We start from the raw sequence: 72089 nt of genomic DNA on the forward strand, positions 1-72089 counted from the left end.
AGGATAATAATTCCTACGATGAATATTCAAAGTCTGAACTGATATATCTTTGCATCGATGAGCAGTAGTGAAATTCTGATGGTGGATGTTGACTTAGACCAAGACTCATTCTTTTGATTAATTTTAGTACACTTAATTGCATTGTTTCTCATTTGATTTTTGTTCTTTTTAATTCTAATTTTCTTTCTGTTTAATTCTATTTCATTACATACAACCCCCTTCCATCTTTGTTCATGCAACAAACAAACTGGGTTAGATACTCTCTGTGGGAATGATCCTTACTCGCACTACTGCATTTATTTTTAAGAGTATAGGTTTTATTTTTGGGTGCCTAAGACAGCATGCCAATAAAAGTCCTATGGTGATCTATTATGCGAACCATACCCTCTTGAAAGCCCAATTGAATTATATCACCACAGAGAAAGAATTGTTAGCTGTAATGTTTGCTCTGGAAAAATTTTGCCCATACTTATTAGGCATCAAAGTGGTTGTCTATTCTGATCACTCGGCCCTAAGACATTTGTTGTCTAAGAAAGAGGCCAAACCTAGGCTCATCAAATGGATCCTTCTGTTGCAAGAATTTGACCTTGAGATTCGGGATAAAAAGGGCTCTAAAAATGTAGTAGCTGATCATCTGTTCCGAATTCAAATTGAAAAAAGCAAGCCCATCCATGGCTATTCCTTCCTAGATGAACACCTTTTAGTTGTCTTTCATTGTGCTCCCCCTTGGTATGCCCATATTATCAATTACTTTGTAGTAGGTAAAATTCCCAAGGTGGTGGTCTAAGAAGAAAGACAAATTCTTTTTCCAATTCAAATACTACTTATGGGAAGATCCCAAGCTATTTCGTATCTGTTCAGATCAAGTGATTCGACGATGTGTCCCCAAGTCTGAACACCAAAGCATTCATAACTTTTGTTACAATCTAGCTTGTGGGAGGCACTTTTCGGAAAAGAAAACTTCGAACAAAGTTCTATAGAGTGCGTTTTACTAGCCGAGTTTATTTAAGGATGCCTATGTCTTTAGCCAAAATTGCTTGAGATTCTAATCTGTCGGGAATATGTCCCAAAGAGACATGATGCCACTTAACCCTATTTTAGCTGTAGAAATTTTTTATGTTTGGGGTATTGATTTCATGGGACCGTTTCCACCATAATTGGGTCATGAATACATCCTTGTGGCCATTGATTATGTGTCAAAATGGATTGAGGTGATAGCAAACCGGACCAATGATCATAAAGTTGTAAGAAAATTTGTTCAAAAGAACATTTTATCTAAGTTTGGGTGTCCACGAGCAATCATCAGTGATGGGGAGTCCCACTTTACTTGAAAGAATGGTAGGATCCATCTAATAAACGCCATGAAGGGTGCGGAATGGGGGGCGAATATCAAAAAAATTTCCTACCTTCTTCCAACTGAGAATCATATTCCCTAAATTTAGAATACATTATTCAAGAATCCTACTTGAACCATAAACAAACCAGATCTGAACGAAAAGGAAACAGGAATGATTATACCTGATCCGGAGAAATAATATCTCCCAAAGTTGGTGTTCACGCCCAAAGAAGAAACCAAGATCCGCTCCTCCGGAAGATGACACAGCTGTGGATGGAACGGAACCAGCAAGGTGCATCCTGCACACTAGATTCTTCCCAAGAACCCTCTGGAAAACTTGAACACCGAATCCTTGTGTCTTTCGTGCAAGACTGTTGTCAAGAACTGATTTCTTGACTTCCTGTTGCTGCAAAGATCCAATCTTCCAACAGGGAGTGACGACGGCTGAAGGAGGAGAAGTCCAGGGATGAAGAGGGCAGAACTGTCTCTTCTCTCTGGAGTCTGTGTGAAATCTGATCTCAAATTGCAGGATGTGATTCATGCTTACTCAAACCCCCTAGTTTGAAATCTGATATTTCTATTAGGGTTTTCTCCTCTTTCTTCTTGATTAAGAAACCTCCCAATATTTTGGGAGTTATCTTAATCCAAATCAGTATTTGGATAGGGGTTAATCTTAATCCTATCTGCAGATTAAGTTAGTTAGCTCCTGATCTTATCAGGAGGTTACCAGATTCAAATCTAATTTGAATTTTGTCTCTTAGAGAGGATAAGGTTAAAGACCCAATCCTTTTACTAACATTAATCTCAGATTCGCCCCATAAACTAGTGATCATATCAGCCTAGTTCAAAATGGGCTTTTGGCCCATTAACTGTTCAGTGTTTAACCAGTTTCCAATCTACTGCCCAGTTGGGCTTCTTCGTATGGCATGGGACCTAAGCATTGATCTACACACCAGCCACATGGGTTCGGCCCAGCCTTTGTTACAAGGCCCAGCCGAATTCACTGAAAGGCTCAGTGACCCCCTTGAGCCCATCACATGGACCCTATGGGCCCAACACTTACACTAAGTGGTCCCTGGGCCAAGCCATCTTATAAAAACCCAGGGACTGTGGGCAGGTGCAAGATTAGCCCATCAGGTATTATCCTAAATGGTCTTACACTTAACCTCTCAGCCCTTAATGATCAAGCATTGCCCGACAAGAGAAGATCTCTCTCTCGGCTGCAAGGAACAGTGTTGTACTCTCTACACACATGGATCCCGGGAATTAAAACCTTTTGCAAATCTTTTGAAACCGTACATACATATATATATATATATATATAAATTTTGCAAAACAAAATTCCAACGATTGAAATCAACTGCCGACAGTTTGGTTTCCATCAGAGAGAGTGCATTCCCGATCATTACCATTGTCCGACAAAGGGGCTGATCCTGTCACTATGACCACTCACTCAGATGAATTCTCAGACTACCCCAACATGTCCAGGTTTTGACCCCCACTAAGGATCTCACTGATTGACACATCAAAGACAGCCCGATCCAACACCTAGTGATGTGTCGTAATCGAGTCAAGGGGTCAGGTGTAACTTTCCAGTTTTGCCCATATGTCTCCAAGGTCTAGGGCAATACTGGAAATCTGGTCCGGTTCAAGGGTTCAAGCAATCCCATACTGCATGTGCCTTGTGTCTTACCCTGATGGCCGAAACAAGCCATCCCAACACTTGGTGGCACATCAGTATCAGCCTTGGCAGGATAAATCTCCCCAGACTAATCCAATGGCTGTGAACATTTAAAACTAACACAAGTTTCTATAGGTGTCTAGTTTTAGAATCTTACACAGAATTACACCAAACAACATGAATCAAACATGCACTTTAATTTATTTCCACTAAATAACAAAAGTACATCAAATCCGATTGAAGCTAAGGGCATACAAGACTGTCTAACAGCTCCCACTTGCACTTAGGTCCAATCTGGTACAAGCCAGAGTCCCATACTTTCCACGTGTTTCTCAAACACCTTCTATGTCAGTGGCTTAGTCAATGGGTCTGCCACATTATCCGCTGATGCTACCTTCTGAATTATGACGTCCCCTCTACCAATGATCTCCCGCAGTACATGGTACTTCCTCTCGATGTGCTTTGAATTTCTTCATCCACACGGGATGGGTGATGTGCTGGACGGAATCACTCCCAATTTGTGTATGAATTTCTTCATCCACATGGCTTCCTTGGCAGCTTCACTTGCGGCAATGTACTCGGCCTCAGTTGTGGAGTCTACAGTGGACCCCTGTTTGTTGCTTTTCTAGTAAACAACACATGATCCTATCGTGAAAACATACCCAAATGTAGACTTTCTATCATCTGGATCCGACTGAAAATCGGCATCGGTATACCCCAAAACTTGTAGAGAACTACCATCAAATACCAGACAAAACTCTTTTGTCCTTCGAAGGTATTTAAGTATGTTCTTCATAAAGCAGTCCAATGCTCCTGCCCTGGGTTAGCCTGCAATCTGCTTACCACACTCACTGCAATCTACTTACCACAGTCCAATGCTCCTGCCCTTCGAAGGTATTTAAGTATGTTCTCTCATGCCCTCAATCTCCTCAGATGTCTTGGGAGACATCTTCTTGGAAAGAGTTACTCCATGTCTAAAAGGAACATTTCCTCTCTTGGAGTTTTCCATGCTGTACCTTTTGACAATTTTGTCAATGTAAGCAGCCTAGGATAATCCAATTATCTGCTTCGATCTATCTCTATAGAGTCGAAGACCCAGTATATATGAAGCTTCTCCAAGATCTTTCATGGAGAACTGCTATGACAGCCATACCTTGACCGAAGTCAACATTCCTACATCATTCCCAATGAGTAGGATATCGTCCACGTACAATACCAAAAAGGTAATCTTATCCCCACTGGACTTCTTGTAAACACAGGGCTCATCCGGATTCTACTCAAAGTCAAACGTTTTGATGGCAAAATCAAAACGGATGTTCCAACTCCTAGAAGCCTACTTAATTCCATATATGGATCTATTGAGTTTACATACCATGTGTTCCTGACCAGCAGCAATGAAGCCTTGTGGCTACTACATGTAGATATTTTCACTAAGATCTCCATTCAGGAACGTGGTTTTGACATCCATCTGCCAAATCTCGTAGTTATGGTATGCTGCTAAAGCTAGTAGGATCCTAATGGATTTAAGCATGGCCAAGGGCGAAAAGGTTTCCGCATAATCGATGCCTTCCTTTTGAGTATACCCTTTCACCACCAAGCGAGCTTTGTAGGTCTCAATCCTGCCATCGGGGCCCTTCTTCCTCTTGTAGATCCATTTGCAACCAATTGCTTTTACCCCAGAGGGCGGATCTACTAGAGTCCAAACTCCATTGATCTCCAACGAGTCCATCTCAGCTCTCATGGCCTCCACTCACTTCTGGGAATCTATGTCTAGCATAGCTTCCGTGTAAGTCACGGGATCTTCTTCACTAGTTAAGGCTTCCACCAGGTAGGTATCCTGGTCATAACCAGTTCGGGCTGGTGGTCTGGATACCTGGGTGGACCTTCTAGGTTGGTCACTACCTGGAACTTGTGGGACATCTCCCACTACTCCTGAGTTCTCCTCATCAAGAACTATTTCCTGATGGTGAGTGTCCATGATGTATTCAGATTCTAAGAATTGGGCATTTTGACTGCAAAACACTTTCTGCTCACTGGGTCATAGAATAGATAACCCACTGAATCCTTTGGGTAGCCTATAAATAGGTAACGGCTGGTTTAGGATTCCAACTTGTCAACACTTGTTCTTTTAATGTGTGCTGGACAACCCCAAATCTTCAAGTGTCTTACACTTGGCTTCCTTCCGGTCCATAGTTCATATGGAGTTTTCGGAACCGATTTGGTTGGAACCCGATTCAGCATGCAGATAGCAATCTCTAATGCATATCCCCAAAAGGATGTGGGTAATTCTGAGCGTACGATAAGTGATCGGACCATGTCCAACAAGGTCCTATTCCTCCTCTCTGAAACACCGTTGAGTTGTGGTGTAGCAGGAGGAGCTAGTTGTGGCACTATCCCATTGTCCTTTAAGTAGTCCCTGAATTCGTCAGAGAGATACTCACCACCTTGATCAGATCGAAGGGCCTTAACTTCTCTCCCTAACTATTTCTCGACTTCCTGTCTGAACTCTTTGAACTTTTCAAAGGATTCAGACTTGTGTCTCATTAGGTACACGTAACCATATCATGAAAAATCATCTGTAAAGGTGATGAAGTACACGTGTTGATTCCGTGTCCTAACACTCAGGGGACCACATACATCAGTATGTATTAGGTCAAGTGTGCCTCCAGATTTTTCAGGCTTACCGTTAAATGGCCACTTAGTCATCTTACCTTGAAGGCAAGGCTTACAAGTGGGAAGATTTTCTATGGTTAGAAAATCCAAAGGACCATCCTTTACCAGTCTTGTGATTCAGTCAACACCGATATGGCCAAATCGGTAATGCCAGAGGCACGTGGGATTAACTGTATCACGATTCCTTTTCTTGGGAATTTCGACCGACGTAGTTTCAGTTAGGTTAGTTTCTAGAGAAGGATGTAGAACATAGAGACCATTCTCCAGTTCCCCGCATGCGATGAATTTGTTATTCTATTTAATAGTAATCATATTACTAAAATAAACAGTATATCCATCAGCACACAGTTTAGAAACAAAAATTAAATTTCTTCTCAAGTTGTGTACATAAAGACAATCTTTAAGTACAAGGACTCCTTCTCTAAAAACTAATTCTACGGTTCCTATTGCCGCAACTGCAACACTTGCAGTTGTTCCCAAAAATAGTGTCAGTTCGCCATCACTCAATCTTCTGCTAACTTTGAACCCCTACAGTGAGTTACACGCATGAGTTGAATCCCCGGAGTCAACACACCAGGACACAGAAGTAACTAACATATTAGTTTCTATGACACAAGTTTCGATGTTACCTTTCTTAGATTCCAGGTAGGCAGGACAGTTCCTCTTCCAGTGGCTGGTCTGTTGGCAGAAGTGACAGACATCAGATGCCTTGTTCTTCTTCTACTTCTTCGGTTTGGCAGCTTTCTTCTGGGGCTTCTTTGCCTTTCTCTTTTTCTTGCTCGATTTGTTAGCTTCAGCAAGCATAACCACAGGCTCATCCTTCTTTAAAAGATCCTTGGCCCTCTGGAACATATTGCTGAGTTCCTGGACGCTGACATTCAGCTTATTCATATTGTGGTTCCTAGTGAACGCATTGAAGGAAGAGGGCAAAGAATTCAGGATGGCATCCACTTGCATGCTAAGATCTAGCCCAGATCCAAGAGCTTCGAGTTCGTTAATGTATCCCATCATCCGAAGACAATGGTCATGAACTTTCTGCCCCTTGGACATCTGTGCGGTCATGAACAATTTCAGGACCTTCTATCGAGTAGAAAGATTCTGCTCTTCTACATTGTTCTTAGACTGTCCAATATGTCCTTGGCTAGTTCGATCTGATCGAACTGCCTCTATATTGAGTTGTCTAATGAGGCAATGAAAAAGTAGCGGGCTAGGGAGTTCTTGTCCTCCCAATCTTGGTAGTCCCTCTTGCAGGCCTCAGAAGCCCTATCACCCGGACGTTCCAGGGCAGGATTTATAACCACCTTATCGAACTTTTCAGAAGTTAGGACCAGCATAAGATTTCTGTACCAGTCGGCATAGTTTGGGCTCTTAAGCTTGTTATCGTCTAGAAGCTTTGCAAATTGACTGTTTGCCATTTTTTGATAAAACAGCAAAACGTTAGTCCACAACCTTAGTTTGATTCATATTACCTACATAGATATGGCTTTTAATCTATGTTCCATTCCCATTTATTCATCTATGAGATTTTCCCTCCTTTCTCAGTGACGGAGATGACGGAATGTCTCTGGAAATGTGGGAAATCACATAGGGTGCGTGAAGCCAACTGTTTCAGCTGCATAACCCCACCACCTTTCTGTGACGGAACATATCCACTCATCAGATGAGTTTCCCTTTGGCCTCTGTCAGACAAGGTTCAGAGTTGTTTTCAGGTAAACCTTTATGTCCAGTGAGTGCACACCCATCATATTTAGGTTACGCCAAGGTACCGTGAGAGAGTTCCCATTTTCTAGTGAAGCCTTTCCCACATCGGTCTATGATGCCCCTATCATCTTATGAAACACTCTAATAGATCCAACAGCAAATGGATAGCCCAATTTTATGGTGCGTTTCCTCATTACTGATGGACCCATCATTGTGATAATGACGGAAGGCCTTTAGAGAGTCCATCATATGGATCTCCCTATCACACGCACTCATATTTGCTGGAGGGAACAAAATTATGCCCTAGTTCTAATTTATGTCAAACCAAAGTGGCTCCCACTGACTTTCATAAAGTCAGATTTCTGGTGGGTCTCAATCGGCTAGGGGTTCCGTACGCATCCCTTTTTAGGGTTGTGAGGCCCACCAAGTAGAGAGGGGGTCATCCAATGACCTTAAGGGACACCATGGCAATGATGTGCATTCAGCCATGGTGTGCGCAAGAGCCACTAACGAGTCAACATGGGCCAAGTACTTATGGCCCATGGTCGCAGCACATCAAACATCCAAACATCACATGTAAAGGAAGAACTGATCCAATCAATTAACTGTTGTAAAGCCCATCGAATAGCCCATTTAAAAACCTAAAGCATTAACAATTAATGTCTACTAGGTGTATGGGCTAAATAGCAGTTAGTAGTTCGGCTCATACAGCTTTTCTCACAATAATGGGCTTTTGCAGTTTTAACCCTTTAAAACTGGGCTTTATAGGTGGGCCGAATTAATCCCTGTAATTGAACATCATATTTGGAATAACTAGTGTGACAAAAATGGACTGAAAAACAACCCCTTTCGAATCTCATATTCGGTCCAAACAGTTTTGGTCCAATCTAGTCCGAAATGGTCCAAAACTGATTTTCAATTCAAGAATTAATTCGTGAGAGATCTGAAATTAATAATTTTGATTTTAGACAATCACAAATCAAAATATGGACTGTTCGTACCACCTGCAAAACAGAGGTTAAAAACACAAAAGTTATAGTTTCATAAACTGTAAATCGCAGTAGGCGATTTCTCCATCTGCAAATCTCTAGCGCCGCCATCTTCTTCCTTCTTCTTTAATCAAGAAAATAAATAAAAAAATAGAAATCCTATTTCTATTAATTAATTACATTCTTGATCAAATCCTATACATTCAGTCTAGAAAAATAAAAAAATTATTTACAGACCGAATAATAATAAAAGGAAAAAAAGGGTGCGCAGACAATCTGCGCCAAATCTGCACTGCGATCTCCAAGTTCAAACAGTCCATTAAATAAAAATAAATAAAGAACAATTCTAAATAAATTTTTGGATCAAACAAAATTAATTTCAGTTCAAACGCCCTTAACAAGAAACCATTTCTTGAAAAAAAAAAAAAGAAAGCAATCTGCACAGATCTTAGCAGAACATCTTTTGTCCATCTGCGCAGGGTCAAATCTGATTTTCATTTGGTTCAAGATTCGAACTTGTGGCTCTGATACCACTGAAAGAATGGTAGGATCAATCTAATGGATGCCATGAAGGGTGCAAAATGGGGGGCGAATTTCAAAAAAAAAATTCTATCTTCTTCCAACTGGGAATCATATTCCCTAAATTTAGAATACATTATTCAAGGATCCTACTTGAACCATAAACAAACCAGATCTGAACCAAAAGAAAACATGAATGATTATACCTGACCCGGAGAAATAATATCTCCCAAAGTTGGTGTTCACGCCCAAAGAATAAACCAAGATCCGCTCCAGCTGAAGATGACACGGCTGTGGATGGAACGGAACCAGCAGGATGCGTCCTACACATTGGATTCTTCACAAGAACCCTCTGGAAACCTTGAACACCGAATCCTTGTGTCTTTCTTGCAAGACTGTTGTCAAGAACTGATTTTTTGACTTCCTGTTGCTGCAAAGATCCAATCTTCCAACAGGGAGTGGCGGCGGCTAAAGGAGGAGAAGTCCAGGGATGAAGAGGACAAAATTGTCTATTCTCTCTGGAGTCTGTGTGAGATCTGATCTCAAATTGCAGGATGTGATTCTTGTTTACTCAAACCCCCTAGTTTGAAATCTGATATTTCTGTTAGGGTTTTCTCCTCTTTCTTCTTGATTAAGAAACCTCCCAATATTTTGGGTGTTATCCCAATCCAAATCAGTATTCGGATAGGGGTTAATCTTAATCCTGTGGATGGAACGGAACCAGCAGGATGCGTCCTACACACTGGATTCTTCACAAGAACCCTCTGGAAACCTTGAACACCGAATCCTTGTGTCTTTTTGCAAGACTGTTGTCAAGAACTGGTTTCTTGACTTCCTGTTGCTGCAAAGATCCAATCTTCCAACAGGGAATGGCGGCGGCTGAAGGAGGAGAAGTCCAGGGATGAAGAGGACAAAATTGTCTATTCTCTCTGGAGTTTGTGTGAGATCTGATCTCAAATTGCAGGATGTGATTCTTGCTTACTCAAACCTCCTAGTTTGAAATCTGATATTTCTGTTAGGGTTTTCTCCTCTTTCTTCTTGATTAAGAAACCTCCAAATATTTTGGGTGTTATCCCAATCCAAATCAGTATTCGAATAGGGGTTAATCTTAATCCTATCTGCAGATTAAGTTAATTAACTCCTGATCTTATTAGGAGGTTACCAGATTCAAATCTAATTTGAATTTGGTCTCTTAGAGAGGATAAGGTTAAAGACCCAATCCTTTTACTAACATTAATCTCAGATTCGCCCCATGAACTAGTGATCATATCAGCCCAGTTCGAAATGGGCTTTTGGCCCATTAAGTGTTCAGTGTTTAACCAGTTTCCAATCTGCTGCCCAGTTGGGCTTCTATGTATGGCGTGGGACCCAAGCATTGATCTACACACCAGCCACATGGGTTCGGCCCAGCCTTTATTATAAGGCCCAGCCGAATTAGCTGAAAGACTCAGTGACCCCCTTGATCTCATCACATGGACCCTATGGGCCCAACACTTACATTAAGTGGTCCCTGGGCCAAGCCATCTTATAAAAACCCAGGGACTGTGGGCAGGTGCAAGATTAGCCCATCAGGTATTATCCTAAATGGTCTTACACTTAACCTCTCAGCCCTTAATGATCAAGCACTGCCTGACAAGAGAAGACCTCTCCCTCGGCTGCAAGGAATAGTGCTGCACTCTCTACTCACATGGATCCCGAGAATTAAAATCTTTTGCAAGTCTTTTGAAACCGTACATATACATATATATATATATATAAATTTTGCAAAACAAAATTCCAACGATTGAAATCAACTGCCGGCAGTTTGGTTTCCATTAGAGAGAGTGCATTCCCGATCATTACCATTGTCTGACAAAGGGGCTGATCCTGTCACTATGACCACTCACTCAGATGAATTCTTAGACTGCCCCAACATGTCTAGATTTTGACCCCCACTAAGGATCTCACTAATTGACACATCAAAGACAGCTCGATCCGACACCTAGTGATGTGTCATAATCGAGTCTAGGGGTCAGGTGTAACTTTCCAGTTTTGCCCATCTATCTCCAAGGTCTAGGGCAATACTGGAAATCTGGTCCGGTTCAAGGGTTCAAGCAATCCATACTGCATGTGCCTTGGGTCTTACCCTGATGGCCGAAACAAGCCATCCCAGCACTTGGTGGCATATCAGTATCAGCCTTGGCAGGATAAATCTCCCCAGACTTATCCAATGGCTATGAACATTTAAAACTAACACAAGTTTCTATAAGTGTCCAGTTTTAGGGTCTTACACAGAATTACACCAAACAACATGAATCAAACATGCACTTTAATTTATTTCAACTAAATAACAAAAGTACATCAAATCCGATTGTAGCTAAGGGCATTCAAGACTGTCTAACAGTAACACGCAATTTCGTGCTTTGCTCCACAAGTACGGAATCACCCACAAGATAGCCACCCCTACCATCCCCAAACAAATGGTCAAGTGAAAGTGTTCAATAGGGAAATTAAAAGTATTCTGCAAAAGACCATTAGGCCCGACCTAAAAGATTAGTTTGATAGACTGGATGATGCACTTTGGGATTATCGGAATGCATACAAAACTCTCATTGGAATGTCTCCTTATAGGCTGGTTTTTGGCAAAGCATGTCACCTTCCCGTCAAATTAGAACATTGGTCTTATTGGGCCATTAAGAAGTTCAATCTAGATTTAGATCAAGTTGGGTCCCATCGGGGCCCTGCAATTAAGTGAACTAGAGGAATTACGTAATGAGGCCTATGAAACTTCACGCATTTATAAAGCCAAAACAAAAGCTTTCCATGATAAAAATATTTCAAGAAAAATTTTGAACCTAATTAAAAGGTTTGGCTCTTTAATTCCAGGTTGCGTTTGTTCCCTGGTAAATTAAGGTTTAGGTGGGATGGGCCATTTATTGTAGAGAAAGTGTTTTTGTATGGTGTAGTTAAAATCGTTGATCCAAAGAATGGAAGCACATTCAAAGTCAATGGTCAAAGACTTAAATCATATGTAGAAGGAATCTCTAAGAGCGGAAAGGTTGAGAAGATAGGTTTAAGTGATCTAGAGGGATGTGAGTAAATGTATCTGGCTGAAGACATTAAACTTAGCGCTGGTCAGGAGGCAACCCAATATTGTTTTTAATGTTTTTGCTTTTAGGATTAGAGCTTTTTCTGTTCTTGATTCAAGACCAAGTGGCATACCTTGAACCCCTCAGGAAAACCCTATTGATTGTTCCCTTGGCCCAAGTCCCATTTACATCATTCTAGTCATGCCATTGGGTACAATGGCATTTAAGTTGGGGGTGAGGAAAGAGAGAAAAAGTTGAAAACAAAAATTGTGAAGTTAAGCCTTAAAATATGTAGAATTAAAATTTCACTAAAATCTTTAAAATTTTCCATTAAAAGAGATTCCCAAATAGAAAAAGTTAAGAAAACTAATAAAAGAGTATTGAATTCTGTAGAAATTGGTAGCAAGTGATATGAGTCAAAATTGGTCCTATTTGAATATTGTCAAAACCATTTAGAAATTAGAAAATACTCCAAACTTACCCCCTTGTCAAAATAAGAAAAGAAAGATTAAGAAATTAGACAAAAAAATTCTTCAAATTGTTAAGAGACAGTGGACTACCCTGAACAGTTCTACAAAAAAAAAAAAAAAAACAAAAGTTCAATGGACAACCTAGACTTAGTAACCAGGTCTCTTCACCTAAGTCAAGTGTCAAGATTTGCGTAAAACGATGAAAAGTAACAAAAAATAAGTATGCATATCAAGTTTAGGGGTAGAAATCCATTGTCAAAATTGATAAGAACAATACCTGTCTGATTTTAAATCAGTCTCATTTTATCAAGAATGTCTGCAAATGGAAGGGTAAATAAGAATTTTCAGCCATTTTTTTGTAATATTCAAAATAAGACAATTTTACCCCTAAAGCCCAATACCGATCTATACAGAGTTTGAGAATTCTAGAATCATGATGCTTAACTAATTCTATTAGGGATGATCTTGATATGGGAAGGATCTCTGTGCTCAATGTAATTTTAAAGCTGCATTGCTAAGGGACTAGCAATGGTTATGTTGGGGGGTGTGATAACTCTGCATTTTGATGCCTTAAGGGCATCAATTCAGAGGTATTTTCAACCTTAGAGTAGTCAAATTGTGTCATTCTCCAAGTTAATTTCAATGTTATGACCTCTGAGGGTTCCTATGCAAAATCTATGCAAAACTTGGAAGTTTTCATGGATGAAATGCATATTTGGGAAGCTAGTGTGAAGTACAGCTGAGAGAGGGGGTGTTTTTGTGAAAAACTAAAAGCAAGAGGGCGCTTCCAAGCTACTAAACCCAATTTGGCGTCCCTCCTACTATATTAGCATGCTCCCCACATTTTAGCAAACCCTAGGGTGCCTTTTAACCCATTCTTTTCACTCTAAACAAACCCTAGCTGCCCCAAACATCTAAACCCTCACCTTCTATCCCTCCTAATCTCCACCATCCATTCTAGGTTACTCTTTTTTTAGCATTCTAACCCTAGGAGCCACCTAACTTCTAATCTTCACCATTCAACATTTAGCCATTAAATCTTAGCCTTACATAATATTAGGAGCCTTCATTCTAAACCCAAGGCACCCATATTTTTGCTAAAACCCATCTACCGCCCCCTCTTTCTCTCTAATTTTAGTTATATCCACCCTTCTCTATAAAAATGACCCTAGGGGCCCTAGAGAAGGGGTTGGTCAATTCACCCAAGTAGACGGAAAGCTGATATTGAGAAGTTCAAGGATAGAGGAAGAGGACGCCTAGGCAAGAGGAGGGGTTCCCACTTACAGGTCTCCAACACCACTACTGCCACCTTTAGATTTGAATCCTGACCATTTTTTTTCTTTAGTTTTAGAATTACTTTTTGTTCTTTAATTTCCAAATTAATTTTTCCTTCCTATAAATTTATTTTTATTAGATTTAATTTTGTGTTTTATTTCTTATCTACAAATCTAAAATTTGGCCAAGTAAGATGGAAGGCCTAGCTCGAGAAGTTGGAGGGTCGAAGGAGAGATTTAGAGACTACTACCTCTGATTGAATTCTCAAACATTTTTATTTTGTTCCTTTTATTTATTTATTTCTGTTATTTATTTTTCAACACGTGTTATTCTCAGTACTATTCGAATTTGGTTTTAATGAATTTCATTTTTATTTTTAACTAATTAATTTTATATTTCTGCAACTTCCCTTTCTGTTATCTTGTATGAATCTAAGAAAATATTAATTTTTCCCTCGCTTCCCTATGGATACAACCCGTTCTCACCCATTTACTATGTTAGTAGTTGATTAAGAAATAGTAAAAATTATAAATGTTTAAATTGGTGTTCCAGAGTGTTTAATGACGCACTTCCGGACACACTAGTGGCTTGTCTCAACTGCCATGCTGAGACCTGAGGTACATGCAGTGTGGATTTTCATGAAACCCTAAATCGGACCAAAATTCCAGTATTGCCCTAGACCTTGAAAATAGATGGGTGATGCATAATTGCTACACTAGCAAGTGTAGTAGCCGCTCAAGTAATAAAGTGATGAATAGAGTATCGTTCCCACGAGGACTTATACAACAACTACTAGTAATATATCAGCCATCTATTATCTGATTAACCGAAATGTTAACCTAATCAAAACTGAATTCCTAACTAACAAACTATCTCTAGCAAATTGGATCAAACACCTTTCATACAGTTGAGAAGACAAGCTATATGTGAACAGATTTGGCTCAGCAATTAATTCTCTAGGTCACTCGATTGGATTGGGATTCAGCCTTGGTTTGGTGAAACCCCAATGTTTTGGACAACCTCTCTCGAGCACATGCTCAATCTATGCATGAGTGATGATTCTTATATCTCTATCATGAATCTAATCCTCATGCATGCACTAAAATCAAGAGTTCTAGGGCATCATTGCATAATTGAATGAAGACCAACCGAATTGTACAATTTATCTCTAACCTTGTATTCAATTATGTTCTTGATTAGTAGATCCAAATTTCTAAACTCTTTCTCAAGCAGTCTAGAAACTCCAAGAATTAAGAATAGTTTGGCCAAACAGAAATCAAATTGTCTAAATTCTTCATCAAGCAATTTGGACAGTCCAACATACAAATTTAATTCGGCTAGCTATTCTAACAATTAAAATCCTAATCAAGAAACATCAAAATTGAATCTAATCCATTCGAATAACCCTAGAGAACTAATTACAGATCTAAAATTACATGAAACATGATTCAATTACAGCAAGAAAGAAGAATCAAGTGAGAAAATATCATGAAACCCTAGTTGAGATCATTTACTACTTGCACAAAATTCAAGGAAGAAGATAACCTAGATTGATCTCCTCCAATGGCTTCTTCTCCCAATTTAAATTCAGCACCTCTTCTTCTCTTGAAGCTTCTTGAATCTCCCCCTTTCTTCTCTCTTGCGTACCTTTCTCTCAATTCTCCCAAAAGGATTTCGAACCAAAGGAGTTTGAACCCTTTATCCCTCTTTCTCTTCTCCTTTTATAGCTTTCGCTTCAGCCCCTTTCTCTCTTCTAGAAAGTTTGCCGCCTTTAGGCTCCTTGGGCTGCACTTTGTGCTGCTCTTGAGCTATATATGGGCCTCCCTCTTGCTGGGCCGAATGGGCTCCCTTGATGAGCTTCGACTAGGCTCTCTCCTTGGGTTCCCTCATGGAGTGCTGCCTAGGCTTCATGGGCTGAATTGCCCTCCTTAGGCTTCTCGGCTGGGCCTTTTTCCCAACTGGGCTGAATTGCCTCCACTTGGCCTCTTTTCCATGGTTTTATGTTATATTTCCCCTAAGCTGGTCTCCCTTAATAATTTCTTGAAATCAAACTAAATTGATGTAAGAATTTACACAAATCAGCATCAAATCCATGCATAAACATCAGAATTTATATGTAATTTGCACACACATCAAACACCCCCACACTCAAGCTTTTGCTTGTCCTCAAACAAAGACATCACCCATAAGCTGATCATCCCCCCTTATTATTACCATTTACAGAATGAATTTAGGATGAGATTACATTGAGTGGTTGGGAAACCTGCATAAGTATTCTGATTTATCCCCATGATTAGCCATTCTTACCACATACATAAGAGCAAAGTAAGGGGAGAATATGAGATTCTTCATGCTCCAACCTTCACTTCCATTCAATATGTATAGCAGCTCTTTGACCACCAATATTAACCATTACTTTGAGCTTGGTCTCAAATCTATCAATGCACCTGAATGTTCAACCAAATTTTTTTCCTTTGAACCTCAACCATCACCGAATTCTTTTCTTTCCCCTTTTTTTTTTGGTGTGAGTGCATTTTATGCTCCATCTCACACTGGTCACAGGCTAGAGACAGATAACAATACTCATATTCCAAGTTACTAATTTTACTATTCAGCTTGGAATAGCGGAGTTGGGGCTGAACTCATATCATAAACTGCTAGTTTTACCATTCAGTTCATGACAACAGAGTCATTTGGACTTTGTCCCTTCTTCTCTTTTTTTTTTCTTTTTCAATTGTTGAACCTCATACATTAACAATTCAAATGTGAACATGGCTCGAATGATCATTAAGATGTCAATCAAGTGCACTATACACATGAAGAAAGTTAGGGCTGGTCATGATGAAAGTCCTATTTGACTTCCTTAACCTCATGCAATGTGATAAATTGGGATCATTCACAAGAATAAATTCTAACATTTATCATGATTTCCTCAACTTATTGTATTCCCTCTTGGAATTCACCTTATAAACAATAATAATCTTGAGGGAATTTTAGTTTATTCAGCCTATCAATGCATGTTTCTGTTGGGGTGATTGAGGTGCATAGCTACAGCCTAACTCCCCCACACTTAAGATGAACATTGCCCTCAATTTTTCAAGTGTTAGAGAGTGAAGATGAATTCAGCAATGAGGGTAAGTGCATGAAGAGCATTATCAAGTAGTGAGAGGGTTTAGAGGACTTCCCAGAAGATCATTCTAAATTCTGCAATAGCTCTTTTAATAGGTAACCTCTAGCTGCTAGGAACCACACACAATTAGAGAGAGAGAATGATGAATACTAAAATAGCTCAATAATCTACCGAATTAACAACCTAAGAAAAAAACAAACTCAACTAATATGAATGAGAAAAGAAGAAAACAAATAAGAAGGTTATGACCAATCATCTGAAGCTCGCCAATCTAGTGAGGTCACCGGTCGTCTAAGTATACAGTGGATGGAGTAGGCAATGTTCCACCCACTATATATGGTTTAAGGCACTGACCATTGACCTTGAATGTGCCTTGTGCTGGGTGAGTGACCTCTACGGCCCCATAGGGTAAAACTTGTGTGATGGTGAAAGGTCTAGACCATCTCGATTTCAACTTTCCTGGGAACAATCGAAGATGGGAATTATACAACAACACTTGCTGGCCCACATGAAAATCACATCTCAACAAGTTCCTATAATGCCATTTTTTAGTTCTCTCCTTGTAAACCTTGGCATTCTCATAGGCAGCAAGTCTGAATTCATCCAACTCATTCAGATGTAGTCGCCTCTCTGCTCCCATTGCCTGTGAATCAAAATTTAAGAACTTTAGTGCCCAATATGCCTTATGTTTCAATTCAACAGGTAAATGGCATGCTTTTCCAAAAATTAACTTGTATGGAGACATGCCGATGGGTGTTTTATATGCAGTTCTATATGCCCACAATGCATCATCTAACCTGATTGCCAAGTCTTTCCTAGCAGAGTCTACTGTCTTCTCCAAGATTCTTTTGAGCTCTCTATTAGCTAATTCGACTTGGCCACTGGTTTGAGGGTGATATGGGGTAGCTAATGTGTGTGTAACACCATATTTTTGCATCAGCCGCTCAAATTGGGTGTTGCAAAAATGAGTTCCCCTATCACTAATTATAGCTCGAGGTGTGCCAAATTGGGTGAATAGCTTTTTCAGGAAATGTACTACCCTCCTAGAGTCATTTGTGGGTAAAGTCATGGCTTCCACCCATTTAGACACATAATCAACAGCTACAAGATGTACTTATTACCAAAAGAATTCGGGAAGGGTCCCATGAAGTTTATACCCCATACATCAAAAATTTCACAAATCAAGATATTAGTGAAGGGCATTTCATTCTGTCAATAAATGTTACCTTCTCTCTGACATTGGTCACATGCGGACACATACCTATGAGCATCCTTGAACAAGGTAGGTCAATAGAAAACCTGATTGCAAAACCTTGGCTATAGCACAGTTGGCTCCGAAGTGGCCTCCCGCTTCTTTATCATGGCAGTACCGGAGCACTGATTCCATCTCCTCCTCAGGGACACATGGTGGGTGCTGAACCCAACCAAAGATAAATATTCTTGCTCTGGGTTAATAATTTGCAGATAGTGATGAGCAAGGTCATTCTCCACAGGGATTGGGTGGATTTATTTCCAAGTAGATGGATTAAGGGGGGTTGTAAAGTTAAAGAAAATAAGAAAATAGCAGAAAATAACAGAAAGCAAAGATTAAATCGATGGGAGATGGCTTCCGGTTGAAGGGACAAGTTCAGCTTTGATTCGTAGCATTGATCCTTGATGCAAAGATAGATTCATATGTTTATGAATAAATAGGTTATAGCTATTAACAAGCTCTAACAGCCAGCCTCTACTCTTATTATTAGACAACAAAAACAAGCTCTTTGATTGCTTCCCTTATTAATAGGCAGTCCTAAACAAGCTCTTAGGATTTAACCTATTAATAGCATTAAGAGGGGAGAGACCCAATTCTGGTCAGCGATCTCACAAGCTCGGATCATTTAAACCAGATCATATATTTTCCTAATATAGATCGAAAACTTTTTTTGCAATCAATTTATGTTAGTTGCCACCATGATCGAACCTACCAATCATATATGAAACTGGAGGTTCAATCAGCCATAGATTATTTCCATTGAATGAGCAAGGGGCCCTTCTTGCTTAATCAACAAAAATAATCCTCACAGTTAATTAGTAGAAAACATATGAATACCCATAAACAATGAACTAAAATAAAAATCAATTAGATCTCACAATATTACAAAATCAAAGCTTCCCTAACCCTTCAACCAGAAATAAAAACTTACAGACACTTCATGATGAAAACGCAACTTCTAGATGAGAAAGGGGGGCGAACACTTGCTTCTTCTTCCTTGGTTGCTGATTTCCCTCTCTGAAGAATGCAGCTCTCTTGGAGGAATTGATGCCTTGGGTGCTGGTCCGCCCCTCCTTTATATAGATTTGGGGAGAGGGCTGCTCTCCAACTCCCTTAAGGAGATTATCCTCAAATTGGAAAGTCCTAGTCTAATTTGAACTTATCCTATCTAACTCTTATCTCTTATCTTTATAGGATTATAATTTGAGAATTTAAATCTGGTAAAACTCTTTTATTGAGATTACATTCAACTTCTATTCTAATGGGACTCTTGGATCTTGAATTCGAACTGGGCTTCTTTAACAATTCGGGCTTGCTTCAAGACTCTCTGCGAAATGGGCTTCAGCTTGTGAAATGGGCCTTGCTACGAAATTGCTCTGACTTTGGGCCCGAATTCATCTTCGATGCGAACCGATTCTGCCAAAACCCAAAACATAAAAGTTGTGGGCCTTTTCCTTATCTTTCCAGTGCTTCTTGAAATATCCAAATCGGAGTCCGGAATTGAGAGTTAGGCCCATATCACTGATCGGTGCCGAAACTGTACAAAAACATCCGATTAGCTTTGTTTTCTTCCAATCGCCTTTTTGCTTGCCCTGAATCGAAATACAAGAGTAATGAGTCCAATTAGGTACCAATTAAGTGTAAAATATTGAATATTGAGGGATAAACATATGACAAATTTTATTCTTATCAACACTCTTCCTTATGATATAATTTGCACATAGCTTGTACAAAAAGGGATCCTCCCACAAATAGTGTTTCGCATTAGAGAAGAATTTCTTCTTCTGTTGATATAAAATGTTCAGAGAGATAACATGTCCAGCAAGATAATTTGCAAAATCAGCATACCAAGTGATGAATCTACCTTAATGGAGTAGAGATGTTCATCCAGAAACTCCTCTCGAATGTTGCTGATTAGCAGTCTGTCCAAACTCTCCAACTTGATAAATCCCTTCCCTTGAAACTATGGATTGGCATTCAGGTATGCTGCCATGCTTTGAATCTCCTCATTTTCTTTCCTTGTAACTCCTCCTTCTTGTATGCAAAGGTCAAGGGGGTCGACCAACCTGCTAACCTAAAAGCAATCATCAACCGCATAATCAATAACATCAACCATGTAACAAGAATCATCACTAGAGGGTGCATGTTTCATAGCATCAGTCATTTTAAAAATTATTTCCTCATCCTGGATCCTAAGGCTGAGTTGCCCTTGTTGGACATCAATCATTGCCTTCTCCGTAGCTAGGAAATGTCTCCCTAGGACAAGAGGAACATCAACATCCTCTTGCATGTCTAATACAATGAAATCAACTAGAAAAATGAATTTATCTACTTTAACAAGCACATCTTCTATGATTCCCCTAGGATACTTTATGGATCTATCAGCTAATTGCAATGCAACTCTAGTAGGTCGGGGTTCACCTAATCCTAGTTTCTTAAAAACCGAATATGGCATCAAGTTTATGCTAGCTCCTAGACCACATAATGCCTTATCAATTTTCAAACTGCCTATAGTACAACGGATAGTGAAACTCACTAGATCTTTCAGTTTCTGGGGCAGCTTGTTGAGGAGGATTGTTGAGCATTCTTCATTGAGTGCAACAGTAGCTACATCTCCCAATTTCCTTTTATTTGCCAATATCTCTTTCAAGAATTTTGCATAGTGTGGCATCTAGGCTAAAGCATCAGCAAAAGGGATGTTAATGTGTAATCTCTTAAACACTTCAAAAAACTTACTGAATTCCCTTTCCAATTTGTGTTGCTGCAGCCTATTCAGAAATGGTACTTGCGGCTGTTGGTTTCTCTCCTTCTTTGGTTCAGATTGCTCTTCCTCCTTTTCGGTTTCAAGGGTTGCATCTACCTTGTTTTCAGCCCTTGCTTTCTTCTCTACTTCTAGCAGCTCCTTACTACTACTCTCAAAGTGATAGTTTGCACTTGTTCTCTTGGATTTACTTCTGTATTGCTAGGTAGAGTGCCTGGTATTCTTGCTGAAATCATTTGTTCCAACTGCCCAACTTGATTCTCCAAGTTCTTTATTGATGCCTCTTGGTTCTGCAATCTTGTTTCAGTATTAGCTATGAACTTGGTCATCAACTCCTCTAGGTTAGTTTTCTTTTCTGGCTGATTGAAGTTTTGGGGAAAGGGCTTCACCATGTTTTGATTTGGCCATGATTGATTCGGCTTGTTCCTCCATACAGAGTTAAAGGCACTAGGGTACTGATTTCCTTGCTGCCTTGGAAAGTTGCCAACAAAGTTTACCTATTCTGGGGACTGCATAAATTGATTGCCAACTTGACATTCAGTGCTGATGTGACCTCCCCCACACCATTCACAAGTCACGGACTGAACATGCATGGCTGCCATCTGCATCTCTTTTTGCTGAGTGCACCTATTTGCACAGATAGAGTTGTATATGTGTCCACATTGTGAAGACCTTGCTGCCGCCTAACTTGTGCTCTCTCGGAGTTCCATTGGTAGTTGTTTGAAGCCATTTCCTCTAAGAGTGCATGGGAAACTTCAGGGGTCTTGTTGTTGATGGAACCCCCGGCCGCCGCATCCATAATGGTCTTGTTGGTTTCGGTCAGCCCATTGTAGAAGGCTTGCACTTGCAGCCATATGGGAAGTCCATGATGAGGGACCTTTCTTAAAAGCTCCTTGTAATGCTCCCAAGACACATACAATGACTCTCCATCTTGCTGAAAGAAAGTGGTGATGTCATTCCTCATCTTTGCTGTCTTGGATGGAGGAAAATACTTAGAGAGGAATCAGCTAGCCATTTTATCCCATGCTGCTATAGATCCAGTCGGCAAAGAATTCAGCCCAAGTCTTAGCTTTGTCTTTCAATGAAAATGGGAACAACCTGAGCCTAACTGCATCATCACTCACCCCATTGTGCTTGAAAGTATCACAAATTTCCATGAAGTTGGCTTTGTGAGAATTCGGGTCTTCATGAGCCATGCCACAAAACTGAATTGTGTTTTGTATCATCTGAATTATGGCTGGTTTCATCTCAAAATTATTAGCAGATATGGCTGGTCTTACAATGCTTAAAGCAGACCCAGTAAGGGTTGGTTTGGCATAGTCCATCATGATTCTTTGTTTGGCCATCTCTTCAGTTTCAGCTCTCACTTGTCTAGCAGCTCTAAGGCAGACGCATAGGGTTCTTTCAATCTCGGGATCGTAAGGGATTCCCTCCGTTTCAGATCTACTTGTCATAAACTGTACAAGTCAAAGTAATAAAGAAACTAATGTACACCAATCAGAAAAGTAATTTATCAAGCAAGAAAACTGCAAACTACCAAAACAAGATCAGCAACCAAAGACAACTACAATTACCAAGAAGAAAGAAAATGACTTATATCAGAAATGGAGGTTAATGTACACAAATCTGAACCATCGTATACAGAATTAAAAATCAGATTAACAGTGGCTAATGGTTCCTAATATTGCTATAATAAGTCCCCAACAATGGCCAAAAACTTGATTCGTAATTGCTACACTAGCAAATGCACTAGCCGCTCAAGTAATAAGGTGATGAATAGAGTATCGTTCCCATGAGGACTTACACAGCAACTACTAGTAATATATCAGCCATCTATTATTTGATTAACCGAAATGTTAACCTAACCAAAACTGAATTCCTAACTAACAAACTATCTCTAGCAAATTGGATCAAACACCTTTCATGCAGTTGAGAAGACAAGCTATATGTGAACAGATTTGGTTCAGCAATTAATTCTCTAGGTCATTCAATTGGATTGGGATTCAGCCTTGGTTTGGTGAAACCCCAATGTTATGGACAGCCTCTTTCGAGCACATGCTCAATCTATGCATGAGTGATGATTCTTATATCTCTATCAAGAATCTAATCCCCATGCATGCATTAAGATCAAGAGTTCTAGGGCATCATTGCAGAATTGAATGAAGACCAATCGAATTGTACAATTTATCTCTAACCTTGTATTCAATTTGGTTCTTGATTAGCAGATCCGAATTTCTAAACACTTTCTCAAGAAATCTAGAAACTCCAAGAATTAGGAACAATTTGGCTAAAAATAAATCAGATTATCTAAATTCTTCATCAAGCAATTCGGACAGTCCAACATACAAATTCAATTTGGCTATCTATTCTAACAATTAATATCCTAATCAAGAAACATCAAAATTGAATCTAATCCATTCGAATAACCCTAGAGAACTAATTACAGATCTGAAATTACATGAAACATGATTCAATTACAGCAAGAAAGAAGAATCAAGTGAGAAAATATCATGAAAATCTAGCTGAGATCATTTACTACTTGTGCAGAATTCAAGGAAGAAGATAACCTAGATTGATCTCCTCCAATGGCTTCTTCTCCCAATTCGGACTCAGCACCTCTTCTTCTCTTGAAGCTTCTTGAATCTCCCCCTTTCTTCTCTCTTGTGCGCCTCTCTCAATTCTCCCAAAAGGATTTCGAACCAAAGGAGTTTGAACCCTTTATCCCTCTTTCTCTTCTCCTTTTATTGCTTTCGCTTCAGCCCCTTTCTCTCTTCTAGAAAGTTTGTCACTTTTAGGCTCCTTGGGCTGCTCTTAAGCTGTACATGGGCCTCCCTCTTGCTGGGCTAAATGGGCTCCCTTGATGAGCTTCGGATAGGCTCTCTCCTTAGGTTACCCCTGGAGTGTTGCCCAGGCTTCATGGACCGAATAGCCCTCCTTAGGCTTCTCGGCAGGGTCTTTCTCCCAACTGGGCAAAATTGCCTCCACTTGGCCTCTTTTCCATGGTTTTAAGTTATCTTGACCCTAAGCTAGTCTCCCTTGATAATTTCCTAAAATCAAGCTAAATTGAGGTAAGAATTTACACAAATTAGCATCAAAACCATGTATAAACATCAGAATTTATGTGTAATTTGCACACACATCAATGGGCAAAACTAGAATGTTACACTTGACCCCTAGACTCGATTATGATACTGCACTAGGTGTCAGATTAGGCTGTCTTTGATATGCCAATCAGTGAGATCCTTAGAGGGGGTCAAAACCTGGGTATGTTGGGATAGTCTGAGAATTCACCTAAGTGGGTAATCATAGTGACAGGATCAGCCCCTTTGTCAGACAAAGTGAATGATCAGGGAGTGCACTCTCTCTGATGCAAAACTGAACTGCCGGTAGTTGATTTCAACTGTTGAAATTTGTTTTTGAAAAATATATTTATATAGAGATATACATATATATATATATATATATATATATTTATGGTTTCAAAATGTTTGCAAAGATTTTAATTCCCAGGATCCATATGAATAGAGAGTGCAACATTGTACCTTGCAGCTGAGGGAGAAGTCCTCTCTTGTTGGTCAATGTTCGATCATTATGGGTTGAGAGGTTAAGTGTAAGACCATTGAGGGTAATACCTGATGGGCTAATCTTGCATCTGCCCATAGTCTTTGGGTTTTCATAAGGTGGTTGGACCTAGGAACCATTTAGAGTAAATGTTGGGGCCATTAAGAGTCCATAGTGATGGACCATTTCATTCTTGTAACCAAACCGGACCAAATCTAAAACCAAATTAAGGGAGGGATACACCTGATATAGAACCCACGCAAGAATGCTCCTCCCAACGAATGTTTTCACACCCAAAGAGTGTACCAAATCCTCCCTCCACTGAAGATGACACAGCTTAGGATGAGGCAGGATCAACAGGTAGTTCTTCACCAAAAACTTGTGATTCTTTAGCAAGAATCAAATGGGATAGTGATCACAGCTACTAAATTGTTTCTTCTAGCAAGAAACAATATCAAGATCGAATCTTGATCCAATCCAAGAACTGGAGATCGAACAGGGTAGGGCGGAAAGAGAATGAAGAAAAAGAGAAGAAAGCAAGACCAGTCTAACTGTGTTGTCTTCTCTCTGTGTTGAGTGAGTGTGAATTCAAGATTTGCCCTGCTCTCTTATTTATAGCCTTAAAGAGACAATTTTTTAATCTCATTAGGAGTTCCCTGATCCAAATCTTTTATTTGGATTTGGACTCTTTAACTGATAAGGACAATCCCTTATCATATCTGCAGATAAAGATCAGCCTTCCTAATCAAATTAGGAGTTCCTTTACACTACTGAATATAGTGAACCCCTAAGTCCATCACTATGGGCTCTTAATGGGCCCAACATTTACACTAAATGGTCTTTGGGCTCAGCCATCTTATGAAGGCCCAAGGACTGTGGGCAGATGCTAAATTAGCCCCTCAAGTATAATCCTCAATGATCTTACACTTGACCTCTCAGCACATAATGATCAAACATTATGATCAAATCTTGATCCAATCCAAGAACTGGAGATCGAACGGGGTAGGGCGGCAAGAGAAGGAAGAAAAAGAGAAGAAGGCAAGACCAGTCTAATTGTGTTGTCTTCTCTCTATATTCAGTGAGTGTGAATTCAAGATTTGCCCTGCTCTCTTATTTATAGCCTTAAAGAGACAATTTCCTAATCTCATTAGGAGTTTCCTGATCCAAATCTTTTATTTGGATCTGAACTCTTTAACTGATAAGGATAAACCCTTATCATATCTACAGATAAAGATCAGCCTTCCTAATCAAATTAGGAGTTCCTTTACACTACTGAATACAGTGAACCCCTAAGTCCATCACTATGGTCTCTTAATGGGCCCAACATTTACACTAAATGGTCTTTGGGCCTAGCCATCTTATGACGGCCCAAGGACTGTGGGCAGATGCTAAATTAGCCCCTCAGGTATAATCCTCAATGGTCTTACACTTGACCTCTCAGACCATAATGATCAAACACTGCCTGACAAGAGAGGGCCTCTCCCTCGGCTACAAGGAACAGTGTTGCACTCTCCACTTATATGGATCCCGGGAATTAAAACCTTTTTGCAAACATTTTAGAAACCATAATATATATACTTTTATATCTCATATAAAATATACTTTGCAAAACTAATCTCAACAGTTGAAATCGGCTGCTGGCAGTCTTGGTTTCCAACAGTGAGAGTGCATCCCCAATCATTACCTTTGTCCGACAAAGGGGCTGATCCTGTCACTATGATCACCCACTCAGATGAATTCTCGGACTGTCCCAACATACCCAGGTTTTGACCCCCTCTAAGGATTTCACTGATTGGCATATCAAAGACAGCCCAATCCGACACCTAGTGCAGTATCATAATCGAGTCTAGGGGTCAGGTGTAACTTTCCAATTTTGCCCACTAATCACCAAGGTCCAGGGCAATACTGGAAATCTGGTCTGGTTTAGGGTTTCAAATAAACCTATACTGCATGTACCTCGAGTCTTACCCTGGCAGCTAAGACAAGCCACCCCAACCAACTTGGTGGTACATCAGTGTCAATCTTGGTGGGATAAATCTCCCAAAATCTATCCAACAGCTGTAAAGGTTATAAACTTACATGAATCTCATATGTGTCTAGTTTAAGGGTATTAGACAGAAACACACCATAATAACATGAATCAAATATGTTCTTTATTCATTTACAATAAATGTCATAATCTACATCATGCTGGTTGGATCTAAGGGCATACACTCTCTAACTACTCCCACTTGCACTTAGGTCCAATCGGGTATAAGCTGGAGTCCCATACTTTCCACATGTTTCTCAGACACTTTCTGTGTTAAGTGGCTTAGTCAATGGGTCTGCTACATTTTCCGTTGATGCTACCTTCTGAATCAGGATGTCCCCTCTTCCAACTATCTCCCGTAGTACATGGTACTTCCTCTCGATGTGTACTTTGACTTCGAGTGGGCTCATGGCTCCTTAGCCTGAGCAATGGCACCAGTGTTGTCACACAACAGTGGAATGGGTGATGTGCTGGATGGAACTACTCCTAATTCATGAATGAACTTCTTCATCCATACGGCTTCCTTGGCAGCTTCACTTGTGGCAATGTACTCGGCCTCGGTTGTGGAATTTGTAGTAGACCCTTGTTTGTTGCTTTTCCATCTAACTGCATAGGACTCCACCGTAAAGATGTATCCAGATGTAGACTTTCTATCATATGGGTCTGACTAGAAATCGGCATCGGTATACCCAATGATCTGTAGTGAACTACTATCGAATACCAGACAAAACTCTTTTGTCCTTCGAAGGTATTTCAGTATATTTTTCACAGCGGTCCAATGCTCTTGTCCTGGGTTAGACTGGTATCTACTTACCACACTCATGGCCTGAGCAATGTCTGCCCGAGTGCATAGCATGGCATACATAATGCTCCCTAAGGTAGAGGCATAGGAAACTTCCTCCATGCTCTCAATCTCTTCAGGTGTCTTGGGAGACATACCCTTGGAGAGAGTGACTCCATGCCTAAAAGGAACATTTCCTTTCTTGGAGTTCTCCATACTATATCTCTTGACTATTTTGTCAATATAAGTAGATTGGGATAATCCTATTATCCTCTTCGATCTATCTCTATAGAGTCAAAGTCCCAAGATGTAAGAGGTTTCTTCTAAATCTTTCATAGAGAATTGCTGTGAAAGCCATAATTTCACCGTAGTCAACATTCCTACATCATTCCCGATGAGTAGAATGTCATCTACATACAAAACCAAGAATTTAAACTTATCCTCACTGATCTTCCTGTAAACACAAGGCTCATCAAAATTCTACTCAAAGTCAAACTGTTTGATAGTAGAGTCAAACCGGATGTTCCAACTCCTAGAAGCTTACTTAAGTCCATATATTGATCGATTGCTTTTACATACCATGTGTTCCTAGCATGCAACTGTGAAACCTTGCAGTTGATACATATAAATATTTTCAATAAGATCGCCATTCAGGAACGCGGATTTGACATCCATTTACCAAATCTCATAGTCATGGTATGCTGCTACACCTAGCAGGATCCTAATGGATTTAAGCATGGCCACAGGCCAAAAGATTTCATCATAATCAATTCCTTCTTTTTGAGTGTACCCTTTTACCAAAAGATGAGCCTTGCAGGTCTCAACCTTACCATCGAGGCCCTTCTTCCTCTTATAGATCCATTTGCAACCAATTGCTTTTACCCCAGGGGGCGGATCTACTAGAGTCCAGACAACCCCAAATCCTACAGAGCCTTTTGGTTAACCTACAAATAGGCAATGACTGGTTTTGGATTCCAATTTGTCAGCACTTGATCTTTTAACATGTGTCGGACAATCCTTAATCTTCAAGTTTCTCACACTTGGTTTATTACTGGTCCAAAGCTCAAAGAGAGTCTTCGAAATGGATTTGATTGGAACCTGGTTCAACACGTATATCGTAGCCTACAATGCATAACCCCAAAAGGATGTGGGTAATTCCGAGTGTACGAGAAGTGATCAAACCATATCCAATAAAGTAATGTTCCTCCTCTCTGACACACCATTTAACTGTGGCATAGTAGGAGGAGCTAGTTGTGATACTATCCCATTTTCCATTAAGTAGTCCCTAAATTAGTTAGAGGGATATTCACTTCCTTGATCTAATTGAAGGGCCTTAATGTATCTCCCCAACTATTTCTCGACCACTTGCCTAAACTCTTTGAACTTTTCAAAGGATTCAGACTTGTGTCTCATTACGTACACGTAACCATACCGAGAGTGATTGATGAGACTGAAATGATCCCTATTTTTGTCCCATAATTTTCATCTTTTTACATTAATTTAGCACTTAAATGAACTCATTACTCTTATATTTCGATTCAGGGCAATAAAGAAGGCAATTGGAAAAATATAGGGCAAATCGGGTGATTTTGCACAATTTCAGCAACAGTCAGTAATCAGGGCCTAACTCTCAATTCTAGACTCCGAATTGGACAATTCGAAAAGCATTCGAAAAAAGAAAGGAAGACCCACAACTTTTATGTTTTGGGTTTTGACAAATTCGGCCCTGATAGAATACGAAAATGAGCCCGAAGTCAGAGCAAGTTCGTAGTCAGGCCAATTTCACAACTTAAGTCCAACTCGCAGAAGTACTTTGAAGCAACCCAAGTTTTAAAGCAGCCCAACTCGAATTCAAGAGTTAAGAGTCCAAATTTCAAATGTAATATCCAAGGAGAGAGTCTTATCAGTTCTTAAGTCTTGAATGAAATCCTAGAGAGATAAGAAGATTGAGATTAGATCATTAGATAAGAGATAGGATAGGATTAGTTCAAAGAAGATCAAGACTCCCTAAAGATAAGATGATCTCCTAGAAGGAGTTGGAAAACAGCCCTCTCCTTTGGCTATATAAAGAGGGGGGTGAACCAGCTCTAGCATCACTCACTCCAAGATCCAAGAGATCATCAAGAAAATCAAGAAACTCAAGAAAGCAGTTCAGCCATGGAGAAGCAGAGCATAGAGATTGCGCAGATCATGAGCAGCTAAGCTTCTTCTTTTTCTGGTTCAAGGGGGGAGGTTCGATTGTGCCATTGTGAGGTTCTGTAGTTAATTTATTTTCTTGCTTTTTAATTCAAGTATTCATTGGTTCTTGTGCACATTTTTATTGGATGTTAATGTTAATTAGTCTGACAAACTGAATTAACGTTGATTTTCCTACTGCTATCCATGATTTTGGTGATCCGTAATTGTCATGAATAGTGGTACAAGTATTCATTGGTTTGCTTTTTAATTCAAGTATTCTTGGTTCTTGTGCACATTTTTATTGGATGTTAATGTTAATTAGTCTGACAAACTGAATTAACGTTGATTTTCCTACTGCTATCCATGATTTTGGTGATCCGTAATTGTCATGAATAGTGGTACAAGTAGCAATTAGGTTAATATTTTTTTGGGTCAATTGTTCATGACAGCCTTTGACCAATGAATTAACGTTGATTTGCTTTTTAATTCAAGTATTCATTGGTTCTTGTGCACATTTTTATTGGATGTTAATGTTAATTAGTCTGACAAACTGAATTAACATTGATTTTCCTACTGCTATCCATGATTTTGGTGATCCGTAATTGTCACGAATAGTGGTACAAGTAGCAATTAGGTTAATATCTTTTTGGGTCAATTGTTCATGACAGCCTTTGACCAATGTATTGACATGGTTTAACTTAAAAGGAATCGATGGAACAAGATTCAATAATTGCAGTTATCTCAATTATTGTTGTTTTGGTTTAACTGTTTTCACAAATCTTAATGCTATCACCGGTTAATATGGAACGCTATCGTACCCAGTTGAGTGGTGATAAGTGTTGATCGAATGCTGGGTTTGGTCAACTGAATTAGGAAAACACAAGGTTTATTATGGCTATCCTAATAAATCTAAGGTTAAATGTTTGAATTGCGAGATTTCCAGGGATACCTATGATCGATGGCCAATCGGCTAAATCGAACCCCTGAACCAGAATTCAGTAAGACTAATTTTCTCTCGTTTGATTAATTGCTTTCTTATTCTTTTAATTTTAGTTATTAAATTTTCCCACTCAATTATAGTATCCATTTGGCTAAGAGATTATTGTTTAGCTCCTTGTGGGATTCGACCTAGTACCACTTTTACTACAAATATTTTATTGTGGGACTAGTACTAATTTTGAGGGCTTCGACAACCCATCAAAATTTTGGCGCCACTGATGGGGAGCAACTTTAATTTCTTAGCTATTACCTTCTCTTTGTTAACCTCTTTTTGTTTTATGACTCGTTCTTCTCAACGAGGTGAACTCGAGTATAACCCCGAAATTGAGAGGACCACCCGTCATTTAAGGAAGGAGGCAAAACAAAGGAAGGATCGTTCACCAAAAAAGGTGAATTCAGATTGTGATTTACTCATCTATGATCTACCCATCTTCGAAGGAGAAGAAATAATGGCTGACAGAGAAAGGACATTGAGAGAGTTAGCTGCACCAATTATGAACCAGCAGCCCCTATGCATCACGTATCCCACTCTTGAGGTAGGTTTTGAATTAAAATCTGGTTTGATACAATTATTGCCTCTATTCCATGGTTTTCTAGGTGAAGACCCTCATAAGCATCTGAAGGAATTCCATGTCGTCTGTTCAAGCATAAAACCCCAAGGTATGACCGAGAATTAGGTAAAACTCATAGTCTTTCCATTTACTTTATGTGATAAAGCAAAGGATTGGTTGTATATTCTTCCTCCCTGTTCAATACACACATGGGATGAGATGAACAGGATATATTTTGATAAATATTTCCCTGCATCCCGGGCTGCAAATATAAGAAACAAAATATGTGGAGTTCAGCAATTTGGTGGTGAGACGCTATATGAATATTGGGAAAGATTTAAACAATTTGTTGCTAGCTGCCCACACCACCAAATACCCGAACATCTTTTGATCCAATACTTCTATGATGGGCTTCAACCCATGAATAGAAGTACGATCGATACAGCCAGTGGAGGAGCTTTAATGAACAAGACACTCGAAGCGGCCAGGGAATTAATTTCCAACATGGCCAAAAATCTACAGCAGTTCGGTGCAAGGATAGGCATGCAAATTAGGTAAGCCAATTAAATTTAGAAAATCAGATTTCTAACTTAACTAACTTGGTTAGGCAACTAGCTGCAGGACAATTACAAACTGCCAGGGTGTGTGGTATCTATTCGATCCCTGGCCATCCTACGGATATGTGTCCATCATTACAAGATGGATCGATGCAGCAAGTAAACATCGTAGGAGGATTCCTAGGGTAGTCCCAATGAAAGTATGATCTCTACTCCAATTATTATAATTCGGGGTGGAGAGATCATCCAAATTTAAGCTACGGGAACCAAGGAAGACAGTAAAAATACCAGCCCCAGATTTTCAATCGGCAGCCCCAGTTTTCAACACCCATCACAACACAAGGCCAACCCCCGAATTTAGGTATGTCATTAGATGATATAGTCAAAGTTCTAGCTACTAATACTCAGCAATTTCAGCAGGAAACAAGAGCCAACATTCAGAATTTGGGGAACCAAACCAGCCAACTTGCCACTTCCATTAGCAAGTTGGAAGCACAGAACTCTGGGAAACTACTATCACAAATGGTAGTCAACCCAAAAGAGAATGTAAGTGCAGTGGTGTTGAGAAGTGGAAGAGAGTTGCAGCCCCAACCAAGTTCACCATCGAAGGCAGCCAAGGAAGAAGAAGGACAAGGGTCAAACGACGGCCCCATTGAGGTAAAACCTGACCCCCTCTTCCTAAAGTTACTAATGTTGTACCACCTTTTCCTAGCAGGTTGGCCAAGTCAAAGAAGGAGGAATATGAGCAAGAAGTGTTGGAAACCTTCAGGAAGATAGAGATCAACATCCCCTTGTTAGATGCAATAAAACAAATCCCAAAATATGCCAAATTTTTAAAAGAATTATGCATTAACAAGAGGAGGCTGCGAGTTGATGAAAAGGTAAGAGTTGGGGAGAACGTTTCAGCTGTGATCAAGAGGACCCTACCAGAAAAATGGGATAATCCAGGTATGTTTACCCTACCTTGTGTGATTGGCAACAAATGAATCGAGCGTGCCATGCTGGACTTAGGTGCATCTATTAATGTTATGCCATACTCAATTTACTGTGCATTGGGACTGGGTCCTTTGAAAGAGACTAGAGCTATTATCCAATTAACTGATCGTTCTAATGCCTACCCTGAGGGGATTGTTGAGGATGTATTGGTGCAGGTTAACGATTTGATCTTTCCGGATGATTTTTACATCCTGAAGATGGAAGAGGATATAGCCACGAGTTCAGCCCCACTTCTATTAGGTCGGCCATTCATGAAAATGGCCAAGACCAAAATAGATGTGGACGAGGGTACCCTCTCCATCGAGTTTGACAGAGAGATTGTAAAATTTAATATTTTTTAAGCAATGAAATATCCCAATGAATGTCATTTGATATGCTCTATTGACACCATTGATTCGATTGTGCAGGAAGTCTTTGGAGAGGAAGACATGAGCGATGAGCTAGAATATAAGGGACAATTGGACAAGGAAGACGAATTCGATGCATCCTATGGCACTATGGAACTGGAACAAGAGGTAAGTAATTATGACATTCAATCGAAGATTTCTAACACAAAATTGATGCCTTCTGTTTTGTAGGCTCTGGAGCTGGAACTGAAGACCTTGCCTGATCATTTGAAATATGAATACTTGGGTGAAAAAGAGACACTGCCCGTAATCATTGCAAAAGGGTTGACTAAGGACCAAGAGGAGAGGCTCGTCAGAGTCCTAAAGGACCATAAGGCTGTGATCGACTGGACCCTAGCCGACATAAAGGGGGCCAGCCCCTCGATTTGCATGCATAGGATCCTTTTGGAAGATGGTGCCAAACCGGTTAGGGAACCACAAAGTAAACTCAACCCGGAAATGAAAGAGGTAGTACTGAAAGAAGTGCTTAAACTGTTAGATGAATGGATAATTTATCCAATCTCAGACAGTAAATGGGTAAGTCCTATTCATGTTGTACCTAAGAAAACTGGGATTATTGTAGTAAAAAATCAAAATAATGAACTATTCCCATGAGGGTACAAAGTGGCTGGCAAATGGTAATAGATTTTCAAAAACTTATCTTGGCCACTCGAAAGGACCATTTCCCCTTACCCTTCATCGATCAGATGCTAGAGCGATTAGCAGGTAAGTCTTTCTTTTGTTTTCTTGACGATTTCTTAGGTTATTACCATATTTTTATTGCATAGGAGGACCAAGAGAAAACAACATTTACTTGCCCATTCGGCACCTTTGCCTACAGACGAATGCCTTTCGGTTTGTGTTACGCTCCAGGCACTTTTCAAAGATGCATGATGAGTATATTTTCTGATTTTATTGAAAAATGCATTGAAGTGTTCATGGATGATTTTACTATTTATGGTGATTCATTTGATGACAGCCTAAATAGTTTAAGAAAAATTCTGAATCGATGTGTTGAAACAAATCTTGTCTTAAACTATGAAAAATGCCACTTCATGGTGAAGGAAGGCATTGTGTTGGGACGTGTAATTTTAGTAAGAGGAATAGAGGTCGATAAGGATAAAATTGATTTAATTGTGAGCTTACCCTACCCTACAAATGTTAGGGAGGTTTGTTCATTCCTTGGACATGCAGGTATTTATCACAGGTTCATCAAAGATTTTTCATGGATTGCCCTGCCATTGTCCAAGTTGCTGCAAAAAGATATGCCTTTCGATTTTGGTGATGAGTGCAGGGAAGCATTTGATAAGCTAAAAAATTTATTGACAATTGCACCCATCATTCAACCACCCAATTGGAACTTGCCCTTTGAGATAATGACAGATGCGAGCAACTATGCGGTAGGGGCGGTTCTATGTCAACGAATTGATGGGAAAAGCCACGTCATCTACTATGCTTCCAAAACGCTGAATGCTGCACAGAGCAATTACACAACCACTGAAAAGGAGCTATTAGCTATTGTGTTTGCTTTAGACAAATTTAGATCATATTTGCTTGGCTCTAAAATGATTGTATTTTTTGACCATGTAGCTTTGAAATACCTACTGGCGAAGAAGGAGTCGAAACCGAGGTTGATAAGGTGGATACTTTTGCTCCAAGAGTTCGATTTAGAGATCAAGGATCGAAAGGGAGCTGAAAACTCGGTGGCAGATCACCTAAGTAGGTTAGTGAAAGATGAAGACTCCACACGCATCGATGAGTTGTTTCTTGATGAGTAGTTGTTGCACATGAGAGGTATGGTACAATGGTATGCTGGCATTGTGAACTACTTGGTCACCGGATTTTTGCCTAATGACCTTAGCAAATCCATGAAGAACAAAATCAGGTATGAGGCAAAATATTATGTTTGGGATGAACCTTTTCTATGGAAATTCTATTCTGGTCAAATGATTAGGAGATGTGTCCCGGAGGATAAGCAGATGTCGATTCTAATTTTTTGCCATAATTATGCTTGTGGTGGCCATTTTGGGCCAAAAAGGACTGCTCAAAAGGTTTTAGATAGTAGGCTGTATTGGGCAACCCTATTTAGAGATGCATACTTGTTTCGTAAAAATTGTGAAAGATGTCAGCAAACAGGTACACTATCTCACAGGAATGAGATGCCCCAAACACCCATTCTTATATGTGAAATATTTGATGTTTGGGGCATCGATTTCATGGGACCCTTTCCTCCCTCATGCGGTTTTTCTTATATACTTTTGGCAGTCGATTATGTCTCCAAAATGGGTGGAAGCCAAGGCCACCAAGATTGATGATTCTAAATGTGTTGTAGGGTTTATCAAATCTAACATCTTTAGCAGGTTTGGCATTCCTCGAGCCATCATAAGCGATCGAGGGACACACTTTTGCAATAGAACAGTAGAAGCCTTGTTGAGAAGGTATGGGGTACATCACCGAATCACCACTGCCTATCTTGAAGAAGATGAGAGATCCATCGTACGGACGCCCAAAGATTGCGGAATAAGGGGGCGAATTTCAAAATTTTTCTCTCCCTTCAACTGAGAATTGCATTCCCTATTTAGAAAATCATATTTTCAATGATCATTCTTGAATCATAAATTGAACCAGATCTGAACCAAAAGGAGTAGGAGAAGATTATACCTGATACGAAAAAGTAGTATCCCCCAACGAAGGTGTTCACACCCAAGGAAGGATCCAAAGAATACTCCCACTAAAGATGGCGCGGTGCAGGATGGAGCAGAATCAACAGTGTTCTTCTCCAAGAACTTTGTCCTTCGCAAGAATCAGCAGGATGGCACGTGAGCACAGCTTCCTATCGTTCTTTATCAATGAACTGATGTCAAGATCGAATCTTGACTTCTCCCACAACTGGAGATCGAACTAGCAAACAGGGGCGACAAGAACAGGGAGGCAGCAAGAAAGAATTATGCAAGGATGCTTAGTCCTTCCTTCAGTGATTTCAGCACTCAAGAGGATCTGGTTGTGATGTCTTCTAAAGGCTGCCGCCCCCTCCTTCTTTTACTAACCTAAAGGATCAACTCCTAATCCAATTAGGAGCTGCTTATCCAAATCATATTTGGATCAGCCTTCTCTTCAGGTGATAAGGATAAACCCTTATCTTATCTGTAGATTAGATCAGCTTTCTCCTAATCTCATTAGGAGGTTTCTAGATCTGAATCACATTCTGTGAATCTATCTCAGAATTCGCCCCATAATTAACTATTTAAATAGCCCAGTTCGAAATGGGCTTTAGGCCCATTAAGCTTATGTGCTCACTTAACCTTCCTAATTGCTGCCCAGTTGGGCTTCCTTGTATGGCATGGGACCCAAGCATTGATCTACACATCAGCCACATGGATTTGGCCCAGCCTTTGTTACAAGGTCTGGCCAAATACACTGTTATAGACAGTGCACCCCCTAAAACCCATCAAATGGGCTCTATGGGCCCAACACTTACCCTAAATGGTCCCTGGGCCAATCCACCTTGTAACATCCAGGGACTGTGGGCAGATGCAAGATTAGCCCATCAGGTATTATCCTCAATGGTCCTACACTTAACCTCTTAGCCCATAATGATTTTGCACAGTTTTGGTGACAGCCAGTAATCTTGGCCTAACTCTCAATTCCGGACTCCGAATTGGACAATTTGAGAAGCATTAGAAAAAAGAAAGGAAGGCTCACAACTTTTATGTTTTGGGTTTCGACAGATTCGTCCCATATCGAGTACAAAAATGAGCCCGAAGTCGGAGTAAGTTCGCAGCCAGGCCCATTTCACAACTTAAGCCCAACTCGCAGAAGTACCTTGAAGCAGCCCAAGTTTTAAAGCAGCCCAACTCGAATTCAAGAGTTAAGAGTCCGAATTTCAAATGTAATATCCAAAGAGAGAGTCTTATCAAATCTAAAGTCTTGAATGAAATCCTAGAGAGATAAGAAGATTGATATTAGATCATTAGATAAGAGATAGGATAAGATTAGTTCAAAGAAGATCAAGACTCCCTAAAGATAAGATGATCTCCTAGAAGGAGTTGGAAAACAGCCATCTCCTTTGGCTTTATAAAGAGGGGGTGAACCAACTCTAGTATCACTCACTCCAAGATCCAAGAGATCATCAAGAAAATCAAGAAACTCAAGAAAGCAGTTCGACCATGGAGAAGCAAAGCATGGAGATTGTGCAAATCATGAGCAGCTAAGCTTCTTTTTTTTCTGGTTCAAGGCGGGAGGTTTGATTGTGTCATTGTGAGGTTCTATAGTTAATTTATTTTTTTGCTTTCTAATTCAAGAATTCATTGATTCTTGTGCATATTTTTATTGGATGTTGATGTTAATTAGTTTGACAAACTGAATTAATGTTGATTTTCCTACTGCTATCCATGATTTTGGTGATCCATAATTGTCACGAATAAAGGTACAAGTAGCAATTAGGTTGATATCTTTTTGGGTCAATTGTTCGTGATAGCCTTTGACCAATGTTTTAACATGGTTCAACCTAAACGAAATCGATGGAACAAGATTCAATAATTGCAGTTATCTCAATTATTGTTATTTTGGTTTAACTGTTTTTGCAAAGCTTAATGCTATCATTAATTATCATGGAGCGCTATCGTACCCAGTTGATTAAATATAAGTGTTGATTGAATGCTGGGTTTGGTCAACTGAATTAGGAAACACAAGGTTTATTATGGCTATCCTAATAAATCTAAGGTTAAATGCTTGAATCGCAAGAATGCTGAAATTTACCTAGGATCGATGGCCAATCGATTCAACCCAAACCCTTGAACTAGAATTTGGTAAGACTGATTTTCTCTTGTTTGATTAATTGCTTTCTTATTCTTTTAATTTTAGTTATTAAATTTTCCCACTCAATTATAGTATTCATTCAGCTAAGAAATTATTGTTTAGCTCCCTGTGGGATTTGACCTAGTAGCACTTTTACTACAAATATTTTATTGTGGGACTAGTACTAATTTTGAGGGCTTCGACAACCCGTCAGTGATCATCGGTAAATGTTTTAAAATAAACATGCCGGTATGTGTCCTAACATTCATGGGACCACATACATTAGTATGTATAAGGTCAAGCGTGCCTGATGATTTTTCAGGCTTACCGTTAAATGATTGTTTCGTCATCTTACCCTGAAGGTAAGGTTCACTAGTTGGGAGATCTTCTACAGTTAGTAAAGGACCATCCTTTACTAACCTTGTGATACAATCTATGTTAATGTGGCTAAGTCGGTAATGCCACAGGGATGTGGGATTAACTGTATTACGGGTTTTTTTCTTGGGATTGTTATCCGACGTAGTTTCAGTTATATTTGTTTCCAGCGAAGGATAGTGAACATAGAAACCATTCTCAAGTTCTCCATATGCAAGAAATTTGTTATTCCTTTTAATAGTAATCACATTACTAAAGAGAACAGAATAACCAACCACATACAGTTTTGAAACAAAAATTAAATTTCTTCTCAAATTGCGTACATAAAGATAATCTTTTAATGTAATTATTCCATCTCCAAAATACAATTCTACAGTTCCTATGGTTGTAGATGCAACACTTGCAGAAGTCCCTAAGTAAAGAATCACTTCACCGTCACTCAGTCTTCTGCTTGTCCTGAACCCCTGCAATGTGTTACATGCATGAGTAGAAGCCCCAAAGTCAATGCACCAGGAAGCAGAAGTCACCAACATATTGGTTTCTATGACAAAGGTTTCGAAATTACCTTGTTTCTTGGTCTCCAAGAAGTGAGGATAGTTCCTCTTCCAATGGTCGGTCTATTTGCAAAAGTGACAGGCATATGATGCTTTGTCCTTCCCCTACTTTTTAGGCTTGTAAGTTTTCTTCTAAGGTTTCTTCTTTGCCTTCCTCTTACTCTGATTGTCATTGTATCTGATTGTTTAAGGAGGCAATGATATAGCACCGAGTAATAGAGTTTTTCTCTTCCCATTTTTTATATTCCCTCCTGTAGGCCTCAGAATCCCTATCACCCGGACGATAGCTGCAATTACTGAATTTTGTTCCATCGATTCTTTTAGGTTGAACCATGTTAAAACATTGGTCAAAGGCTGTCATGAACAATTGACCCAAAAAGATATCAACCTAATTGCTACTTGTACCATTATTCGTGACAATTACGGATCACCAAAATCATGGATAGCAGTAGGAAAATCAACATTAATTCAGTTTGTCAGACTAATTAACATTAACATCCAATAAAAATGTGCACAAGAACCAATGAATACTTGAATTAAAAAGAAAGAAAATAAAGTAACTACAGAACCTCACAATGACACAATCGAACCTCCCCCTTGAACCAGAAAAAAAAGAAGCTTAGCTGCTCATGATCTGCGCAATCTCCATGCTTTGCTTCTCCATGGCCGAACTGATCTTCTTGAGTTGCTTGATGCTTGATTGCTGGATGATTGAGTGATTGCTAGAGCTGGTTCGCTCCCCTCTTTATATAGCCAAAGGAGATGGCTGTTTTCCAACTCCTTCTAGGAGATCATCTTATCCTTGGGGAGTTTTGATCTTATCTTGAACTAATCCTATCCTATCTCTTATCTAATGCACTAATCTCAATCTTCTTATCTCTCTAGGATTATATTCAAGACTTTAGATCTGATAAAACTCTCTCCTTGGAGATTACATTCGAAATTCGGACTCTTAACTCTTGAATTCGAGTTGGGCTGCTTCAAGGTACTTCTGCGAGTTGGGCTTAAGTTGTGAAATGGGCCTGGCTGCGAACTTGCTCCGACTTTGAGCTCGTTTTCGCACTCGATGCGGGCCGAATCTGTCAAAACCCAAAACATAAAAGTTGTGGGCCTTCCTTTCAGCTTTCTAATTCTTCTTGAATTGTCCAATTCAGTGTCAGGAATTGAGAGTTAGGCCCAGATTACTGACTGTCACCGAAACTGTGCAAAATCACCCGATTTGACCTATTTTCTTCTAATTGCCTTCTTTATTGCCCTAGATCGAAAGACAAGAGTAATGAGTTCATTTAAGTGATAAATGAATATAAAAGAGTGAATATTAGAGGATAAAAATAGGATTCTTTTTGGACTCATCAAATCCCCCCACACTTGAACTTTGCCCGTCCTCGGGCAAGGCAAAAACTCAAATAACACAAGAGAGACTAACTATTGATTTTCAATCTTTCTTTTTCTCTACATGAGGCCTGGTTCATTTCATACTTTAGTTCAGACTTGGTAACCTTTCCCTTTTCATCTCTCTCTCCCCTTTTTCTTGTCCAAGAGTGATCGCAAATCACCATTCCTCATGGTCCCAAGTTAAATCGATAGTCAAGGAGACAAGCCTTCCAGGGCTGAAACTCCTTGGACTGCATGGGTGCTCATTGCTTTTAACAAACCAATTCAGCCAGATGCAATTACTTTCCTTTGAATCAAAACAATGTGTGCTTATTGCCATAAGCTTGCTATGTATCACATCTCCACCACTTAGTGTGAATTCCTAGGATCTGAAGGTGAGAAAGGGGTTGGGGTTCTAGGGTGAGTGCATTTTATGCTCCATCTCACCCTTGCCTTCTTTTCAAGATGTGAGTGCATTTTATGCTCCATCTCACACTTGCTTTCATTTCTAGATGTGAGTGCATTTTATGCTCCGTCTCACACTTGTTTTTTGTTTCTAGATGTGAGTGCATTTTATGCTCCATCTCACATTAGTCACGATTTTAGTTTCAAACACCCTTTCTTTTTTTTTTCACAAGAATCACAGGGTTACACCGCCTGATCCATGAATTCATTGATCGTGGTCTCTATATGCCTAACACAACAAGTTCTAGAATAATCAACCCATGTTTGATAGATAATTATGTGAAAATCAACCAAACCCTTATGCATCTTGCCTATTGATCGATTAAAATCATGAGATACCATATGCGGCCAAGAAAGATTCAGTTAGTCATGCTTGCATCCTATCTTATCTATTCAGCCTAAGCACATGATTCCTGATAAGTTGAAATCGTTCAAGGATAAGTTTCCGGGAGCAGAAATTTGAAGAAGGTAAGGTATCCCAAATTTTCATCAGACTTTCCTAATCCCCCCACACTTAAGTTATACATTGTCCCCAATGTATGTGATTATGCATAAAGTAGAAGAATTTGGGGGTACTTCCCTGTTTGTCTTGTTGGGTTCCTGCTAAACACAAAAATCAAAACCAAACAAAATAACAAAATTAACTAAACACAATGGGTTGTCTCCCACAAGCGCAATTGTTTAACATCATTATGCTCGACGTCCTCTTTTTTCTCCTTTAATCCAATGAATACCGTGGAATGTCCAACGAGATGTCTACCGTAGAGGGGACATTTGCATCCTCATGGAACAACTTCAATCGATGTCCATTCACCTTGAAGATCTTACCTGTGTCGAGACTTTTGATCTCTACTGCACCATAGAGAAAAACATTAGTCACAGTAAATGGACCCATCCACCTGGAACGCAGCTTACCTGGCATGAGTGGAAGTCGAGAATTATACAATAAGACTTTTTGTCCAATTTTAAATTGTTTTCTTAAGATTGCATTGTCATGGAACGATTTGGTCTTTTCTTTGTAGATTCTTGAATTCTCGTATGCCTCTAACCTCAACTCTTCCAGCTCTTGCAACTGGAGCTTCCTTTCCTTCCCTGCTTCTTCCATATTCATGTTGCATTGCTTGATTGCGCAATAGGCCCTATGTTCAATTTCCACTTGCAAGTGGCAAGATTTGCCAAAAATTAACCTATAAGGGGACATACCTATTGGGGTCTTGTAAGCTGTTCGATATGCCCAGAGAACATCATCTAGGCGTAGGTTCCAATCCTTCCTTCCTGGATTCACCGTCTTTTCCAAGATGGACTTTACCTCTCTATTGGAAATTTCAGCTTGCCCGTTAGTCTGGGGATGATAAGCAGTGGCAATTCGGTGATGCACCCCATATCTTCTCAACAAGGCTTCAACTGTTCTATTGCAAAAATAGGTCCCTTGATCGCTTATGATGGCTCGAGGAATGCCTAACCTACTAAAAATGTTAGACTTTATAAACCCTACAACACATTTAGAATCATCAGTTTTGGTGGCTTTGGCTTTCACCCATTTTGAGACATAATCGACTGCCAAAAGTATGTAAGAAAAACCACAAGAGGGGGGAAAGGGTCCCATGAAATCAATGCCCCAAACATCAAATATTTCACATATAAGAATGGGGGTTTGGGGCATCTCATTCCTGCGAGATAGTGTACCTGTTTGTTGACATCTTTTACAGTTTTTACAAAACAAGTAGGCATCTCTAAATAGGGTTGCCCAATACAGCCCACTATCCAAGACTTTTCGAGCAATCCTCTTTGGCCCAAAATGGCCCCCACAAGCATAATTATGACAAAACTTTAGAATTGACATCTGCTCCTCCTCAGGGACACATCTCCTAATCATTTGGTCAGAACAAAATTTCCATAGGTAGGGTTCGTCCCATACATAATATTTCACCTCATACTTGATTTTATTCTTTATGGATCTGCTAAGGTTATTAGGAAAAATTCCCGTGACCAAGTAATTCACAATGTCAGTATACCATGGAGTCATACCTCTCATGTGAAACAACTGCTCATCAGGAAACAACTCACAAATGGGAGAGGAGTCCTTGTCTTTCACCAACCTACTTAGGTGATCAGCCACCGAATTTTCAGCTCCCCTTCGATCCTTGATTTCTAGATCGAACTCTTGGAGCAAGAGTATCCACCTTATCAGCCTCGGTTTCGACTCCTTCTTTGCTAGTAGGTATCTCAAAGCTGCATGGTCAGAAAAAACAATCACTTTAGAGCCAAGCAAATTTGACCTAAATTTGTCTAAAGCAAACACAATAGCTAATAACTCTTTTTCAGTGGTTGTGTAATTGCTCTGTGCAGCATTCAACGTTTTGGAAGCGTAGTGAATGACATGGCTCTTCCCATTTATTTGCTGCCCTAGAACAGCCCCAACTGCATAATTACTTGCATCTGTCATGATCTCAAAGGGCAAGTTCCAATTGGGTGGTTGAATGATGGGTGCAATGGTTAATAAATTTTTAAGCTTGTTAAAAGCTTCCTTGCACTCATCATCAAAATTGAAAGGCACATCTTTTTGTAGCAAACTGGACAATGGCAGAGCAATTTTTGAAAAATCTTTGATGAACCTGCGATAAAAGCCTGCATGTCCAAGAAAAGAACGAACCTCCCTAACATTTGTAGGGTAAGGTAAACTCACAATCAAATCAATTTTTTCCTTGTCGACTTCTATTCCTCTGGCTGAAACTACATGTCCCAACACAATACCCTCCTTCACCATAAAATGACATTTTTCATAGTTTAAGACAAGATTTGTTTCCACACACCTATTCAGAATTTTACTTAAACTATTCAAACAATCATCAAACGAATCACCATAAACAGTAAAATCATCCATGAACACTTCAATGCATTTTTCAATAAAATCAGAAAATATGCTCATCATGCATCTTTGAAAAGTGCCCGGAGTGTTACACAAACCAAAGGGCATTCGTCTCTAGGCGAAGGTGTCGAATGGACAAGTGAATGTCGTTTTCTCTTGGTCCTCCTGTGCAATAACAATCTGATAATACCCGGAGAATCCATCGAGAAAACAGAAGAAAGCCTTACCTGCCAGTCTCTCTAGCATCTGATCAATGAAGGGTAGAGGAAAATGGTCCTTTCGAGTGGCCAAGTTGAGTTTTCGAAAATCTATTACCATTCGCCAGCCACCTTGTACCCTCATGGGAATTAGTTCATTATTTTTATTTTTTACTACAGTCATCCCAGTTTTCTTAGGCACAACATGAATAGGACTTACCCATTTGCTGTCTGAAATTGGATAAATTATCCCTTCATCTAACAGTTTAAGCACCTCTTTCATTACTACCTCTTTCATCACCGGGTTGAGTTTCCTTTGTGGTTCTCTAACCGGTTTGGCATCATCTTCCAAAAGGATCCTATGCATGCAAATTGAGGGGCTGACCCCTTTTATGTCGGCTAGGGTCCAGCCAATCGCCTCCTCATGGTCCTTTAGGACATTGATGAGCCTCTCCTCTTGCTCCTCAGTCAACCATTTTGCAATGATCACAGGCAGTGTCTCTTTTTCACCCAAGTAGGCATATTTTAGGTGATCAGGTAGGGTCTTTAGTTCTAGCTCTGGAGCCTGCAAAACAGAGGGCAGTAGCCTTGCATGAGAAACCTTAGATTGAACATCAGAAGTCCTTACCTCCTGTTCAGGTTCCAGAGTATCATAGGATGCATCGATCTCCTCCTCCCTGTCCGATTGTGCCTTATATTCTAGCTCATCATCCATGTCCTCCTCTCCAAAGACTTCATGTACAATCAAATCGATAGTATCAATAGAGCAGATCGAATGACACTCACTAGGATATTTCATTGCATCAAAAATATTAAATTTTACAATCTCTCCATCAAACTCGACGGAGAGGGTACCCTCGTCCACATCTATTTTGGTCTTGGCCGTTTTCATAAATGGCTTGCCTAATAGAAGTGGGGCTGAACTTTCGATCGTGTCCTCCTCCATCTTCAGAATGTAAAAATCAACTGGGAAAATTAAATCGTTAACCTGCACCATTACATTCTCAACAATCCCTTCTAGGAAGGCGTTAGAACGATCAGCTAATTGGATAACAGCTTTAGTTTCCCTTAAAGGACCTAATCTCAAAGCATAGTAAATCGAGTATGGCATGACATTGATAGATGCACCTAAGTCTAGCATGGCATACTCGATTTGCTTATTGCCAATCACACAAGGTAGGGTGAACATACCTGGATCAGCATGTTTTTCTGGTAAGGTCCTCTTGATCATGGCTGAAACGTTCTCTCTAACTCTTGAGTCCTGCACCTTGTCTTCTTCTTGTCTTTTATCCACCTTCCTTGGTGAGGTAGGTTCTAGCTGCAGTTCCTTCCCGCTTCTCAACACCACTGCACTTACATTCTCCTTGGGGTTGACTACCGTTTGTGATGGTAGTTTCCTGGAGTTCTGCACCTCCAACTTGCTAACGGCAGTGGCAAGTTGGCTGATTTGGTTCCCCAAATTCTGAATGCTGGCTCTTGTTTCCTGTTGAAATTGCTGAGTATTAGTAGCTAGAGCCTTAACTATATCTTCAAATGACATACCTGAATCCGAGGGTTGGCTTTGCGCTGTGATGGGTGTTGAAAACTGGGGCTGTCGACTGAAAAAATGGGGCTGGTATTGCTGCTGTCCTCCTTGGTTCCCGTAGCTTAGGTTTGGGTGATCTCTCCACCCCGGATTGTAATAATTGGAGTAGGGATCATACTTTCGTTGGGGCTGGCCTGGGAATCCTCCTACGGCATTGACTTGCTGCATCAAACCATCTTGCAATGATGAACACATGTCCATAGGATGGCCAGGAATCGAACAGATACCACACACCCTGGCAGTTTGTACTTGTCCTACAGCGAGTTGTCTTACCAAAGCAGTTAGGTCAGAAATCTGATTTTCTAAATTTACATGGCTTACCTCATTAACCCGTCTAATGGTACCGTCTGTCCTAGCACCGAACTGTTGTGAATTTTCGGCCATGTTGGAGATTAACTCCCTGGCCGCTTCGGGTGTCTTGTTCACCAAGGCTCCTCCACTGGCTGCGCCGACCATACTTCTATCCATGGGCTGCAGCCCTTCATAGAAGTATTGGATTAACAGTTGTTCGAGTATTTGGTGATGTGGACAGCTAGCAACAAGTTGTTTAAATCTTTCCCAATATTCGTATAGTGTCTCACCACCAAATTGCCAAACTCCACATATTTCTTTTCTTATATTTGTAGCCCGAGATGCAGGAAAATATTTATCTAAAAATATCCTGTTCATCTCGTCCCATGTGCATACTGAACCGGGAGGAAGAATATACAACCAATCCTTTGCTTTATCTCTTAAAGTAAATGGAAAGGCTATGAGTTTTACCTGGTCCTTGGTCATACCATGGGGTTTCATGCTTGAACAGACGACATGAAATTCCTTTAGATGTTTGTGAGGGTCCTCACCTGGGAAACCATGAAACAGAGGTAATAATTGAATCAAACCAGATTTGAATCAAAGGCTACCTCAAGAGTGGGGTACGTGAAGCATAAAGGTTGTTGGTTCATAATTGGTGCAGCCAACTCCCTTAATGTCCTCTCTCTGTCAGCCATTCTTTCTACTTCTTCGAAGATGGGAAGATCACAATCTGAATTCACCTTCTTTGGTGAACGATCATTCCTTTGCTTCGCCTGCTTTCTTAAACGACGGGTGGTCCTCTCAATTTCAGGGTTGTACTCGAGTTCACCTCGTTGAGAAGCATGAGTCATAAAATAAAAGAAGTTAACAAGAGAAAGGTAATAGCTAAGAAATTAAAGTTGCTCCCCGGCAACGGCGCCAAAATTTTGACGGGTTTGTCGAAGCCCTCAAAATTAGTACTAGTCCCACAATAAAATATTTGCAGTAAAAGTGGTTCTAGGTCAAATCCCACAGGGAGCAAATCAGTAATCTCTTAGCCGAATGGGTAAAGTAATTGTGTGGGAAAATTAAGTAACTAAAATTAAAAGAATAACAAACTAAACAAACAAGAGAAAATCAGTCTTACCGAATTCTGGTTCAAGGGTTCGGGTTGAATCGATTGACCATCGATCCTAGGTACAATTCAGCATTCTTGCAATTCAAGCATTTAACCTTAGATTTACTAGGATAGCCATAATAGACCTTGTGTTTTCCTAATTCAGTTGACCAAACCCAGCATTTGATCAACACTTATCACCACTCAACTAGGTACGATAGCGTTCCATGTTAAACAATGATAGCATTAAGATTTGTGAAAACAGTTAAACCAAAATAACAATAATTGAGATAGCTGCAATTACTGAATTTTGTTTCATCGATTCTTTTAGGTTGAACCATGTTAAAACATTGGTCAAAGGCTGTCACGAACAATTGACTCAAAAAGATATCAACCTAATTGCTACTTGTACCATTATTCGTGACAATTACGGATCACCAAAATCATGGATAGCAGTAGGAAAATCAACATTAATTCAGTTTGTCAGACTAATTAACATTAACATCCAATAAAAATGTGCACAAGAACTAATGAATACTTGAATTAAAAAGAAAGAAAATAAAGTAACTACAGAACCTCACAATGACACAATCGAACCTCCCCCTTGAACCAGAAAAAAAAGAAGCTTAGCTGCTCATGATCTGCGCAATCTCCATGCTTTGCTTCTCCATGGCCGAACTGATCTTCTTGAGTTGCTTGATGCTTGATTGCTGGATGATTGAGTGATTGCTAGAGCTGGTTCGCTCCCCTCTTTATATAGCCAAAGGAGATTGCTGTTTTCCAACTCCTTCTAGGAGATCATCTTATCCTTAGGGAGTTTTGATCTTATCTTGAACTAATCCTATCCTGTCTCTTATCTAATGCTCTAATCTCAATCTTCTTATATCTCTAGGATTATATTCAAGACTTTAGATCTGATAAAACTCTCTCCTTGGAGATTACATTCGAAATTCGGACTCTTAACTCTTGAATTCGAGTTGGGCTGCTTCAAGGTACTTCTGCGAGTTGGGCTTAAGTTGTGAAATGGGCTTGGCTGCGAACTTGCTCCGACTTTGAGCTCGTTTTCGTACTCGATGCGGGCCGAATCTGTCAAAACCCAAAACACAAAAGTTGTGGGCCTTCCTTTCATCTTTCTAATGCTTCTTAAATTGTCCAATTCGGTGTCCGGAATTGAGAGTTAGGCCCAAATTACTGACTGTCACCGAAATTATGCAAAATCACCCGATTTGCCCTGTTTTCTTCTAATTGCCTTCTTTATTGCCCTAGATCGAAAGACAAGAGTAATGAGTTCATTTAAGTGATAAATAAATATAAAAGAGTGAATATTAGAGGATAAAAATAGGGTTCTTTTTGGACTCAGTTTTATCATATTAAATTTAGCTTTTACAGAGGTGGGCCGAATTAAAACTTGAAGTGGGCCATCAACCCTTTGGCCCAAATAGAATTAGGGTTAGAAAAGCCAACCCCATCGAACTAATAATTTGGTCCAACCTGTTTCAACCAAATATGGTGTAAATCGGCCAAGCTTTTGGTATCCAGATCAAGATTTAATTCAAGAATAATGATTTGAAAGTAAATTAATTCAAGATAATCAGATTATCAAGAAACTAAAATAGAGGGCTGCACTGTGATTTTTCTTGGATATCCTGTAAACCTGCAAAGAACAGTTAATCGTAGATTGCAGACTCGATATCTCTACTCACATTTTAATGCATTTTGAGGCCTTAAGGGCATCAATTCAAGGGTATTTTCGACCTTAGGATAGTCAAATTGTGTCCTTTTCCCAATTAATTTCAATGTTGTGACCTCTGAGGGTCCTTATGCAAATTCTATGCAAAACTATGAAGTTTTAATGGCTGAAATGCAGATTTTGGGAAGGTGGTGTGGAGTCTAGCTGAGAGGGTGTTTTTGTGAAAAATTGAAAGCAGGAGGGCGCCTCTGCTAAACCCAGTTTGGCACCCCTCCTACAGTATTAGCATGCTACCTACGTTTTAGCAAACCCTAGGGCGCCTTTTAACCCATTCTTTTCACTCTTAGCGAACCCTAATCGCCCCTAGTTGTTTAATCTCCACCCTCCACCACTTTTAATCTCAACCACTCATTTTAGGGCTCTCCTTTATAGCTTTTAAACCCTAGGGCACCACCTATTCTGCTAATCCTCACCACTTAGCTCCTCACCATTAAATCTCAACCACTCCCTCCATCTTATATTCCAACCATTCAATATAGGGCACCACCTATTCTTTTAATCTTAACCCTTCAACCCTAGATGTTCTAATCTACACCTTCCCTATTTGAGCGCCCAAATCTAAGCCCTACATAATATTGGGCGCCCTCCCCTTTTTATTTTCAGCCATAGGATCACCCCAAAATCATCTTAGCCATCCATTAGAAACCCTAGGATGTCCTTAACTTTGCTAAATCCTAGTTGCCGCCCACCATCTTCCACCCTATTTCCAGTTCTATCTAACCTTCTCTATAAAAAGGGTCTTAGGGGCCCTGTAGAAAGGGTTGGTCAATTCACCCAGGTAAGAAGAAAGGCTAATCTTGAGAAGTTCAAGGGTAGAAGAGGAGGAGGATGCCCAGGCAAGAGGAGGAATTCCTACTTCCAGTTCGCCAACACCACTACTGCCACCTCTGTATTTGAATCCCAACCATATTTTATTCAGTTTTAGAATTACTTTCTGTTCTTTAATTTTAGTTTATTTTTCCTTCATGAAAATTTACTTTTATTAAATTTAATTTGTGTTTTAATTCTCTTTTGCAGATCTAAGATTCGGTTAGGTAAGATGGAAGGCTTAGCTCGAGAAGTTCGAGGGTTGAAGGAGAGATCCGGAAACTACTAACTCTGATCGGATTCTCAGTCATTTTTATTTTATTTCTTTTATTTATTTGTTTCTATTATTTATTTATTTCTATGCACTTGTTATTATCAATACTATTCGAATTTGGTTTTACTGAATTCCATTTTTTAATTAATTAATTTTTATTTTTTTCCAGCTCCCTTTTGTGTTCTCTTGTCTGGATCTAAGAAAATATTAATTTTACCCTCACCTCCCTTTGTATACGACCCGTTCTCACCCATTTACTGCGTTTGTATTTGTTTGAGAAACGGTAAAAATTATAAATATTTAAACTGGATTTCTAGGGTGTTTAACAACTCACTTCCGGCTAGCGCTGTTGCTGGGGAAGCACAGAGAAAACTTTTTATTTACTTTTTCCGGATCTGTTTCATTATTTTTTCTATTTTGTTTGATTACTTGACTCGTTATCTCAGTTTAATTCTTGTTTCTCTTTGATTATGCAGGATGGAATAGCAAAAGGTGGGGTACCGGAGCATTACAGGATTATAGGACAGAAGAGAAGAGAAGAGAAAATGGATTGTGTTTCAGGTGTAGTCATTCCATTTTATTTTTAATCTTCTTATTTTTATTTTCAAACTCTTTTTTTGATAGAATAGTTTTTTTTTTAATTATTTTGCTTCCATTTTTTTTAGGATTATTTTGCTTCCATTTTGTTTCTAGATCTATTCTTCTATCTTTATTTTAAATTCTTGTTCGATCTTTTTTGCTTTATTAGCTCTGTGTTTTTCTTTTATTTCAGATGTAAAAAAAAAAAAAGAAAAAAATTTGTTTATTTTATTTTATTTTATTTCTTGTAGCATACTTTTCTTTTGTTTATCTTATTTTATATTATTCTTGGTTTAAATTTTTTATTCATTTTTTTTATTTTAGATAAAAACAAAAATAAAGAAATAAAGAAATAAAAAAATCCATTCATTTTATTTTATTTTATTTTTGCAGCATATTTTCTTTTTGTATTAATTTTAGATTTTTGTTTTTATTTTATTAAAAAACAAAAAGAATATATAAATAAAAAATTCAACATATTTATTTTTATATTATTTATTTTATTTTTGTTTTATTTTTTTTAGATTTGTATTTTTTTCTTTTGTTTTATCTATTTCTTGCATAATTTTCTTTTTGATCATTTTATTTTCGGTTTAATTTTTAGATTAGCAATTAGTTTGTTAGAATTTATTTTTGGTAGTTTTTAATTATGTTTAGCACAATTAATTTCTTGTTTTATTTTCTGTTTGCAATTATTTTTTGTTTCTTTATTTATTTTCTTTTCTTTTAGTCGTTTAATTGAACAAATAATTGTTAAAATTTTTGAATTTGAGTTTAAATTTCAAATCTGAATTTAAATTTAAATTTTAATTCAAATATGAATTTGAATTTCAAATTTTAAATTTAAATTTTTTAATTTTTGAATTTAAAAATTTGAAAAAAATATAAAAAATCGAAAAAAAAATGGTTAATATTTTTCTTGCATTTTCATTCCAATATTTAGGGTATGATATTCTAGAACATGCATCATATAGGTTTATTTAATTGCTGAAATTATTATTGGTAGTAGTGAATGTGTTAGGTGTTCTTTTTATTATTTTAATTGTTCATTTTGCTTAGTTTGTTTGCTTTATTCTTTTATGTTTAATTGCTGAATTGCATTTTAGAAACAATTGTTCATGCATTATAGTCAGTTGCATTTGCTTTGTTTATTTTGTTTCTTTCCGTTAATCCATTTAAGGGCAATCCAACTTAAATAAGATAAGGTGGGGATTTCATCACCCTCCCTTGGCCCAAAAATCACCACCTTTCACGTGCGGTTCACCCTAAACCCTAATTTAAAATTTGGATAGCAAGATCCTTTAGGGAAGCCTCACATTTGGTTCAAAGGTGTGCTGAATTTTAGGAAAACTTAAAATTATTTTCCATAACCGGCGGTTGGTGTCTAATGAAAGAGGTTAAACAGCTAAGCTTAAGTGGGTTTTGTGGTTATTTAATTAGGTCCTTGCTAGAGCAAGAGAAGCCTCCCACATCCCCACCTCTTACCTAGATAACGAAAGGAAGTGGTGTAATTCCAAGTGAACCAAAAAGGATTCACATTGGTTGAACCACTAGTTTAGGAAACCCAAGGTCAGCCCCTAGGTCGTGTGGTTGATTTGTTTGCCTTTAAAAAAATAGGAAAAAAAATAACAATTTTTTTTTTAAATTCCAACTTGAATTTAGATTTTAGGAATTTAAATTTCAAAAGCTAAGTTTGAATTTAAATTTCAAAAATTTAAATTTCAGAAAAAAAGAAAAAGACTTTTAAAAGTTGAGTTTAAATTTCAGAATTCAAGTTGCAAAATCCACATTTGAAATTAAACTCAAAATTTTAAATTCAAATAAAAAGAAAAGGGACTTTTGTGTTGTATGTTGGGAAGGAAATCTTTAAGGAGAGAAACTGTAGAACCTATACCTGAAATAGAGAGTTACCTCCATCATCAACACCAAAATTAAATAGCCAGAATCAATGATGCCCAACCTAGAAAGTTGAAGGAATACTTCACTCCAACACAATCCAACCCTTCATCCTACATCCAGTTACCTGATACTCAGGCCTTACAATATGAAATTAAGTCAAGTACAATCCAGATGCTCCCATCCTTCTATGGGAACCCAAGTGAGTGAAAGAATGGTAAGATCCGTCATATGGACACCAAAAAGGGTGCGGAATGGGTGGGCAAATTTCAAAAATTTCTTACCTTTCTTCCAACTGGGAATCACATTCCCTTTATTTAGAATACAGTATTCAATGATCTAACTTGAACCAAAACCAAACCAGATCTGAACCAAAAGAGAAGGGAAGGAATATACCTGATCTGGAGAAACAGTATCTCCCAACGTCGGTGTTCACGCCCAAAGAAACTTCCAAGAACCGCTTCCACTAAAGATGACACAGTGATGATGGAGAAAAACCAACATTGTTCATCACACAAACCAGGTCCCTCTAAAGACCTCGATGGCAACAATGAGCACTACACACGATCAGTCTTTCAGCAAAGACTGATATCAAGAAGCTTTCTTGATCTTTTCCCTCACAGAGATATCGAACTGGCAGTAGCGGGCGGTGGCCGCTGGAGGAGAAGACTAGAGAAGAAGGTACCGAACTGCTTTCTCCCCTCTAGGGTTTCTTTGAGATCCAATCTCTAGTTTGTAGTGTTCTCTGCAAATTACCTTAACATTCGAATTCTTGTAATTTGAATTAGGGTTTCTCCTTTTTCTTTCTTAGTGATTAAGAAACCTCCTAATCCCATTATAGTTATCCGTATCCAAATCAGTATTTGGATAAGGAGTCTTCTTAATCTTATCTGTAGATTAGATTTGTCCACTCCTGATCTTATCAGGAGGTTACCATATTCAAATCCTAATTTGAATTTGGTCCCTATGAGTGGATAGGGTTAAGACCCAATCATTTTGGCTTGACCTAATCTTAGATCCGCCCCTTTAAGTGATTGATCAAATCAGCCCAGTTCGAAATGGGCTTTAGGCCCAATATGTATCAAGTGCTCAATAGGCTTTCCAAATGGCTGGCCAGTTGGGATTCTTTGTATGGCGTGGGACACAAGTATAGATCTACACATCAGCCACATGGGTTCAGCCCAGCCTCTGTTACAAAGCCTACCCGAATTCACTGGAAAACCCAGTGAACCCCTTGAGCCCATCACATGGACTCTATGGGTCCAACACTTACACTAAGTGGTCCCTGGGCCAAGCCATTGTATAAAAACCTAGGGACAGTGGACAGATGCAAGATTAGCCCATCAGGTATAACCCTAAATGGCCTTACACTTAACCTCTCAGCCCATAATTATCAAGCACTGCCCGACAAAAGAGGACCTCTCTCTCGGCTGCAAGGAATAGTGTTGCACTCTCTGCTCGCATGGATCCCGGGGATTAAAACCATTTGCAAACATTTTGAAACCGTATATATATATATATATATATTACTTATATATAAATTTTGCAAAACAAAATTCCAATGATTGAAATCAACTGCCGGCAGTTTGGTTTCCATCAGAGAGAGTGCATCCCTGATCATTACCTTTGTCCAACAAAGGGGTTGATCCTACCACTATGATCACCCACTCAGATGAATTCTTAGACTGTCCCAACATACCCAGGTTTTGACCCCCGCTAAGGATCTCACTGATTGGCATATCAAAGACAGCCCAATCCGACACCTAGTGCAGTATCATAATCGAGTCTAAGGGTCAGGTGTAACTTTCCAGTTTTTCCCATCAATCTCCAAGGTCTAAGGCAACACTGGAAATCTGATCCGGTTCAAAGATTCAAGTAATCCTACACTGCATGCGCCTTGGGTCTCACCCTGGCGGCTAAGATAGACCACCACAACATTTGGCAGCACACCAATGTCAGCCTTGGTAAGATAAATCTCCCCAAACTTATCCAACAACTGTGAACATTCTAAACTAACACGAGCCTCATTAAGTGTCCAGTTTAAGGGTCTTACACAGAAACATACCACACAACATGAATCAAACATGCACTTTATTCATTTACACTAAATGTCTAAAGTACATCAAAACTTATTGGAGCTAAGGGCATACAAAACTATCTAACAGTAAGGACCCATACAAGCACATAGATGAGTTCCTAAAAATATGTTCAATTGTAAGGATTTAGAATTTCAATGATGATAACCCTAGATTGACTCTCTTCTCCTTCTCCTTGAAGGATAAGGCCAAGCATTGGTTAGGGACTATAGGGAGACCCATTAGGACTTGGGCAAAAATGCAACAAGAATTCCTTAGGAAGTTTTATCCTATAGGTAGAACCAATACCATGAGGAGAGGTATCATGGGATTCACCCAAACACCAAGTGAACAAATTCATGAAACTTGGGAGAGGATGAAAGAGTTAATGAGAAAATGCCCACACCATGGCCTGTCCTAGTAGCAAATTGTCTAGGCCTTCTATGAAGGCCTAACAAATGAATATAGGCAGATGGTAGATGCATCGTGTGGGAGGGGCATTTATGAGCAAGAGTGAAGATGAAGCTTATAATCTTTTTGCAACCGTGAGTGAGAATTCTATCAATAATGCATTGTTGTATTCCTATGAAAGGTCGGTGGGACCCTCAAAGAAGGCAGGGCTCTATGAGGTCAGAAATAAAATAGAGCCCGAAGCAAAAATGGACTTGAATGCCATTTCTAGAAAGTTGGATAAGGTAGACCTTCTAGCCCAGAAACTCGACCAGTTTTTCACTCTTAACCAGCAATCGGGCCCATCTACCTCTTATCCTGAAGTATGTTCCATTTGTGCCAGCCTGGCCCACCAAGTTGATGACTGTCCTAATGCGGCCTAATTTCCACCTTTTATCCAAGAACAAGTTTAGGCATACTAGAGTTTCTCAAGGCCCAGTAGTGATCCATATTCTAATACTTATAACCCTGGGTGGAGAAACCATCCTAACTTTTCTTGGAGGACACATCAACCCAATGTATAGTCCCATCAGCATCCGTCCAACTCCATGGCCCAATAGTTTCAGAGGCCAATAGTACAAAACCAATTCTTGTAAGTGTACCCTAAGAGTCAACCGGCCCAATCATATCAGGGCTACCCACAACCCCCTCAATCCTAATCAATAAACGATCAATTTATGCAACTGCAGCAGTTGATCCTAATTCAACAACAGTCCATTAATAGATTAGAAAGCCAAATAGGACAGATAGCTGAAGCTGGTGCAAGGAGGGCAGTGGGGCACCTACCAAATCAACCGGTTGCAAACCCTAGGAATCAGCCACCGGGTTTCTCTCAGCAAATTCAAACACCCCCTCTCTCAGTTGGTCTTCACACCAGCTCCCCAAAAACTTCGCCCTTTCTTTTTACTCTTAGCAAACCCTAGGGCACCTTTTAACCCATTCTTTTCACTCTTAGCAAACCCTACCCGCCCCTAGTTGTTTAATCTCCACCCTCCACCTCTTTTAATCTTAACCACTCATTTTAGGGCTCTTCTTTATAGCTTTTAAACCCTAGGGCACCACCTATTCTTCTAACCTTCACCATTCAGCTCCTCACCATTAAATCTCAGCCACTCCCTCCATCTTATATTCCAACCATTCAATCTAGCGCACCACCTATTCTTTTAATCTTAACCCTTCAACCCTAGATGTTCTAATCTACACCCTCCTTACCTGGGCGCCCAAATCTCAAACCTACATGATATTGGGTGCCATCTCCTTTTATTTTCAGCCATAGGATCACCCCAAAACCATCTGACCATCCATTAGAAACCCTAGGGCGTCCCTAACTTTGCAAAATCCCAGCTGCCACCCACCATCTTCCTCCATATTTCCAATTGTGTCCACCCTTCTCTATAAAAAGGGTCGTAGGGGCCCTGTAGAAGGGGTTGGTCAATTCACCCAGGTAAGAAGGAAGGTTGATCTTGAGAAGTTCAAGGGTAGAGGAGGAGGAGGATGCCTAGGCAAGAGGAGTTCCTACTTGCAATTCACCAACACCACTACTACCACCTCCAGATTTGAATCCCAACTATATTTCTTCAATTTTAGAATTACTTTTTGTTCTTTAATTTAATTTTATTTTTCCTTTATGCAAATTTACTTTTATTAGATGTAATTGTGTTTTAATTCTCTTCTGTAGATCTGAGATTCGGCCAGGTAAGATGGAGGGCCTAGCTCAAGAAGTTAGAGAGTGCAAGCAAAGATCTAGAAATTGCTACCTCTGATTGGATTCTCAGACATTTTTATTTTGTTTCTTTTATTTATTTGTTTTTGTTATTTATTTATTTTTATGCACTTGTTATTATCAATACTATTCGAATTTGGTTTTAATGAATTCTATTTTGTAACTAATTATTTTTTATACTTCTTGTTAGACAGTTTTGTATGCCCTTAGCTTCAATCAAAATTGATGTACTTTATGAGTTTATTGTAAATGAATAAAAGTGCATATTTGATTCATGTTCCTTTGGTATGTTTTTGTGTAATACCCTTAAACTGGACACTTCTTGAGACTCGTGTTAGTTTAGAAAGTTCACAGCTAGTGGGTCGGTCTGGGGAGACCTATCCTGACAAGGTTGACACTGTGGTGCCATCAAGTCGGTTGAGGTGGCTTGTCTCAGCTACCGGGGTGAGACCACAGGCACATACAGTGTGAGATTAATTGAATCTTTGAACTGGACCAGATTTCAAGTATTGCCCTGGACCTTGGAGATTGATGGGCAAAACTGGAAAGTTACACCCGACCCCTAGACTCGATTATGATACTGCACAAGGTGTCGGATCGGTCTGTCTTTGATGTACCAATCAGTGAGATCCTTAGTGGGGGTCAAAACCTAGGTATGTTGGGACAATCCGAGAATTCATTTGAGTGGGTGATCATAGTGACAGGATCAGCCCCTTTGTCGGACAAAGGTAATGATCGGGGATGCGCTCTCACTGTTGGAAACCAAGACTGCCGGCAGCCGATTTCAACCGTTGAAATTTGTTTTGCAAAGTATATTTTATATGAGATATAAAAGTATATACGTTATGGTTTCTAAAATGTTTGCAAAAAAGGTTTTAATTCCCGGGATCCATATAAGTGGAGAGTGCAACACTGTTCCTTGCAGTCGAGGGAGAGGTCCTCTCTTGTCGGGCAGTGTATGATCATTATGGGCTGAGAGGTTAAGTGTAAGACCATTGAGGATAATACCTGATGGGCTAATCTTGCATCTGCCCATAGTCCCTGGGTGTTACAAGGTGTTTGGCCCAGGGACCACTTAGGGTAAGTGTTGGGCCCATAGAGCCCATTTGATGGGTTTCAGGGGGTGCACTGTCTTTAACAGTGTATTCGACCAGGCCTTGTAAGAAAGGCTGGGCCGAACCCATGTGGCTGATGTGTAGATCAATGCTTGGGTCCCATGCCATACAAGGAAGCCCAACTGGGCAGCAGTTAGGAAGGTTAAATGAGCACATAAGCTTAATGGGCCTAAAGCCCATTTCGAACTAGGCTATTTATTTAGTTAATTAAAGGGGTGAATTCTGAGATGGATTAGCAGATAGGATAGCGCCTCAATCCTATCCACTCAAAGAGTCCAAATCTGAATGTGATTCAGATCTAGAAACCTCCTAATGGGATTAGGATAAAGCTAATCTAATCTGCAGATAAGATAAGGGTTTAACCTTATCACTAGAAGAGAACGCTGATCCAAATATGATTTGGATAAGCACCTCCTAATGGGATTAGGAGCTGATCTTTTCAAGTTAACAAAAAGAAGGAGGGGGCGGCAGCCTTGAGAGAGACCAAGAAACACATCAGATCCTCTTTAGTGCTGAAATCAAGAAGAGAGAATTCTGCACCCTGCGAATACTCTCTTGCCGCCTCCCTGCTCTTGCCGCCCTGTTTGCCAGTTCGATCTCCAGCTGTGGGAGAAGTCAAGATTGGATCTTGACATCAATTCTTTGAGAAAGGATTGAAAAGGAAGTTGTGCTCACGTTCCATCCTACTGTTTCTTGCGAAGGATAGAGTTCTCGGGGAAGAACACTGCTGATTCTGCTCCATCCTGCACTGCGCCATCTTCAATGGGAGCAGTCTTTGGATCCTTCCTTGGGCATGAACACCTTCGTTGGGAGATATTACTTCTCTGTATCAAGTATTATTCTCTCCCATTCCTTTTGGTTCTGATCTGGTTCAGCTTAAGGTTCAAGATTGATCCTTGAAAATATGATTTTCTAAATAGGGAATGTGATTTCCAGTTGAAGGGAGAGAAAAATTTTTGAAATTCGCCCCTTATTCCACAATCTTTGGGCGTCCATGGGATGGATCTCTCATCCTTTCACTTCTGCAACTCCCCTTTGTGTTCTCTTGTCCAGATCTAAAAAAATATTACTTTTTCCCTCGCTTCCCTGTGGATACGACCCATTCACACCCTTTTACTGTGTTTCTATTTGTTTGAGAATTGGTAAAATTTATAAATATTTAAGCTGGAATTCCAATGTGTTTAATGGCGCGCTTCTGGCTACACCATGGGACCCTAACATTGATCTACACATCAGCAACATGGGTTCAGCCCAGCCTCAATTACAACGCCTAGCCAAATTCACTACAAAACATAGTGAACCCATGAGTCCATCAGTATATGCTCTTAATGAACCTAACATTAACACTAAATGGTCCTTGGGTCCAACCACCATATGAAGGCCCAAGGATTGTGGGCAAATGCCAGATTGGCTCATTAGGCGTTACCCTCAATTGTTTTACACTTAACATCTCAAATGATAATGATCAAACACTGCCCAACAAGAGAGGACCTCTCCCTTGGCTGCAAGGTATGGTGTTGCACTCTCTACTCACATGGATTCCGGGAATTAAAATATTTTGCAAACATTTTGTGAAACCATAATATATAAGTATATCTCTATATAAATATATTTTGCAAACCAAATTTCAACAAGTTTGAAATCAATTGCCGGTTGTTTAGGTTTCCATCAGCGAGAGTGCATTCCCCGATCATTCATTTTGTTCGACAAAGGGGCAGATCCTATCACTATGATCACCCACTCAGGTCAATTCTCAAACTGTCCCAACACACCCAGGTTTTGAACCCCTCTAAGGATCTCACTGATTGGCATATCAAAGGCAGCCCAATCCAACACCTAATGCAGTACCATAATCGAGTCTAGGGGTCAAGTGTAACATTCCAGTTTTGCCCATCTATCTCCAAGGTCCAGGGCAATACTGGAATTTGGTCTGGTTTAGGGTTTCAAGAAAACCTACACTGCATGTACCTTAGGTCTCACCCTGGCAGTTGAGACAAACCACCCCACCCACTTGGCAGCACATCAGTGTCAGCCTTGGTAGGATAAATTTTTCCATATCTATCCAACGACTATAAAAATTCTAAACTAACACGAGTTTTATAAGTGTCTAGTTTAAGATTATTACACAAAACACACCAAATCTCATGAATCAATTATGCACTTTATTCATTTATAATAAATGACATAATGTACATCAATCTGGTTGGAGCTAAGGGCATACACCGTCTAAAAGCTCCCACTTGCACTTAGGTCCAATCCGGTACAAGCCATAGTCCCATACTTTCTACGTGTTTCTCAAACACTTTGTGTGTTAGTGGCTTAGTCAATGGGTTTGCCACATTCTCCGCTGATGCTACCTCTAATAACAATCTCCCGTAGATCTAATGTTGTCACACAATAGTGGAATGGGTGATGTGCTGAATTCCAAATTCTATAATGAACAATATCATTCATTAAGCAGCGTCACTTATGGAAATGTGCTCAGCTTGGGTTGTGGACTATTATTCTTACTACACATGACCCCATCTTCAAGATGTAACCAGATGTAGGCATTCTATCATCTGGATTTGATTGGAAATTGGCATCAGTATACCCATGGATTTATAGTGAATGACCACCGAATACCAGACAAAACTCTTTTGTCTTTTGAAGGTATTTGAGTATATTTTTCACAGACCTTTGAAGGTATTTGAGTATATTTTTCACAGATGTCTAGTGCTCCTAACCTGGGTTAGATTGAAATCTACTTACCACACCCACTGCCTAAGCAATGTCAGGCCGAATGCACAACATGGCATACATGATGCTCCCTACGACTGAGGCATAGGGAACCTCTCTTATGCCCTCAATCTTCTCGAGAGTCTTGGGAGACATACCCTTGGAGAGAGTTACTCCATGCCTAAAAGGAACATTTCTTTTCTTAGAGTTCTCCATACTGCATCTTTTGACAATCTTGTCAATGTAAGTAGATTAGGATAATCCTATTATATCCTTTGATCTATCTCTATAGAGTCAAAGACCCAAGATGTAGGAGGCTTCTCCAAGATCTTTCATAGAGAATTGTTGTGAAAGCCACATTTTCACCGTATTCAACATCCCTACATCATTCTTAATGAGTAGGATGTCATCTACATAAAGAATTAGGAATGTAACCTTATCTCCCACTGTCTTCCTGTAAACACAGGGCTCATCCAATTTCTGCTCAAAGTCAAACTGTTTGATAGTAGAGTCAAACCGGATGTTCCAGCTCCTAGAAGCTTGCTTAAGTCCATATATGGATCGATTACATACCATGTGTTCCTGACCAACGGCTATGAAACCTTGTGGTTGCTACATATAGAAATCTTCAGTAAGATCTCCATTCAAGAATGCGGTTTTGACATCCATTTGCCAAATTTCATAATCATGGTATACTGCTACAACTAGTAGGATCCTAATAGACTTAAGCATGTCCACTGGCGAAAAGGTTCCCTTATAGTCGATTCCCTCTTTCTAAGTGTACCCTTTCACCACAAGATGAGCTTTATAGGTTTCAACATTATCATTTGGGCCTTTTTTACTCTTGTAAATCCACTTGCAACCAATTGTTTTCACCCCAGGGGGCAGGTCTACAAAAGTCTATACCTTGTTGGTCTCCATCGAGTCCATCTCAGCTTTCATGGCATCTACCCACTTCAAGGAATCTATGTCCAGCATAGCTTCCATATAAGTCACGGGATCCTCCTCACTAGTCGTGGCTTCTACCAAGTAACTTTCTTGGTCATAGTCATAATGAACCGAAGGCCTAGATTCCCGGGTAGATCTCCTAGGTTAGTTATTAACTAGAGCTTATGGAACATCTCCCACTCCTCCTAAGCTCTCCTCATCAAGAGCAACTTCTTGACAATGATTATTCAGGATGTAATCTTCCTCCAAGAAAGGGGCATTTCGACTACAGAACACCTTCTAGTCTCCTGGGTCATACAATAAATATCCTATAGAGCCTTTTAGGTAACCTACAAATAAGCAATGACTGGTTTTGGATTCTAATTTTTCAGCACTTGTTCTTTTAACATGTGTTGGACAACCTCAAAACTTCGTGTGTCTTACACTTGGTTTCTTACCAGTCCATAGCTCATATGGAATCTTAGGAATGGATTTGCTTGGAACCTGGTTCAGCACGTATATCACAATCTCTAATGCGTACCCCCAAAAGAACGTAGGTAGTTCTGAGTGTACGAGAAGTGATTAGACCATATCCAATAAAGTTTGGTTCCTCCTCTTAGACACACCATTTAATTGTGGTGTAGAAAGAGGATCTAACTGTGAAAAAATATCCAATTGTCCCTTAAGTAGTCCCTGAATTTGTCGAAGAGATATTCACCTCCTCGATGTGATCGAAGGGCTTTGATCTGTCTCCCCGACTATTTTTTGACATTTTGCCTGAACTCTTGGAACATTTCAAAGGATTCAGACTTATGTCTCATTAGGTACACATAACAATACCGTGAATAATAATCAGTAAATGTTATAAAATAAATGTGTTGGTTACTTGTCCTAACATTTCGGGGACCACATACATCAGTATGTATTAGGTCAAGCATGCCTATAAATCTTTCTGGCTTACCTGAAAATGGTCGTTTCGTCATATTATCCTGAAGGCAAGCTTCACAGCTTGGAAGATCTTCTACAGTTAGAAAATCTAAAGGACCATTCTTTACCAACCTTGTGATTTGATCTATGTTAATGTGGCCAAGTCGGTAATGCCACAGACGCGTGGGATAAACTGCTTCATGCGTTCTCTTCTTAGGGATTATTTCCGACGTAGTTTCAGTTATATTTATTTTTAGAGAATGATGGAGAATATAGAAACCACTCCCGAGTTCTCCGTAAATGAGGAATTTGTTATTCCATTTGATAGTAATCACATTAAAAAATAAAATAGAATAACCATCCAAACACAACTTCGAGACAGAAATCAAACTTCTTCTTAATTTCAGTACATGAAGACAATCTTTAAGTACAATAATTCCTTCTCTAAAAACTAATTTTATAGTTCCTATGGCTGTAGCTGGAAGTGTTGCAAAAGTCCCCAAGTATAGCTTAACTTCTCCATCACTCAGTCTTCTGCTTGTCTTAAACCCCTGCAATGTGTTACATGCATGAGTTGAAGACCCAGAGTCAATACCTGGTGTGTTGTCGTAGGCACCCAAAAACAAAACTTATACTCGTGAGAATAAAATGTAGTAGTGCAAGTAAGGATCGTTCCAACAGAGAGTATCTAACCTGAATTATGTGCTATGTGAATCAATGATGGAGGGGGGTGTGTAACGAAAACCAGATTTGAAAGAAAGAAAATCATAATTAAAGGGAACAAAATTTAAATGGGAAGCAAGGCAATTTAGAAAGTTGTAATTAACCAAAAGAACAAATCTTGGTCTAAGATAACATCCACCACCAGAATTTCACTACTGCTCATCGATGCAAAAATAAATCAATCCAGATTTTGAATATTCATCATAGAAATTATTTTCCTGCATCTTCCTAATATCAGTTAATCGGAAAACAAGCGATCATCTTAACCCTTACTACTAAACAACCCCTAAACAAGTGTTAAAGATTTAATCCAGCAATAGTATTAAGCATTAGAGATTGATGAAGCTAAACAACACAAGCACAAGCGGTTGCATTTAATTCAGTCGAGTGTCCTTCTTAGGATCTAACAATTTCTGACGCAGCAAATCACTAAACCCTAGTTGCTTCATAGATTAGAGGGACCAAACAATTACGGATTTGATATCTAATCTACCAATAGATTGTAACAAATAATAAACTAGTAAGCCTTTCTAACAATCAAATGAAACAATCATAAATATAAACATAGAAGAACATTCGATATCCAAAGCATGAATTAAACAATAAAAACCAAATTAGATCTCACAGTTTGATGGATTTTGAGGCTTCTGCTTCCTTCAACCAAGTATGAGAGTTTAGCCACGCATGGGCATGGTGAAAACTCCATGAAAATCAGAGAATGAAGAAGAGGGGCGGAGAGAAGAGAAGAGAAGAGAAGAGAGGTCCGCCTGCTCCCAATCTGTTTGCCTTTTCTCTAGGTTTTTCTCCTGTTATCTACTTCCCCCAAGAGAAGCCCACAAAATCTCCTAAAATTCCCCTAGGTCAATCTACAAGTCTGAATTATCCAAAAAAGACTCAAAAATAAAATAAAACAAAGTTCTTGTGTGAGTGTGAGAGTGGTGAAATTGCAGATGAAGGCTAAGGCTAAGGAATGTCTTCAACACGTCACCAATGCAGTTACAGAGAATTCGGGCCCAATTTTGACCTCGATTCAATTCGAATATATCAAAACTCAAAATAGAAAAGTTGTATAACTTTTCCTTATCTTTCCAACACATCTTCAATCATCAAAATCGGAGTCCGGATGAGAGAGTTATGCTCAATCTACCACACGGCACCAAAACTGTGTAAAATGACCCGATTAGCCTCGTTTCTCACCTAACGCCTCTTTTCGTGCCTTAAACCAAAATATAAGAATTATGAGTGCATTTTGGCATAAAATAAACATAAAAGGCTAATTATTAAGGGAGAAAAATATGATATTTTTCATTATCATCAATACACCATGAAGTAGAAATGAGCAACAAATTGGTCTCTATGACAAAAGATTCAAAATTACCTTGTTTCTTTGTCTCCAAGTACTGAGGACAATTCCTCTTCCAATGGGCGATCTGTTTGCAAAAGTGACAGGCACCCGATGTCTTATCCTTCCTTTGCTTTTTAGGCTTGCTACCCTTCTTCTGAGGCTTCCTTTTTACCTTCTGCTTTTTCTTGCCCGAATTACCACCTTCAACAAACATGGCTGTCGGCTTATCATTCTTTATTAGTTCTTCAGCCCTCTACAACATATTGTTGAATTCCTAAAGGCTAACATTTAGCTTATTCATGTTGTAGTTCATGATGAACTGGTTGAAGGAGAGAGACAGGGAATTTAGGATGGCATCAATTTAAATGTCATGACCAAGCCCTGAACCGAGAGCCTCCAGTTCATTAATATAACCCACCATCATTAGACAATGGTCATGAACCTATTGGCTCTTTGTCATTTTAGCGGTCATAAACAACTTTAAGACCTTCTATCGAGTAGAAAAATTCTTCTCTTCATACATGGTCCTCAGACTTTCCAAGATATCATTGGACACTCCAATCTGATTGAACTGTCTCTGTATCGAACTGTCTAAGGAGGCTATGATATAACACCGGGCAAGAGAATTTTTCTCTTCCCATTCTTGATACTCTCTCTTACGGGCCTCAGAAGCCCTATCACTCGGATGATCCGAACCAGGGCTTTTAGCAACCTTGTCCAATTTCTTGAACGTTAATACCAGCATAAGGTTACGGAACCAGTCAACATAATTTGTGCCCTTAAGCCTATTGTCGTCCAACAATTTGGAGAATTATCCATTTGCCATTTCTGATAATGACAAAGCAGATTATTAGTCCATAGCCAAAATTGATTCATGTTAACTACATAGAAATGGTTTTTAATCTATGTTCAATTTTCATTTATTCATCTTTGAGATTTCCCTCCCATCTTAGTGATGAAGACTACGGTTATGTCTCTGGAAATGTGGGAAATCACATACAGTGCATGGAGCCAACTGTTTCAGTTGCATAACCTCACCACCTTCTGTGAATGATCATATCCGCTCATCTTATGAACTTTCCCTTTGGCCTCTATTAGACAAGGTTCATTGCCATTTTAGGTTAAACCTATCTATCCAGTAAGTGCTTACCCATCACATCCGTGAACGCCAAGGTACTGTGAGAGAGTTTTCCATTTTACGATAGGCCCCTCCCATATTGGTCTATGATGCCCCTATCATCTTATGAAACAATCCAATAGACTCACCAGCAAAGGGATAGCCCAATTTTATAGTGCATCTCCTCGTTACTGATAAGCCAATCTTCATACTAACGATAAAATGCCTTTAGAGTGTTCATCAAATGAATCTCCCTATCACATGCACTTATATTTAGTTGGAGGGAACGAGTAATTACACCCTAGTTTTTATTTAGGTCAAACCAAAGTGGCTCCCACTGACTTTCTTAAAGTTAGATTTAGATGGGCCCTAAACTAGTTAGGGCTCCGCACGGTTTCTCTTGGGGAGGAAGTTGATGTGGGGTCCATCAAGAAGAGAGATCATCCAATGATCTTAAGGACACAATGGCAATGATGTGCATTCAACCATGGTGTGCAAAAGAGCCACTATTGAATTAACATGGGCCAAGTGCTTATGACTTGTGTCCGTAGCACATCACATATCATACATCACAGGGATGAAACAATCACATAATTGATCCAATCAGTTAAATCATCTGTAAAACCCTAATTAATTAAAACATTATCAGCCCATTATAGTACATAATTTTATCAAATAACATTATATGGGGCTTAACTACAAAAGGCATTTCGGTCCATATAGCAATTATGTTGAAAATGGGCTAAAGAAATTTTAAATGACTAAAACTGGGTTTTACAGGGGTGGGCCAAATTGCGTCTTGTGATGGGCTATCAAACCCTTCGCCCATAACCAAATTTGGGTCAGAAAACTAACGCCATCAAACCATGGGTTTACCTAGGTCAAATTAGGCCAAGGGTTTGGTGTCCAAAACAATTTGCAATTTCAAAAACATGATTTGAAAACTAATTACAGCCAAAAAAACACAATCAGGATCGGCAAGAAAATAAATCATGGGGCTATAGTGTGAGGTTCTTGGACAATCTGCAAAACTACAAAATAAAGGTTAATCGTAGGTAGCAAATTCAGTGTCTACAAAACGCAAATTGCAGATCTTGAATCTAAGAAATGTCTTCTTCTCCTCCATGCGAATGAGCACTTCTTCCAATGTAAAAAAAAAAGAGAAAACCCAAATTTTCTATTAATTACATGAGATCAAATCCTATACATTTTTTCTAAAAATAAAAATATATATATATTTACAGACCAAAATAATAGAATAGAAAAAATGTAGGGTGCGCAAATCTTGGCGCCATTAAAGATTTCGATCTTCATCACACATACAGCCCACACATCCATGAAATAATCACATAACCATTAAAGATTTTGATCTTCATCACACATAACAAATTAATTTTCAGATCATACGCCCCATTAATAAGAACCGAATTCCCAGAAAAACATCAATCTACACAAATCGGGTAGAACCAATTCTGTCCATTTGTGCAGGTTCAAATCATGTCTCATTTGGTTCAAAAAGTAAACCATGGCTCTGATACCACTGAAGGGATGGGAGATCCATCATATGGATGGCCGAACCATGTAGGGTGGCAAGGCAAATTTTCAAAATTTTCTTTCTCCCATCTGGGAATCCAATTCCCTGATTTAGAAAACTGCATTTTCAATGTTCGTTCTTAAAACAAACCGAACCAAATCTGAAACCAAAAAGAATCAAGTAGGGATGTACTTTATATGGAATAATAGTAACTTCCAACGTAGGTGTTCATGCCCAAAGAGGTGACTAAAATCCGCCTCCACTGAAGATGACATAGCGTATGATGAGGTAGGATCAGCAAAGTGGTTCATTAACAAGAACCCTAATTCTTCAGCAAGAATCACGTAAGGGGCAGGTGAGCATGGCTTTAGATTATTTCTTTTACAAGAAACAATATCAGGAACTATTCTTGATCAAATCCAAGACTGGAAATCAAACTAGGTAGGGGCGGCAAGAACTAGAGGAGATTTCTACAAATTGTTGTGTGTGTTTAAACTGGTGAATTAGCCCCTTATTTATAGCCTTCTTTGGATCAGCTTCCTAATCCGATTAGGAAAGAGTTTCTTGATCCAAATCAAATATTTGGATTTGGACTCTTAAATGGATAAGACATATCTTATCCTTTAACTAATCCTAATCAAATTATAAATCAAAATTCACCCCCTTTTAATTAACTAACTTAAGCCCAACTCGAAATGGGCTTTAGGCCCATTTAGTCACATAGCTCACTTTCTCTTTAAATGCTGGCTAGCTCGGCTCTCTTTGTATGGTGTGGGACCCTAGCATTGATTTACACATCATCCACATGGGTTCAACACAGCCTCTGTTACATGGCTTGGCTGAATTCACTGCAAAACACAGAGAACCCCTGAGTCTATCAGTATGGGCTCTTAATGGGCCCAACATTTACACTAAATGGTCCTTGGGTCCAGTCACCTTATGAAGGCCCAAGGACTGTGGGTAGATGCAAAATTAGCCCATCAGGCATTACCCTCAATGGTCTAACACTTAACCTCTCAGCCCATAATGATCAAACACTACCCAACAAGAGAGGACCTCTCCCTCGGCTGCAAAATACAGTGTTGCAATCTCTACTCACATGGATCCCGGGAATTAAAACCATTGGAAAGCATTTTGTGAAACCATAATATATAAACAAATCTATATATAAATATACTTTGCAAAACAAATTTCAACAAGTTTGAAATCAACTATCGGTAGTTTAGGTTTCCATCCAAGAGGGAGCATTCCCCGATCATTCACTTTGTCCGACAAAGGGGCTGATCATGTCGCTATGATCATGCACTCAGGTGAATTCAGCAAATCGCACACGATCCTATCATAAAAACATATCCAGATGTAGACTTTCTATCATCGGGATCCGACTGGAAATCAGCATCTGTATACCCTTGGATCTGTAGTGAATTACCATTGAATACTAGACAAAACTCTTTTGTCCTTCGAAGTACTTAAGTATGTTTTTCACAGCAGTCCAGTGCTCCTGCCCTGGGTTGGCCTGAAATCTGCTTACTACACTCACTACCTGAGCAATGTTAGGATGAGTGCACAGCATGGTATACATGATGCTCCCTACGGCAGAGGCATAGGGAACGTCTTTCAAGCCATCAATCTCCTCAGAATTCTTGGGAGACATCTTCTTGGAGAGAGTGACTCCGTGCCTGAAAGGAACATTTCCTTTCTTGGAGGTTTCCATGTTGTATATTTTGACTATTTTGTCAATGTAGGCAGATTGGGATAATCCTATTATCTACTTCGATCTATCTTTATAGAGTCAAAGACCCAGTATATAGGAGGCTTCTCCAAGATCTTTCATGGAGAATTGCTGTGAGAGCCATACTTTCACCATATTTAACAATCCTACATCATACCCAATGAGTAGAATGTCATCTACATACAGAACCAAAAAGATAACCTTATCTCCACTGTACTTCCTGTAAACACAGGGTTCATTTGGATTCTACTCGAAGTCAAACGATTTGACAGTAGAGTCAAAATGGATGTTCCAACTTCTAGAAACTTGCTTAAGTCCATAAATGGATCTATTGAGTTTACATACCATGTTTTCCTGACCCGCAGCTATGAAGCCTTGCAGCTGCTGCATATAGATATTTTTAGTAAGATCTCCATTGAGGAATGCAGTTTTGACATCCATCTGCCAAATCTCATAATCATGGTATGCTGCTATAGCTAACAGGATCCTAATGGATTTAAGCATGGCAACAGGCGAAAAGGTTTCCTCATAATCGATGCCCTCTTTCTGAGTGTACCCTTTCGCCACCAGACGAGCTTTGAAGGTCACAACCCTACTATCGAGGCCCTTCTTCCTCTTGTAAATCCATTTGCAACTAATTGCTTTTACCCCGGAGGGTGGATCTACTAGAGCCCATACTCCATTTGTCTCCATTGAATCCATCTCTACTCTCATGGCCTCCACCCACTTCTGGGAATCTACGTCCAACATAGCTTCCGCGTAAGTCACGGGATCCTCCTCACTAGTCAAGGTTTCCACTAGATAACTATCCTGGTCATAACCATAATGGTCTGGTGGCCTGGAAACCCGAGTGGATCTTCTAGGTTGTCACTACCTGGAACTTGTGGGACATCTCCCACTACTCCTAAGCTCTCCTCATCAAGAACAATTTCCTGATGATGGGTCTCCAGGATGTAATCGGACTCCAAGAATTGTGCATTTTGGCTGCAGAACACTTTCTGCTCACTTGGGTCATAGAATAGGTAACCTACAGAGCCTTTTGGGTAGCCTACAAATAGGCAACGGCTGGTCTTGGATTCCAACTTGTCTGCACTCGCTCTTTTAACATGTGCTGGACAACCCCAAATCTTCAAGTGTCTGACACTTGGTTTCTTTCTGGTCCAAAGTTCATATGGAGTGTTCGGAACCGATTTGGTTGGAACCCGATTCAGCACGTAAATCATAGTCTCTAATGCGTTACCCTAAAAGGATGTGGATAACTCTGAGTGAATGAGAAGTGACCGGACCATATCTAATAAGGTCCTATTCCTCCTCTCTGAAACACCGTTAAGTTGTGGTGTAGAAGAAGGAGCTAATTGTGATATTATCCCATTGTCCTTTAAGTAGTCCCTGAATTTCTCAGAGAGAAACTCGCCACCTCAATCTGATCGAAGGGCCTTAATTTCTCTCCCTAATTGTTTCTCGACCTCTTGTCTAAACTCTTTGAACTTTTCAAAGGATTTAGACTTGTGTCTCATTAAGTACACGTAACCATATCGTGAGAAATCATCTGTGAAGGTGATTAAATACACATGTTGATTCCGTGTCCTAATACTTAGGGGACCACATACATTAGTATATATTAGGTCAAGTGTGCCTGTACATCTTTCAGGCTTACCGTTAAATGGTCGTTTTATCATCTTGCCTTGTAGGCAAGGCTCACAGGTGGGAAGATCTTCTACAGTTAGAAAATCCAAAGGATCATCCTTTACCAACCTTGTGATTCAGTCAACACCGATGTGGCCAAGTTGGTAATGCCACAGATATGTGGGATTAATAGTATCACGTGCTCTCTTCTTGGGGATTTCAGCCGACGTAGTTTTGGTTATGTTAGTTTCTAGAAAAGGATGTAGAACATAGAGACCGTTCTCCAGTTCTCCGTATGCGATGAATCTGTTATTTCTTTTAATAATGATCATATTACTAAAGAAGACAGAATAACCATCTGCACACAATTTTGAAACAGAAATCAAATTTCTCCTTAAATATTGTACATAAAGACTGAAGGGATAGGAAATCCATCATATGGACGCCCAAAGATTGCGGAATAAAGGGGCGAATTTCAAAAATTTTTGTCTCCCTTCAACTGGGAATCGAATTCCCTATTTAGAAAATCTTATTTTCAAATTTCATTCTTGAACCATAAACTGAACCAGATCTGAACCAAAAGGAGTAGGGAGAGATAATACTTGATACAAAGAAACAATACCTCTCAATGGAGGTGTTCACGCCTGCTTCCACTGAAAATGGCGTAGTGTAGGGTAGAGCAGAATCAACAGTGTTCTTCCAAAAGAACTTGATCATTCTAAAGAATCACCTGGACGGCTGAGGGAGGTCATCCAATGACCAAAAGGGACATCATGGCAATGATGTGCATTCAGCCATGGTGTGCGCAAAAGCCACTGTCGAATGAGCATGGGCCAAGTACTTATGGCCCATGTACGCAACACATCACACATCCAAACATCTCATGCAGGGATAAATTGATCCAATCAATTAATTATCTGTAAGGCCCATTGGAAGCCCATTGAAAATCCATAGTATTAACCATTAATATTATCTAGGTATATGGGCTGAATTAGGGTTACCCAGTTCGGCACATATAGCTTTATCCTTTGAAATGGACTTTTAGTATTTAAAATTGGGCCTTTACAGGTTAGGCCGAATTAACCATTTAATTAAATATCAATCCTTAGGCCCATTAGTGGGAAAATTAGGGCTGACTTTCAACATTGGTTAAACCCTAGATTTGGTCCAAACAATTTGAACCAATCTTGGTTCGAATGGGTCTAGGGTTTGATTTTTAATTAAATCCTTAATTCAAGAAAATAATCTGAAATTAAATTACTGATAAAAGAAAATCAAGAATCAGTTAATCAGGGCTGTTCGCACACTCCATCCTACAAAACAAAGGTTAGTTCACAAATAGCAGTTTCTCAAACTGCAAATCGTAGATATCGAATCTACATTTGCGAAATCTCCTTCTCTGTGCCTCCATCTTCGATCTAGAAATAAAATAAATAGAAATCCTATTTCTAATAATTATTACATCAGATCGAATGCCTATACTTTGAGTCTAAAAATAAAAATAAAAATATTTACAAACCAAATGTAATAAATAAATCAATAAACTGCAAATATTGCAGTTCTCCCTGTGCAAACCAAGATTTCGATCTCCTCTTGTACGAACAGCCCGTAAATCAAGAAAATTATAAAGAACTATTCTAAATAATAATCAGATTTATATAAAATTAATTACAGATTATGCGCAAATTGGGTAGAACGCCTTCTCCTTATTTGCGCAGGTTCAGATCTGAAATAGAATGGTTCAAGATTTGAACCATGGCTCTGATACCACTGAAGGGATAGGAAATCCATCATATGGACGCCCAAAGATTGCGGAATAAAGGGGGCAAATTTCAAAAATTTTTCTCTCCCTTCAACTGTGAATCGAATCCCCTATTTAGAAAACCTTATTTTCAATGATCATTCTTGAATCATAAACTAAACCAGATCTGAACCAAAAGGAGTAGGGAGAGATAATATCTAATACAGAGAAACAATATCTCTCAATGGAGGTGTTCACGCCCAAGGTAGGATCCAAAATCTGCTCCCACTGAAGATGGTGCAGTGCAGGGTGGAGCAGAATCAACAGTGTTCTTCCAAAAGAACTTGATCCTTCCCAAAAATCACCTGGATGGCTTGCGAATACAACTCTCACCAATCTTTTCTCCAAAAGACTAGAATCAAGATCCAATCTTGATTTCTCCTAAGCAATGGAAATCGAACTGTTGTAGGCGGCAGCTGCAGGAAGGAGCCGGCTAGAGAGTATTTGCAGGGTGCAGAATTCTCTCTTCTA

At 39.4% G+C, this 72089-nt stretch overlaps 1 protein-coding gene and 2 non-coding genes across 3 annotated transcripts; 1 reads left to right on the forward strand and 2 right to left on the reverse strand.

Moving 5' to 3' along the window:
• Positions 1–17122: 17122 nt before the first annotated feature.
• Positions 17123–17911, reverse strand: LOC148843892 (uncharacterized). Its single transcript, XM_088959466.1, has one exon. It carries the CDS (start codon positions 17909–17911, stop codon positions 17123–17125), a length of 789 nt encoding a protein of 262 aa, XP_088815592.1.
• A 3804-nt stretch (positions 17912–21715) lies between these two features.
• LOC148843893 (small nucleolar RNA R71) lies at positions 21716–21822 on the forward strand. Its single transcript, XR_016103946.1, has one exon. It is a non-coding gene; the product is annotated as a small nucleolar RNA R71 (small nucleolar RNA).
• Positions 21823–54187: 32365 nt separating this feature from the next.
• On the reverse strand, positions 54188–54294 carry LOC148843894 (small nucleolar RNA R71). Its single transcript, XR_016103967.1, has one exon. It is a non-coding gene; the product is annotated as a small nucleolar RNA R71 (small nucleolar RNA).
• Positions 54295–72089: the final 17795 nt, after the last annotated feature.

The sequence above is a fragment of the Nelumbo lutea genome, chromosome 8, assembly GCF_056320005.1.
Source record: "Nelumbo lutea isolate HS-2025 chromosome 8, American lotus-T2T, whole genome shotgun sequence".
NCBI lineage: Eukaryota > Viridiplantae > Streptophyta > Magnoliopsida > Proteales > Nelumbonaceae > Nelumbo > Nelumbo lutea.

Coding starts and splice junctions, on each gene's coding strand:
- LOC148843892 (XM_088959466.1), bottom strand. CDS start 17,911: ATGACTTTACCCACAAATGACTCTAGGAGGGTAGTACATTTCCTGAAA.